We start from the raw sequence: 67652 nt of genomic DNA on the forward strand, positions 1-67652 counted from the left end.
GGCTGCCCCACTTTCAGATGCTTCACTAGCTGAGGGGAGGGGGAGGCAGGAAGGACTGGGTTAAAAGGGGCCCCCGGAAATGGAAATCGTGACAGGAGGGACCACAGAATTTCCCCACCCCCTCGGTTTCCGTCTTTCTTCCAGGGTGAGTGACCTGTAGTCAGAGGAGGGCTGAGCTTCTTTCCAAGTGGCCACGAGACCCTAATGCCCCCGGAGGGCATCTAAGGAGAATGTTGAAGGGTAAATAGCAATTTGCAAGGCAAAAATCTGTTAGTTTGTTTATCAAACACATTTGTAGGCATCATTCACCAATAAGAACATTTTTCATTCATTCAACCAGAACTTTCTGATGCCTCCAGAGGATCATTTGAGGATGGTTTTTTTTTTTTTTTTTTAAGATTTTATTTATTTATTTATTCGACAGAGAGAGACACAGTGAGAGAGGGAACACAAGCAGGGGGAGTGGGAGAGGGAGAAGCAGGCTGCCCGCGGAGCAGGGAGCCCGATGCGGGGCTCGATCCCAGGACCCTGGGATCATGACCTGAGCCGAAGGCAGATGTTTAATGACTGAGCCATCCAGGCGCTCCGAAGATGTTTTAAAGAATGCACAGAAGGGGCACCCGGGTGGCTCAGTCGGTTGAGCATCTGACTCTTGATTTCGGTTCGGTGGTGATCTTGGGGTCGTGGAATCAAGCCCCATGCCCAGCTCTGCGCTGGGCATGGAGTCTTCTTGTCCCTCTCCCTCTGCTCCTCCCACTGCTCTCTCTCTCAGATAAATAAATAAATAAATAAAATCTTAAAAAAAAAAAGAATACACAGTAGGTTGGGGCTCCTGGATGGCTCAGTTGATTAAACATCTGCCTTCTGCTCAGGTCATGATCCCAGGGTCCTGGGATCGAGCCCCACATTGGGCTCCCTGCTCCTCAGGAAGCCTGCTTCTCCCTCCCCCACTCCCCCTGCTTCTGTTCCCTCTCTCTCTATGTCTCTCTCTGTCAAATAAATAAATAAAATCTTTAAAAAAAATACACAGAAGGTTATCAAGAAAATAAACTCTCATATTCATTCAACAATCATACTCCCTGTTGCCCCGTAGAGACATTTGAAGAGGGTTTTGATGGATGAGTAGAAGTTCACAGGAAAAAACTTATTCATTCAGTAAGTGTTCTCTGATATTTCTCAAAGAAAATTTGAAGTGGGATTTGAAGGATGCATAGGTGTTCACCATGGGAAAATTTCACTCATTGATTCACTCATTCATTCATTCAGTCAGTAAATATCCCTGTTGCCAATTGAAGGTGTCATCTTGGAAGTTCTATGTAGTTCTCCAGATGGAGTGGGGCATTTGATACCTCTCTAGTGGCTCCCCCTCCGGCAGCTCCCCATTTGCCTGGTCCAACCACCTCTGGTCCAGGAAACCTGTCTATTCCCAGGATCCCAGCCCAAGTCCTCAAGGGAGACTGATTGGCTGAGCTTGAGTTACCTGTCCTCCATGAACCAATCACAGTGGCTGAGGTGGATGAACGTCTCTAGGGGCCCCTGGGTGTTCAGATAGTTAAGCATCTGCCTTCGGCTCAGGTCATGATCTCTAGGTCCTGGGATCGAGCCCCACGTAAGGCTCCTGGCTCAGCGGACAGTCTGCTTCTCCCTCTCCCTCTGCCTCCTGCTTGTGTTCCCTCTCTCTCAAATGAATAAATAAAATCTTTAAAAAAAAGAATGTCTCTAGGTCACATGTCCACCCCAGTTTGGACTCAAGGAGAACTTTTGGTCAGAACAAACCACAGATGAGCCGTTGGTCACTCTAAGGTGTGAGCTTCCCATCGCTTGGGGTAGGCAAGCTACAGCCTGAAGTCCATTTATCAAAGGGTTGCCAGATAGAACATGCCCAATTAAATTAGAGTTTCGGATAAACAACACATAAGTTTTTAGCATATCCGTTTGCCAAGGATTGCATGGGACATATACTGGAAAAGTATTCATTGTTTATCTGAAATTAAACTTAACTGGGTGGCTGTACTAGTTTGCTAGGGCAGCCGCAACAAAGACACTGAGTAGCTTCAATAAGAAATGTATTTCCTTACAGTTCTGGAGGCTAGCAGTCCGAGATCAAGATGTTGGCAGGTTTGGTTTCTTCTGGGGCTTTCTCCCTGGCTTGCAAATGGTGTCTTCCTATATGTTCACATGATCTTCCCTCTGTGCAGGTCTGTGTCCTCATCTCTTCTTATAAAGACACCACATAATGGATTAGGATCCACCCAAATAACCTCATTTTACCTTACTTACCTCTTTGAAGGTCCTATCTCTGGGGCACCTGGGTGGCTCAGTCAGTTAAGCGTCTGCCTTCGGCTCAGGTCACCATCTCAGGGTCCTGGGATCGAGCCCCGCATCGGGCTCCCTGCTCAGCGGGAAGTCTGCTTCTCCTACTCCCTCTGCCCGCCACCCACCCCCCCACTCGTGCTCTCTCTCCCAAATAAATACATAAATGCTTCTCCCTTTCCCTCTGCCCCACCCTCTTGTGCTCTCTCTCAAATAAATAAATAAAATATTTTTTTTTAAAAACCCATAAAGGCCCTATCTCCAAATATAGCCACATTCTGAAGTACGGATGGTGAGGATTTCAAAATACAAGTTTTGGAAGAATGCTACTCAGCCCAAGACAGCGGCTGCTTTGGACTGCCCATAACAGTCTGGCAGTTTTTGAAAAAGTCTGAAATAAAGAGTTACCATATGAGCCAGGAATTCTACTCCTAAGTGTAAACCCAAGAGCACTGAAAGCATATGTCCACACAATAACTTGTGTGTGAATGTTAATAGCAGCACTATTCACAATAGCCAAAAAGTGGGAAAACTCAACTGTCCATTAACAGATGAATGAAGAAACAAAATGTGGTCCATCCACACAATGGAATGTTATTCAGCCAGAAAAAAGGAACCCAGGTACCCTTGTGATTCATCAGTCTTACACAATTCACAGTGCTCACCATAGCACATACCCTCCCCAGTGTCCATTATCCAGCCACCCCATCCCTCCTCTACTCCAGCAACCCTCAGTTTGTTTCCCGAGATTAAGAGTGTCTTATGGTGTGTCTCCCTCTCTGGTTTCGTCTTATTTCATTTTGCCCTCCCTTCCCCTATGATCCTCTGTCTTGTTTCTCAAATTCCACATATCAGTGAGATCATATGACAATTGTCTTTCTCTGATTGACTTGTTTCGCTTAGCATAATACCCTCTAGTTCCATCCACGTCGTTGCAAATGGCAAGATTTCATTTTTTTGATGGCTGTATAATATTCCATTGTATACTATATACAATAGAATAAAAAGGTATGTTTAAAATAAATAAATAAGGGGCGCCTGGGTGGCTCAGTCGTTAAGCGTCTGCCTTCGGCTCAGGTCATGATCCCAGGGTCCTGGGATCGAGCCCCGCATCGGGCTCCCTGCTCCGCGGGCAGCCTGCTTCTCCCTCTCTCACTCCCCCTGCTTGTGTTCCCTCTCTCGCTGTGTCTCTCTCTGTCAAATAAATAAAATCTTTAAAAATAAATTTAAAAAAATAAAAAGATGTATTTTATAGTGTGTGAATTATATGTCAATTTTAAAATGTGTATGAGAAAAACAAGTGTTGTCAGGGTGTCCTGTATTTTTATGTGCTCAATCTGGCCATTGTTATTTGGTAGGAGCCTATAAGAACCTCAAAGGCAACAGGGCCCTCCCTAGGGTCTCCTCCAGCCTGAGAAGATACTGTAAGGCCTAGGTCCAACAGTGGAGTAGCCAAGGGAACCTGCCGCTGCAGAGACAGTGGGAGTCCCAGTGAAAGAGAGAACACAGATGTCGTCTTGGGACTTTGGGCTTTTCCCTGCCTCAGTTTCCCTTTTGCAAAGTGGAGCTGACCAATTATCAACAGATACCTGTGAAAGGTGGTCTTCATGAGGCACTTAGCCAGGTGCCCAGCTGGCTTGGCAAAAGCAGCCATCCTCAAAACAGAAACGGGCAACAACAACAGTGGCCACCTGTTCTTGTAAATAAAGTTTTATCGGGACTAGGGCCAGGATTAGGGTGAAACAAGAGAGGCAGGGTCATGTAAGGGCAGAGTCTGATACTGTCTTTATTTGAAATTGTGATGTTTAGTTCATCACACATCTTTTGCATTAGTTGAGATTCTTTATACTATCGTATTAAAATCTTGTGTCTCTTAATTACTGATATTTGTGGGCTCTCTTAAATTTTGAATGGAATTCACCTCACCCTAGAACCAGCCCTGTTGTGTGCCCTGGGCACATTAATTAACTTCTAGGAGCCTCAGTTTCTTCATCTGCAAAATGGGGATGATAATGTTCTCATCTAGGAGGAGTCATTGAAAAAAAAAAAATGTTTTCATCTTTGCTGGGGGGGAGGGGGGGGCCTGGAAGGGCGGTCCGGCGATCCAATGGAGGCGGGGCCCTTCCAGGAGGGTTCCGAGGGGGGGGCGGGGCCAGGCCACATCAGGTGCCCGGCTTGCCCAAGGGGGGGGGGGGGGGGGGCTTGGGAGGTTGGGGGGGGGCCGGGGGGCGGGCCCGGCTGTGCGGACTAGCGGGCCATGGACGAGCCGAGCCTCCTGCGGCGCCGAGGGCTCCAGGTGAGGCCCCTGCGTGGGCGGGCGGAGGGCACAGCAGAGTAGACCTGGCCTGGGTGCCAGGGGCGGGGCTTCGGCGTCCGGAGAAACTGATGCGGAAGGCGGGGCGCGCGCTCCGGTCGCTCCTTCTGCCCACCCGTTTCTCAAAGTGCTTTTTGCCTGGAGGGAAGGGGATATACCCCGTTTGGCATATGGGGAAACTGAGGCTCCAAGCGCTAGCGTGGGAGAAAGGGGCTGAGGGCTGCGCCCCTTCCCACCAGCTGCTCTAATAATAATATGAGCAACAGCAGTCTTTGCGCGCTCACCATATGTTCATCCTTGTATTAATGTTTTTACTAGTGATATATTAATATTAATTAATGTGTATTATTACCCGCCCCGTGCCTTTGCTGAGCCACCGCGCCTCAGCCTCAGATCACCCCTAAGGTGAGCCGGGGAAGGTTGGGGCTGTCCAGGCGCCCATCTGTCGGACAAGGAAACTGAGGCTCGAGTCTGGAAAAGTCACAAACTCGAGGTGGCCCAACAGGGATTCAGTCCGGCGGCCTTAACTAGCTCTCTGTTGCACAGAGCACTGCCAATAGCTGCGGCAGTTTGGGGTGGGTGGGGGGGAGGGCGGGAACCACTTTTGCTTCTCCGGGCCTCAGTTTCCCCATTTGCCGTAAGGGCCCTCCTTTTCTGACCTCGGGCCCTGGATTTGTGTTTGGGAGGCCGAGTTACCAGGAGGTAAGAACAGGGGTGTCAGAATTCGAACCCACGCAGGGGGCCATGTGACCCCGGTGGGCAACTTCTTTGACCTTTCTGGGAATTAAGGTGATCTAGCCAGTTCCCTCTGGGGCTTAGACCACACCTTTAAGAAGCTCCCAGGTTGCAGGTCGGGAACCAGAGATGCATCATTGACCCAACAAACACGTATTGAGTGCCCGCTGTATGCTCGGCAGGGGAGAGGCAGCGGGTGTTGACCCTCTGAAACCGCTCCCCTGGATCTCCCAGCCTGTTGGGGCAAACAGACGCCTGAGCAGCGGGGACCCCAGGGAGTGGTCAGCTGCAGTGTGGGACGCTCAGGCACACTTGGAGAAGGCGCCTGAACCCAGCGTTGCTGGGCGGCCTTCCAGACGCGGGTGGCGGGGCAGGCGGGGGTGGGTGTATGGGGAAATAGAAGCGTCTAAGGGAAGCTAATCTGAGGGAAGCTAACACCTAGGAAGGACGGGGTGGGAGGTGGGTCAGGGAGGGCAGGGCCAGAGCGGCAGGGCAGAAACACCCCCACCACCCCACCACCCCTGCTCGGCGTGGCGGGGGGAGGGGGCCGAAAGGGGAAAGTCCGAGGCCAGAGGCAGCCGCGAGGGGCCTGGGCGTAGAGGAGGGGGCGGTGAGGAGTGGGGTGTTGTGGGGGGACAGGCCCCGCCCCGAGCCCCAGTTAGACTCCAGCCCCGCCCGCAGCCTCTTAAAATAGAGAAACTGCCATCGGGTAGGCGAATGGGGGCGCTGCTGACGTCAGGAAGTGGGGGCCTGTTCCGTGGGGGGGAGGCATCCGTATCCTGATGACGAGTCCCATGCTACACAAGGGGAAACTGAGGCTCAGAGAAGCGTAGCCACTGTTGAGGTGTCACAGCGTGTAGGTGACAGAGTCAGGATTTGAACCCAGAGAGGTCTGGCTCCCCCTCCAGACCAGCCGTGCACTAGCAGGCCTTACTCCATGGAGGCAGAGGGACAAGTAGGGACGGCCCAGGTGGGCGAGGGAATTCTGGGCAGAGGGCGCACAGCCTGCGCAAAGGCCCAGAAGCATGTAGCTCTATGTGTTATATGGGAAAACTAGAGGCCATTTCTTAGCGCTAGAGCTGGGGCTGTGAGAGGGGACCGTCTGCTTCAGGAGCTTCCAGCGCTGATTTTGACGAGGTTAGACTTTCCCCCTAGGGTGACTGGGAGCTATGGAAAGTGCTGGAGCAGGGGAGGACACAACCAGATCTTAGGGCTTTGAAAGACTCCTCTGGAGCCGATGGAGGGCAGAGAGGGAGCCAGAAGCTTGGGAGGGGCCCGGAGTGAACGACCAAGTAGGAGACAATGAAAATATATATATATTTTTAGATTTTAAATAAATAAAATAAAATAAAATAAAATGGCAGGCTCTCTGCTCAGCGGGGAGCCTGCCTTTCCCTCTCCCTCTGCCTGCCGCTCCCCCTGCTTGTGCTCTCTCTCTCTCTCTCTCGCTCTCGCTCTCTCTCAAATAAATAAATAAAATCTAAATATCTTATTTAATTTAGAGAGAGAGCATGAGTGGGGGGAGGAACAGGGGGTGAGGGACAAGCCGACTTCGCACTGGAGCCGGATGCGGGGCTCAATCCCACCACCCAGAGGTGGTGACCTGAGCTAAAATCAAGAGTCAGAAACACTCAACCGACGGAGCCACCCAGGCGCCCCAGACGATGAAAATAATTTTTAAAAATAATAGTATTAGTATAAATAACGGCTCACATTAACGGGCACCTACAAATGCTAACCACTGAACATGCATTTAATTCTCCTAACAGCGCAAGAGATCAGTGCTATTATTAGCCTCCTTTTTCAGAGGGGGAAACTGAGGATCTGAGAGGGAGAGTAAGAGATTTGGAATTCTAGCCAGTCTGGCGCCTGTGGGTATAAAAATGTTGAGGGCCTCGGTTTGGGGCATTCGCTCTACAGTCCCTTAACTGGAGCTCTGTTAATGGGCCCAGGAGAACCCCCCCCCCCCCCCCCCCCCCCCCCCCCCGCCAAGCAGGTGGCAGCCTACTGGTCAGAGCCAATCAGATACTCTGGAGGCTAACCCTCGCCAAAGGTCAAAGAGTCAATTCATAAAAGCCTGAGGAAGCGGAGGGGACTCGGGTCAGTTGCTGACTGAGCAGTCCAGGCAACAGCTCTGGTTGTGCCAATGTGGGACGCGCAGTTGGCTGTGCGCTGGGAGGTGGTGAACAGGCCCTGGTCTGGCCCTCCGACCACCAGTTTGCCTTGGGTCAAGGCTAGAGCCGGCACCTGGGCCTTCCTGGGTTGGCTTAAGCTCCGTCTTCTGTGCAGTGTTTCTAGGTGCTAGTTCATGCAAACTTATTGCTACAGCTTCTATTCGGATTATTTTATCATTATTTTTTATCATCTCCCGCTTGGACCTTTGCTTCACAAAGGACAGAATTTGAAAACCCCAGGTGCCCAAATCCAGGGGCAGTGAAGGTGGCCATAGCTCGTGTCTGAACTTTGTCTCTGCTGCTGCTGGAGGGGTTCCCTTGAAGGTCCATCCTGCCTCCTCGTGGCCCACTTCCACCTATTCTCTTCCTCCCAAAAGCCCTCAGGCTGGTGCTATGGGGTCCCTGCTGACTTCTCTCTCCCTTCACTGCAGCTGCCAACTTCCCATGGGGCTTGGTGCCAACTGGGCTGAGTCCCACCTCCACCCTACAGATTCCCATTAGCCTGACACCCCCCTCCAGGAAACCTCTTGGCTCCCCGCCCCTCCAGCCCCTTCTCTCCCCCCGGGTCCCCGCTAATGCCTCCAGTATGGGGGTGTCCATTCCCTGCTCTGTCTTCTCCAGATTGGGGGTTCCTCGGGATGGAGCTGAGGCTTCTGGCTGGAAGGCAGCATTGCCCAGCCCAGCCAAGAACAGAAGAGGATGCCGTAAATATTATCTTTAAAGGGCAGTTCCAAGGGATTGGGCCCCCACCTACCCCAGTCTATGCGGGAGTCACTCCTTGGGGAACAGCCTGCAAAGAGGGGGCTGAAGGCGGAAGCAGATGGCTCTGGGAGCAGAGGGTCCGGGGGCGGTGCCGAGAGAGTTCCATGTGGCCCTAGCTTTCCACAGAGCCTTTGCAGGGGGCTGCCGACATTCCCTCTATTCTCTCTGCCACCTCACATCTTTTTGTATTTTGGAAGCAAATTAAAATTTGTGGTTCAGTTGGTGGTAATTATTAACCTCACAAAATTCACTGTCTTGGCTCTGATTTATCGAAGCTTCCCCCAGTGCCAGGCCCTTGGCTTGCTACTGGATTCCTTCCAGGACCTTGTGTCACCAGGAGGCTTTCCAAATGAAGAAACTGAGGCACAGAGGTGTGAGATTGCTTGGCGGGGGTCACACAGCTCAGATGAGGGGGCGCTTGCCTGGGAACCCAGGACTGCCGGGCTTTGGAAGGAAATGGTTGGGATGGTGGGAGGGGTGCAGCAAGTAGCCCTGGGCTCAGATTCCAACTCCTCACTCTTTCACAGGTTAGAGGAGAGGGGTAAGCAGGCATAAGATCCCAAAACAACTGGAGGGGGCTGAAGGAAGCCTTAATGGTGGTGGTAGTTCCTGGGACTATGATCAGTTGCCCTGAATGATAGTGAGCTCTCAGTCCCCAGAGGTATTCATTCAGGCAGACAGAAACATCTCAGGATGGCAGGTCCACCTCTTCCCATCTTGAACAGCTCGGTTTTGTTTTGTGGGCTCAAGGTAGCTGGGGTCAGGCCTCGGGGTGACACCCCAATCCTGTAGACCCTCCTCCCCTTCCCCAGCTGGGGGACCCAGCCAACCTCTCCCAGCCCCGTCCTGCGGGGGGCAGCTTCCAGCCCTCTCGAATTGGCTGCGGAGGCTGATGACGTCAGTGGTTGCCATGGTGAACGCCCCGCTCTGGATGTGGGCAGCCCAGAGCCCACCTAGGTAAAAATAGTCCTGTGTCCTCGACGCGACCGCCCTGGCGTGTGTGTGTGTTGGGGCGGGGGGTGGGGGGAGGAGGGATGTCCAGAGACCTGGATTCCCCACCTTCTCTCTGCCAAGAGACATGGGCAGCTGGCTTCCCTCTGCGCCTCAGTTTCCCAGCCTGTAAAATGGCCCCTGCTCCTGGTCTGTAGTAGGCGACTCAGTAAATGTAAAATATATCAGGTATTATGATAGTCCACCTAGGCCCTGGCTGAGCTCAACAATAACACAGCAACACACAACAGCAACAGTAATACTAACTGATCATTATTACCCTGGACCCCTCCTGGATCATTATTACCCTGGACCCCTCCTGGATCATTATTACCCTGGACCCCTCCACATTATAGATGGGAAAATCAAAGCACAGATAGTACAAGTTACTTGCTTAAGGTCCCACAGCTAGGAAGGAATAGATAATAAGTAGATCTGGACCCAGGTCTGAGTATCCCCAGATTCTAAACTGGTGCTACACGGCCTTTTGAGAATTTAAAAACCTTCTTGGGTGAGCCACATTTGAGGATGGACTCTGGGGTCACCATGGACCCCAAGTGCAGGGCTTTTTGCCCTGGTGAGGACACCCAGGGTTGATGCAAGTCAGCTTTTGAGCTCTAAAAGGGTCTTCAATAGGGAGTCACGGGTCAGGGCCCCCACCCTCCACTGGCTCCCAGGACACAGATCTGCATAGGTGCGGGGGAATGGCTTTCAGATCTGGGAGGGGGCAGGGTGAGGATGAGTCAAGAATTTTCCTTTCCTCAATAGATTGTTAGTATTTAGCCACTATTTATAAGGAAGACATACTTCCTTATAAATATAACTAATTTGTTATTTAAAATAATGAAGCTCTTTTTAGTGCAAGTAGGGTATGAGCTGGGCAGGGAGGTGACTGGGAGTCTGGGAGGGCTTCCAGGAGGAAGGGATGCCTGAGCTGAGGGATGATGTGCAATTAACTTGCACCAGAGGGGAGGGAAGGCAGTCCTGGCAGAACACACAGCTGGTGCAAAGGCTCTGAGGCAGGGCAGAGCCCAATGTGTGGGGCAGCAGAAAGGAGGCATTGTCTGGAGCTGGGTGATCAAGGGGCCAACGGGGTGGCGGGGGGCGGGGAGTGAGGTGAATGGAGGGCCAGGGATGTGAAGGGCTTGTCTCCTCGGGAATGACCCCTGTTTCCTCTCATTGCAGAAGGAGCTGAGCCTGCCACGCCGGGGACGTGGGTGAGTTCATCTAAGGCCAGTGGGCTGGGCCGGGCCCTGTGGTCCTGGGCACAGATTTTTCAGCAGCAGCCTCCAAACTGTGAATTTATTTAATAATTATAACAAAGCTTCTCACCTTGATCCTTTCCCAGTGTTTACAAAATGCTTCAGAAGTGCTTCACTTGGCTCTCACAAGCTGGGAAGCCCATGCCAGTTTGCAATTGAGGAAACAGAAGTGCAGTAGGGTTGTACCACTGACACAAGGGCATCCAGCCTGGAAAAGAGAAAACTGTCTCGCATCTAGAGTCCAAACTATAGAATTCCAGCCAAGTATCCTGGAACCAGCTTGCATGCCTCCCATGATGGGGCGCTCACTCTTGGGGAACACAGGTATAAAAGTGTATCCTTCAGGGTCTCATTAGCGTTTGTCTGTAGGTTGGCATTTTTGGATCCCAAAAGCTCACAGAATATTTTGGTCAGTGCCTTTGCTGGTTTACTGATGGGAAATCAAAGCCCAGGACAGGGAGGGGTTTGCCTTGTGCTGGTGGTCTAGAGGTGTGTGAGTGCAGACACCCCCTCTTTGGGGGCTGTGTTGGCCTGAGGGGTGGGAATTCTTTTGCCCCGCAATGAAATCACCCACTTAACAAACTTTTTTTGAGTGCCTACCGTGTGCCGGGCCCTGTTCCAGGCACGGGGGACCCAGAGACGGGGTCCAATGCTGGATCCTGTCCATGAGCTCACACTCTCTTGGTAAGAGTGATGGTGAAGTGATATTATGCAGGGGAGAAATTAAACAGAGACAGACAGAGGGGCTAGGGGGCAGCTTTAGCCCTGAAGATGTGGGGCCTCTTGGAGGAGGTGACATTTGAGCCTAGATCTGGAAAAGGAGGCAGAGGCAAGGGGGAAAATCCGAGGGGAACGGCCTTCCAGCTAGAGGGAAGAGCATGGGCAAAGGTCCTGGGGTGCAAACCAGCTTGGCATTGGAAGAACACCATGGAGACAGGGGTAGCTGGAATGAAAAGAGCACAGGGGAGGTAGAGGGAGAGGAGAAGGGGGAGGTCCTGGGGGTTAGATGAGAGTTTGAAATCTGATGGTGGGGATGGGGTCAGACTGGCCCCCAAGCCCAGACCATCTGTTCTCGTTGGACTGGGGATAGTGCAGCTGGTGGGGAGGAGCCTGAGGGGCCCAGTAGGGGCAGGGCTCCGACATTGACCAGAAGGCGGGCACTGTCCCTGGCCTTTGCCCAGGCTGGGGGCGGGGTGGTGGACATGAAAAAGTCAGAACCATGGAGGGCAAAGTCCTGGGCTACCGGGGCAGGACGAGGACAGAGACTCCCTGAGGGTTGTCTACTCTCTGCTACCTGCCGTGTTCCTGACTGGGTCCAAGTGGGGTGTCAAGGGAGCCATAGCCAGACACAAACAACCCCGGACTCTTGGGATCTGCGCTGGGCAAAAGGGAGGGTGGGACTCGGGGAGCCATGGGTCGTTGTTTAGGGATGGCTCCGCGAAAGAGGGGCCCGTGGGACTGAACGCGGATGTGGGTGAGGCGGACGACGCTCCTGACAGAGGGAACCCGGTGAAGCAAAGACCTGGAGGCGTGGACCCGGCCTCTGGTGTGCGCCGGGATGCTGAGACCGCCGCGAGGGGCCCCGAACGCTGCGCTGAGCTGCTAGGGGTGGGAGAAGAGGGGCAGGACGCGCTCAGATCCCGGGTGCGAGAGACCCCTCCCCGGGGGCGGGGCGAGGGCAGAGACCCGGCCGCAGCCGGGAAGGGGCGGGGCCAGACGATGGAGCAATATTGCCAATCTGGGAGACAGTGACCGCCCTTCCTCTCCGGCCGCGCAGCCCGGGGGCTCGAGACCCGGCAGCCTTGGCGTCGCTCTCCGGGAGGGGGTGGCACCCGCGACTCCAGCCTCCCGCAACCCGACTTTTCCTGCTGGGCTGGGCCTGCGCGCAGGTGCGGGGCTCCGAGCCCCGCCCCGAGGAGGAGAGAGCCCGCCCCCCGCGCCCCCAGCGGCCCAGCCTCAGCGCCGCGTCGGTCGCGCCCGCCAGGCGTGCTGTCCCCACGTCCGCGTCTGTGGGTCTGTCCGATCGCACCACGATCGGGGTTCGGGGGCCACAAGGGGGGTTTTGGCACCCGGCCGCATAGACGCAGCCCCGGCCTCGGCATGAAGTCTCGCAGGGACAAGCTGCACATCCCGGCGCTGACCCTCGAGTGAGTCCTTGTCGGAGAAGGGGGGAAATAGGGTGGGGGGAGAGAAGCAGACAGACAACCACCCTTCCCCCGCGTCTCTGTTTAAGTCGCCCAGAGTCGCACCGCCGCCTCCGGGGAGCCCTCCGGGGTGCCCTCCGGGGTCATCAGTCAGGCCCCGCCCTCTCGGCCTGTGAGAGACCCAGAATTCCTGGCCTTGGGGCCCCTTCTCCCTAAGGGAACCTAAGTCCTGGTCCCTCTCCGGATTTGGCCACACGCAGGGGCCACCACCAGGTTCACCGTCCCTGGCCCCTTTCTTTGCAGTCTGTCTCCGAGCAGCCAGAGCCCATCTTTGCTGAGCCCCAGCAGCCCGTGCAGCCCCTGCAGCCCCTCGCTGGGCCTGCACCCCTGGAGGTAAGTGACAGCACATGGGGGCGGGGCTTGGACATCGCCCTGGCACCCCAGAGCCTTGGAAGCCGTCTAGACCCAGCCTCCTCACCAAGGTACTGTGAGCTGGTGACATCACCTCCCTGGGCCTCAGTTTACCCCTCCATAAAATGAAACTGCTGTGCACACTAGGACCTTGAAAGGGAAATTCCATTTTCAGCCCTAGCCAACAGGTCCTCCATCCGACAGGTGGCCAAGGTGAGGCCAGAACTTGGGATGTTGCCCAAGGACATCCCTGAGACAGGTGCTGGGTTCCCAGGCTGCTCTGGGCCCTCCCTACTGAATCAGCTAGGACCTCAGGGGCCTTCCCCACACCCAGCTCAGCTGGTTGGAAAGCTCCTGCCTCTGAATGTACACACACACACACACACACACACGCACACCAGGGCTGACAGTTCACCATGACAGCCCGATGCACTGAACCGGGCAAAGTGGTGTAGGGAGGAAGAGCCAGCCTGACTGGGTGCCAGGTCTGTACCAAATACCTTCTGTTTCCTCCACAAGCCCGGGAGGGAGGTGCCCTTCCTGACCCCATTTCTCAGCTGGGGAAACCGAGGCTCAGAGAGGAGACACCAGTTCTCCTGGTTCAGTACATCTGGGGACTAAGTATCAGGGCCAGCATGGCTACCAGCGTCTACTGAGGGTTTGAGCCGCCCTCTGTGCCTGGCCCATCACAGGGTCTCACCCCCCGTACAGGAGGGACTATCAGGATTATCATGGGCTCTTCGCACGGCTTGGGAGAAGTTCAGGGAGGCGACAGAGGTGTGAGTCAGTGATGTCTAGAATTCGAGGGCCCATTAATCATTTATACCTTAGTATGAATGAGCTGCTTAGATTCTTTCCACAGACCTTTAATGGGGAGAAGAGAGAACAATTTGGAGCCCACACTGGGTGCTGGGTAACAGATAGTTACCTTCATTAAGTGGGCGCCTACTGCAAGCCAGGTGCTAAGGGCATAGCTGTGAACAAGACTGACATAGCCCCTCCTTCAAGGGGCTCGCAGTCAGCTCTCAGGAGGTGGGCAATAAAGAAGTGAGTGGACAAATAGGATACATTCAGATGGTGACCTCTTGGGGGAGGTGGTGTTTTATTTTATTTTATTTTAAGATTTTATTTATTTATTTGACAGAGCACAAGCAGGGGGAGCTGGAGAGGGAGAAGCAGACTCTCCGCTGAGCAGGGACCCTGATGCGGGGTTCGATCCCAGGACCCTGGGATCATGACCTGAGCTGAAGGCAGACGCTTAATGACTAAGCCACCCAGCCGCCCCCAAGATTTTTTTTTTTTTAAAGATTTTATTTATTTGAGAGAGAGAGACAGATATAGTGACAGAGAGCATGAGTGGGGAGGAGAGGGAGAAGCAGACTCCCCGCCGAGCAGGGAGCCCGTTGCGGGGCTCGACCCCAGGACCCCGGGACCACGACCCGAGCCGAAGGGACCAACTGAGCCACCCAGGTGCCCCAGGACCAAGATTTTTAAAGCCTCTGTGGCTGCTTTGGGGAAAGAAAGGTCTACTGGGGGCAGGTGACAGTAATGGAGGTGGCAGAGTCAGGGAGGTGGCTAGGACAATATCTGGGTAGGAGATGGTGGGGGCTGGACCAGGTCGGGGTGTCCAGTGGGAGGAAGGGACTGCTCTACCCCCTATTTAGGAGAGGAGGAAACTCAGGACTTAAGAGTGTGTTGTCCAGGGGCACCCTGGGAGAGAGTATCAGGCCAAATCTGACACTGACTCCTTGGCCCCTACCACCTCCTTGGCCTCTACCCTCCCGAGAGTTACCGGATGAGGGGAGGGACCTGTTGTGAACAGCTGAGCCAGTTTTAACCAGGAGCAAATGGAGGCAGAGTGTTTGGGGCTCTGAGCAGAAAAGCCTCCTCACCCACCACCAGAGGGCAGCAGAATCACATCACTTTGGGCCAGGCAAGGAAATGGGTCCCTGCCTCCCCTGCCCCAAGCACCCTAGGAATAAGCCCACATTTGTTCCCTCAGCCTCTGAGGCCCCGTGAGTCTGGCCCCTGCGACTCCCCACCTCCTCCCTGTCTATCTCCCCATCTGCCTTACGCTCCTCTAGCCATGAGACTTCCTGGGCTGCCAGAACACAAGCTGGTCCAATCTCAGGGCCTTTGCACGTGCTGCCCCTCAGCCCAGAGCTCCATTTCCTCCTTTTCCTCCTTTCTTCATTTGTCAAGTCTCTATCAAGCCCCCAGATAGGAAGCTTTTCCAAACCACAGCCCCCCATTCAGGGTCTCCCAAGCCCCAATTACATCCATTACGGCTGTCCATTTCCCTCGTGGACACTGCATCATGGAAGTGATTTCCATGTTTTCTTGTGTGATTATTGGGTTGTTTTTCTCACCCAGAGGCTTGGGAGCCCCTTGAGGACCAGACCTGGATCTGTCCTCTCTCCTAGGGCAGGGCTTGGTATACAGCAGATGCTCAGTTAATGCTTGTGGCATGGACAAATGGGAAGTAGGTAGGAGGGCTCTGCCTGTGGTGGGGGTGGGGGTGGGGGTGGTGGGTGGGAGGTAACTGAGGAAGGCCACGAGTTTGGTCCTCTCTGACAAGGTCGCAACAAAAGGCATTGTCAGAAGACTGTTCCCTCTAAGGCCTTGAATGCCAAAGAGAGGAAGAATTTGCATTTTTCTCTCCAGGGTACTAAGAACCACACAGCGGATGGGGCTGGGAGGGGTGCGGACAGTACATGGGCAGGTGGGAAGGGCTGGGGTGGTCGGACCAAGAAAGGGTTGGGGGTAGGGTTCTGTATGCTCACTGTGGCTTTGCCATCTACACAGTCATTAGCACCAGCAGAGGGGGGCAGATCGAGTCACAGACAGGGTGAGGATCTGAGCCCTCGGAGAGGGATTCACCCAGAAGTGTGGTTTTGCTGTAAAAGCAGTGAGGAGCCATGGAGGGTGTGTGAGCTGGGGAGAGACAGGATGTGGTGGGCAGTGGGCTGGTGCCAGAGATCAGTGGCTCAGCCTTTCATGGGAGGCCTTTGCCGTGGCCACGGGCACTCTGGATTGTCAGCTGCAGCCCTGTTCTGCAGAGGAGGAAACCGAGGCCAGATGGGCGTGGGAGAAGTGGCTGCTGGGGATGCCAGAGCTGTGGGCGTAATGGGGGGCATGTAGGCGGTGCGGGGTGCGGCCACAGCTGGGATTGAGCGGGGTAGTTCCTTTCCTGACTGCGCAGCAGTGTGTCCCTGGCACACATGGTGGGGAGGGTTCGTGGGCACAGCATGTCAGCATAGGGTGACACGAGACCATGACTCCATCCCTCCTTGGGTCCCCAGACCTGTGGGATCTTGCATTCCCTGCACGCAGGAGGCCCTGTCCCTGGCCTGTGGCTCAGATGGAATACCTAAGGGTCAGAAGTGACGGCTTCCCTCCTCCCTTCCACATCTGGCCCCTCGGCAGGGCCCATCCATTGGCGTCAAAACAAGTCCAGAATCTACCCACTTTTCTCCACAGCTTCACCCTGGTCCAGGCCTCAGTGTCCCCCCCTCCCAGATCCTGTCACAACGTCTCACTAGCTTCCTGCCATCTGTATTCCTGCGCCTGATAGCTCCTGTTCCCCATGGCAGACATGGAGGGGGGGGGGCTGACAAACAGTTCAGATCACACCCCTCCCCTGCTCACACATCCTCCACGGCTCCCCATTGCTTCCACTGTACAACTGCACTCCTCTTGCAATGCACAAGGCTTACATGGTAAGCCCTGCTGGCATCTTCCCCTCAGTCCTGTCTCAGGGCCTTTGCCCAAGCTGTGCCCTCTGCCTGGAACACTGTTTCCATGGCTGGCTCCTCTTCCTTCTCAACGTCTCGGCTGGCTATAGTGTCACTTCCTCAGAGAGGCGTCCGGGCTAAGGTCATCCTTTGCCATTGTTGCCTCTTTCCTTTCCTTCCTTGACTTCAGTGTTCGAAATTACCTCGATCATTTCGTTGTGTCCAATTTCCTCTCTGCCTCTTCAACCAGACTTGGGGCCTCTGAGGACAGGGTCCTCAGGGTTTAGCACAAGGTCAGGCACACAGTAGGTACTCAATAAATGTTGAGTGAGTGAATGACCAGATATGGGTGTTTGAGACCCAGGCCTGGGGGACCTGGAGATGAAGAGCATTCTGGGGGACACACCCAGGAGATACCTGAGAGTGACACTGGCCATGAAGATAGGGTGGGGAGTCTCTTGAGAGATCCGAGAAGCAAACTTGTGGCAAAAGGGTTGGGGAGAGTTAGGGTTACACACCAGGCAGGAGCACCTCTCTATGCCTTCTCTTCTCAGATGTGGGATCTGGGCTTCAGCGTCAGGCCTCTTGGGTTGGTTCCCGAAGTGTCATGTGGCCTGGGAAGGGGCCACCATTAGGGTGACACTACCCCTGCCTTCTGGGACTGTCATGAGAGGAAGAAGCATTAATTCACTGCCTACTGTGTGAGGCAGTCCTATTTCTATGGTGAGCAGGTACTGTACTCCCAACACTTTCTGTGCCTCCGATTTGATTCCATTTTCATGAAGGGACATCTCTAGATGGAGAAGCAGAGGCCTGAAAGTTAGCCTGACACTAACATTTATCAAACATGTATCAGGCACTGTGGCTGCCACCTTGCAACCCGGTTCCCCTCCCATCTTACAATTGAGAAGACAGGCGTGAGAAGTTAAATTAGGTGTCCGCGGAGTCCTGACTGTAGCCGGGCTGATGGCCTTTCCATCACACAGACAGGCAGAGCATGTCAGGTGCTCTGACTCAGTTTGCTAAACATGCTCTTTCTGGCAGTCTAGTGCTGGGAGATGCTGGGACCCTTGGGAAGACAGAGCCAGACACAACAAAAGGCTCCCTGGGAGAGGGGACCCTGGATTTTGCCAGGCAGGAAGGACGTTCCGAGGAGTGGAGCCAGCGTGGGCGCGGTAGCATGAGCCAGGCCAGGCCGTTGGATAGTTCTCAAGTGCCCCACTCAGAATGGGTTAGCGCGGGGGGGAGAGAGGGAAAAGGGGACGTGAACAGATTTACATTTCCAGGGAAAGGGGCCAAGTTCCACGGCCTAACCTACCAGGCGCCAACGCCCCGCCCCCGCTGCTAGCAGCCCTGGCAACGCCCCGCCCCTCCGCCCGCGGCCCTGGCAACGCCCAGCCCACTAGGCAGCACGCGGGTCTGCCAGCCTCGCTTCCGCGTCGCTCGCCCCGCCCCGAAAGGCCCCGCCCCCGAAAGGCCCCGCCCCCGCGCTCGCCTGGGCGGGGTTCCCGGCCGCGCTCTGGGGCGCGCGCTTCCTCCTCGCCCCCTACCCCCAGCCCCGCGGCGCGCACCCTCTGCCCCGCTCCGCGGGGCTCCCGGGGCCAATCCGGCCGCGGAGGTTCGCGCCCCGCCGCCGCCGGCTGCGCCCCCGCGCCTCCCGGGTCTCGGGCGGCGGCGGCGGCACAAAGAGAAGCAGCATGTCCGACCCCAGCTACTGGACGGCGGTGGCTGCGCCAGGCCACCGGAGCCGCCTTGCCAAGGGCGCGCTGCTGCAGCGCTCCAAGAGGTAGGGGGCACCGTGCGGGCAAAGGCGCGGCGGCCGGCCAAGCAAACACGAGTTGCCAGAAGTATACCCCGGCGGCGTGGCGAGGGCCGCTGTGTGTGGCGGTAGGGGGAAGAGGGTGGACGCTTTGGGATCAAGGTATTCGCTAGGGGCCCAGACACCCTCCTTTCGCCCTGTTACCCGGAGTTGGATGTCTGCCTGCCAGGGTCGCAGCTAGGGTGGTGACACAGGAAGCAAGGAGTTGGGACCGAGTCAGAATTCGAACCCGGGTCTCTAGGCCTGGGCAGACCTGGGGGGGGGGATCTTGGAAAAACTGAAGCTAGTCTGTCCTCGGGGCCCCGTCAGCGGAAATACTGTTTCAGAAGCAGATATTTGCTGCACGAGGCTGGCGAGCAGGTGGCGTGGCAGGAGTGGGTAAATCGGGAAAAATACTGGGTTTAACCACAGCAAAGCCTGGCCTGTCTTGGAGTCTCTGTTTCCCTTTCTGAAAAGCAAAGGCCAAGTAAGGGCTGTGGACTTTACAGGACTTGGGTCCAAATTCCAGCTCAGCCACTGCCTGGCTGTGTGACCTCAGGCAGTTCCTTAACCTCTCTGTTCTCGTTGGGGCATTCGTAGAGGGGAGCACAGGCAAAGGCGGGGCAGGGACAGCAGCTGCTAAAGGACCCCAAATACTTGGTTCAGGGCTTAGACTCTTCTCCCGGGTCCTGTGGAGTTACAGAGGGCTTAGGGGCACCTCAGGGATCAGGTGGGGGCAGCTGGCCTCAGGCCAGTGTTTCCTGCCATATTCTCACTCTGTGTTGTCCCACATGGGTGTTTATTGAATGGCCAGGCAGCTTCTCAGGGTCGTGGGCCTTCTCCAGGGAGGGCTGAGCAAATAGTGGACACTTGACCGATGCTCGGCAAGTGAACAAATGACGCCCAGGTTCCCCTCTGAGACCTCAGATATGGCTGTGTTTTCAAGAAGGCCCCATCTGAGCGCAAGAGGGAGGTGGGCCAAGTATTTCCCCAAGGCTGCTGCTGTGACAAATGGTGCAGCGTGGGGCTGAGGACCCAGATGAGAGCTGGGAGAGGATGTGGGACTGGCTGCTCTATGGGGGGCGGGGGGGTTGTTGGCAGGAAGTTTTGCAGGAACCTGTGGGTTTCACTTTTGCTTCTGCACATCAGACGAACAGGACAGTTCCCTGCGGCTGTTGACATCTGTGGCCTCAGTTTCCTAGGCTGGGAAATGGGTGCAGGTGGCCTCTCCCACCTCCGGGGCTGTTGGGATGGGCAAACGGTGACTGACTTCACTGGGGAGGCATTGCCTGCCCTCCCGCTGTGCGTCCTAGGCCCTGCAGGAGTTGTGGGGAGAGAGATGACACTGTACGTGCCCACCGCAGTCTACCCAGTGCTGGGCCCAAAGCTGAACACTGTGTATGTAGTTCATCAAACCTTCCCGGCACCTTGCAAGGTATATAGATGGGGAAACTGAGGCTCAGAAGGGCAGCTGCACCTGGAGCCGTGGACAGGCTGGATGCCTTGTTGCCTCGGTCGGTTGCTGACCATGCTGTCCCGTGCCTTAGCCTGCACTGTGCCTTCTGCCTGGGACACCATTCCTGGCCCTGTGAGGCCCTGAGGTTTCATCTCTTCCTCCCTGAGCCACTGAGCTGCGTTGGTGGCTCAGAGTATGTGGGCTGATGCTCTTGTCGAGAGCAGGCAGAGCTGTTGCTGGGCGACCGCACCAGGGAGGGAGGGAAGACGGGGTTGCTCTCAATTTCCCTCTGCCAGGGTGGGGGGCTGGGGCTGGGGCACAGGTGGGAGAGGCTGGGCCAGGGTGGGGGTGGCCTGGGCTGGGGGGGGGCGCGGTCTGGAAGAAGGGAACTGGGATGGAGGGAGGGAAATGCGTGGGCAAAAGTTAAGTAGGACGGGACCTAGCTGCAAGATGCTGACTTGAGGGTTTTTAAGGGTCATGTTGGCATTTTGGGGGGATCCGGGGGAGGAGGGTTGCCAAGACATTTGGGGCCGTGGGCCTGGGAAGGGGTGCATGGGATGGAGTGGGGACCTGCCTCAATTCCCAGTGGGCTCCAGGGTCTTCTCCACCCTTTGCCTTATTTGTCAATGCTCCTGGCAGTGGGCCTGGCATAGGCAAGGGTGTGGGGGTGGGATCATGAACACAGAAGCGTGAGAAGGCGAGCCAGGGGCTCCTGGCCATGGGCAGGGTCCATCAGGAGGCCGGAAGTGCTTGATGCCACCACCAATAATAACCACCGTAATCTTAATAATAGGTAATATTTGTCAAAAATGGCTATCCCAGGCCTCAAAGGCTGAGCTTGGGGCCATGTGGGCATCCAGCTGGGGCCAGAGTGGCAGTGGTCACACCTAGCTTCTCGTCCTGCCCCAAAGCCGTATGTGTGCTCTGGCCTGGGCACGTGGTCCTCTGAGCCCAGAGGCCTGGGCCAGCACCTGACTCCGTCCCCGCCTCTCCCGACAGCTGCCGCAGTGGGAACCGCAAAAGCCTCGTGGTAGGAACGCCCTCACCGACCCTTTCCCGGCCCCTGTCTCCGCTCTCTGTCCCCACAGGTGAATGCGGGAACAAGCATGCAGGGGCGGCGTCCTGTCTTTACCCCCTCTGACTCAGTGTCCCCCACCTCCTCCCCAGCAGGCAACAGTCCCCTGGATAGTCCTCGGAACTTCTCAGCCGCGTCTGCTGTGAACTTCCCCTTTGCCCGAAGGTGAGTGGTCACTGGCTTTGAGGGATGGTGTCAGCACAGCTGGTGAGGGGACAGGCAGGGGCATGTGCTTGGTGGCTGGGCCTGCCTCCTCATTCACTTTTTCACCTCCCCTATCCCCTGCCCCGTGGTGGTCTCTCCCTCTGGCTTCTGCCCCTGGCAAACATGCACGGCCTTCTGCAGCCACATCCCACGCGTGGACAGGTAATTTCAGGGAGCCCTTGGGGAGGAGGAGGGCACGCCTTCCAGTCTAAAAACTATTAACTCACTAAAAGTCATGAATTCACTTAATAACAGCTGGTAAAGGACCTGTTGTGTATCGGGCGCTTAAATGTCACTCATTCACTCCGTAACATTTATTCAGTACTTGCCACGTGCCGTACCCTATGCTGGGGGCCGAGGAAGGGGAAGCTGGACTCTGGCCTTTGGGGACTCCTCAATCTGGTGGGGGTGATCAGCATGTATCCCAGCAGCTGCAACTCAGAGAAGTCAGAGCTTTGATGGGGTATGCATTGGCAGCTGGGTCAGGGAGGACTTCCCAGAGGAGATGTCTGAAGGATGAGGAGAAAACACATAGCGGACTTGTTCACCTTGAATCTCTGTTCTCAGCCTTTTCAGAAGATTCCTCCTCCAACAGGGCCAGAATCTGCCAGCCATGGTATCTGTCTTTAGTCCCCACAAACCACGGGGGCCATGCCTTCCTTCCAACTATTCTGGTTCTCCTCTCTAGGGCTGACGGCAGAAGATGGTCCCTTGCATCCCTCCCATCTTCTGGCTATGGAACCAACACGCCCAGCTCCACCGTCTCGGTACCCACAGTCCCACCTTGGCCAGCAGACAGGCGGGTGCGAGGTGGGGCGGGACACGTCTTTGGTTTTTATCAAGGTGTTGGATAGTTGTCCAGTCAGCCAACATCCTGGCTGCCCCCTTTGTGCCCCATTCTGGGCAATGTATGGGTCCCTGAAAAGACCCAGCTTCAGTCCCAAGGAGCCCCCAGTCTGGAGGACACAGACATCCTCGTCCCATGGGGTTAGTGCCTGGCCAGAGGGAGTCTTGGGGTTGCCTAGGGTGCAGGCAGGGAGGCTTGCTGGAGGAGGGGGCATCAGAGCTAGGGTTTTGAGGGATACATAGGAGCCAGGCAGGAGCATATTACCATCCAGTGACCAGCAGGCAGCCTAGGCCTTGACAGGTAATGCTGGGGTTCTGCCTTTGGCGCTGACTGTGAACTCGTGGCCCTGATACCCCCTCCTGCCAGTCGAGCTCATCCTCCCGGGAGCGCCTCCACCAGCTTCCTTTCCAACCGACGCCGGATGAACTATGCTTCCTGTCCAAGCATTTCCGCAGCTCAGAGAGCGTGGCTGACGAGGAGGGCGGCAACCGCTCACCCCACCTTCGCCCCCGTTCCCGCAGCCTCAGGTGGGTCTTGACCTCTGACCCCAGCCCCTCCCTGGGCTGGCTTTGGGGCCCACATTGTGGCTCTTCCTCTATGTCTGCCCCTGACCCTGTCCAAGCCTGGCCTCTGATCCTTGACCCTCCCCTGGACTGGGTCTCTGGTTCCATGTCACAAGCTGACTGTGTGTCGTCCACCCCCCCCAGCCCAGGACGCACAACAGGGACCTTCGACAATGAAATCGTCATGATGAATCATGTGTACCGGGAGAGGTTCCCCAAGGTGGGCAGTGCCGATGGCTGGACCAGCCCTAACTCCCCTCCATATTGTTGTCCCTCCGTGGCATTCTGTCTTCTTGGCTCTATATCCCCCTCTGTCCCATTTCTGTCTGTCCCTATCTCTCTGTCTCAAACCACCGCCCCCCCAACCTAGGCATATTGCTTCTCCCCTCCCCCTAGTTCTCTGACCCCATCGCCACGTCTTTCCCTGCAGCTGTGTCTCTTGCCCCCATCTGTGTGTTGCTCCCCAGCCCCCTCCAATGACCAGGTTGCCCTGTCCACCCTGCCCAGGCTACGGCACAGATGGAAGGCCGTCTGCAGGAGTTCCTGGCTGCCTTTGCGCCCGGTGCCCGGCTGGCACTGGCCGATGGCGTCCTGGGCTTCATCCACCACCAGATCATCGAGCTGGCCCGCGACTGCCTGGCCAAGTCTGGAGAGGCACTCGTCACCTCCCGTTACTTCCTGGAGATGCAGGAGAAGCTGGAGAGGCTGCTGCAAGATGTGCGTGGGAGGGGGGGAGGTTTAGGGGTCCCCGGGCAGGCCAGGGCCCAGGACCTGCAAGTGACCCCAGCACCCACCTGCCCCCAGGCCCATGAGCGCTCGGACAGTGAGGAGGTCGGCTTCATCGTCCAGCTTGTCCGGAAGCTGCTCATCATCATCTCGAGGCCAGCGAGGCTCCTTGAGTGCCTGGTGAGTCTCCGCACACGGCCGGGTGACGGTCCTGCCAAGGTACAGGAGACAGTGCCCCTGGGGTAGAGGTTTGAGAGGCACACAGGGCACCTCCAGGCTGGGCTGGGCTTCTTTCCCCAGGGAAGGGTCAGGCGCTGAGACTCGGAGGGGAGAGCTGGAGCCGCCCCTCGGGCTGCTCCGGACAGAGGGAACAGCATGTGCCAAGGCCTGGAGGTGAGACTGAGCCCCGGCTGACCAGCCTCTCTGCACCCCCAGGAGTTTGACCCCGAGGAGTTTTATCACCTGCTGGAGGCTGCCGAGGGCCAGGCCCGAGAGGGCCAGGGCATCAAGACGGACCTGCCGCAGTACATCATCGGGCAGCTGGGCCTGGCTAAGGACCCCCTCGAGGGTGAGCTGACAGGGGAGTGGAAAGAGAAAACCCAAGGAGAGACTGGGGCAGAGCTGTGATTCGAACCCAGGCCCGTCGACTTCACAGCTGCCATACTGTCCTTCGTCTCTCTGGGGCCCTGCCCTCGGCCACCTGCAGGGCGCACTGTGGGAAGGTGCACTGGGGTTCCTGCGGCAGACAGCCACACGCCAGACCCTCCGACCTGCTGGGGCCTCCGATGCCGAGTTAAGATGGACCAGGGAGCTACCATGAGCAATAGCATTGCTATTATCTCATGAAATACTTTCCCGATGTCATCTGACTGTGGCCCAGGAGGTAGACTCGGAGTCAGACAGGGTGACCCGTGGGCTGGACCAGGCTGGTCAAGAACTCCCCCAGACAGCTGAGGCAGGAGAACTGAGACGTGGTACTAGGGGAGCATCGAACTTGGACCTGGCCTGGTCCAGGTGTGGTCCCAGGCGGCTCTGGTGAAAGGTCGATGTGTAAGCTGAGTGCTGGCGGATGGAGAGGTGACCAGGTACAGATCTGGGGAAGAGAGGCAGTGAACCAGGCAGGGGGAAGGGTGAACGCAAAGGCCCTGAGGTGGAACCATGCCTGGTGCGTGGGCAGAACAGCGGGGAGGAGGGGTGTGGCTAGAGCCAAGGAAGGAGGGAAGCCGGGAGGAGGCGAGGGGGTTGGCAGGGCTTTGCGCTGGGGCCAGTATCTACCCAGCGTCATTGCTGTGTTAACCCTGGGACCAAGCTGCCATTGTCCCCATTTAAAGCTGGAAAGACTGAGGCTCTGGGTAGATGAGGTTGAGCAGGGGTTCAGACCTCGGTGGGCCCAAGGCCAGACCACTTATAGATTTGCTGTGTGGCCATGGCTGTATTCGGCTGTCCAGTGGAGATAATGCAGGTGGCGCCATGGGTGGCCCCAGGGTCAGAGGAGGCAGAGAGTGGCCAGGCAGTTGGCAGCTGAGACTATGGGGCAGATCATCTATCCAGTGCCCCCCCTGGGGGAACCCACTGAGTGAAAGGGGCTGCATTCAAACCCAGGCCTCCTTCGCCCGTGAGACTCCACTGTCCCATCCCAGCCCTGTCCCCTGACTGTGAGACACTGTCTTTATTGCCATCATCATGGCTCATGTTCATCAACCACTCACTCGGGACCACCCCTCTGCCAAGCCCTAGGGCCAGAAAATTGCGGGGGGGGGGCTCCCTCTGGGCCATACCCTAAGCTGAGGAGGATATTAGGAGCCAAAACCCAGAGGGCCCATGTCACAGCCTGTGTTAACAGGCCCAAGGCTTGGAGCCAGGATGACAGCTGTGCCATTCAGAGGCTGGGCTTCCCACTGGTCCTTCTAGAAGGTTCCTCAGCCGTTGCTTAGTCTGGTCTCCTGGGTTTGGCCAAGACCTGGACATCGTAGGGGCTCAATGATGGTATCATGGGAGCTGGTCAGGGAGGCACCATGTCCCCAGCCCAGGATGAGCCTTGGAAGCCGTGGGAAATCTCTGGGGGATCAAGGGGCAGGGCATGGAGGCCCCATTTGAGGCTCCTCCCTTGTCTTACAGAGATGGTGCCTCTGAGTCACCTGGAAGAGGAAGGACAGCCTCCAGCACCTGAGTCCCCGGAGGTAAGTCACAGAGCTTTGATGCTCCCACCTGTCTTGTTCTTTTCAAGGTAGACCAGGAGGCCATGGGAGGGGCTGGGTTTGTTGAGGTTTTGCATATAATAGGTGCTTATTAATGCCAGACTTCAGGGAGAAGGTAAAGGCAAGTGAGACTACCCTGCCATGGTGGTTGCAGACTGGAGGGGGCACCGGAAAGGGGAGTTTTGGAGGATGTATAGGAGTTTTCTGGAAGGAAAACATGGCTTGAGCCAAAGCTCAGGAACTCAGAAGCTGAGCTGGAGAAGTTTGGAAGGAGGAAGTAGCATCAGACGCGAGGCCCAGTGGTTGGGACTCGAGGGAAAGGAGAGCCTGGCCTACTCTGAGGTGGGGCAGGACCCTGACCCCTTCTTGCCCCCTAGAGCCGTGCCCTCGTCGGCCCATCACGGAGGAAGCCATGTGAGAATGACTTCGAGACCATCAAACTCATTAGCAACGGGGCCTACGGGTAAGTCCTCGGGTCCCCCATAGACCCATTTCTCAGATGCCCATGGGGATGACTGAGGTCCAGGTGGTCCCTGAGTGTGGAGATAGGAAACTGAGGCCTGACGAGGGAAGTAGAGATGCAGTACAGCCAGGCCAGGGCCTCAGACAGGCTCATCCATGGTCTAGGCCGTTACCTGCCCCAGGTACAGGGAGTTGTAGGTATTTCGGGACCACGCAAGGAAAAAGATGGCCGTGCGGCAGCAGGGGCATGCAGTGAGCATTATCTTAGTGCCACTTTGATGGATTTGCGTGCAGGTGGGGTGGGAGGGGGAGTCCTGCACAGCATAAGACTATCCAGCGGGGGGACTAGAGAGGGGGCTATGCGTCTAGGTGATGTCACTCAGCAGCGTGGCCAGGAGTCTGGGTCAGACAGCTCCGAAAGGCAGTAGTGGCTTGGGGCCTTCACAGCCCCCAGGGTTTATCTTACCGATAGCTAGTCAGTTTGAGGCAGTTCTACTAGATACACAAACTTGGCAAGCTCTAAATGGTTCAAAATCTGCTCATTTCACCTCTACGTAAAGCGATTTGAGCCTGGTGCCGGGGGGCTTTTGAGCTAAAGGGTCTCCATCTACTGTGAAGAAGTAATGTAGGGGCTATCTTTGGCTTCTCGATGTGACACCAGGGAGGGGCAGCTTAGACCCATAGGGGGGCTGCTTTCGGAGAGGGGCTGGGGAAGGAGAAAGGGTGTCCCGGATGTAGGGCACAGCACGGGCAAAGGCCTGGCTGGTTGGGTTCTGGGCCCAGGCCAGGCCCCACTGCCTGCGGGGGCCTCAGTGTCCGGCCTCAGTGACCCCGGCTCTCCCAGGGCTGTCTACCTGGTGCGGCACCGAGACACACGGCAGCGCTTTGCCATCAAGAAGATCAACAAGCAGAACCTGATTCTTCGCAACCAGATCCAGCAGGTCTTTGTGGAGCGTGACATCCTCACCTTTGCCGAGAACCCATTTGTGGTCAGCATGTTCTGCTCCTTCGAGACCCGGCGCCACTTGTGTATGGTCATGGAGTATGTGGAAGGTGCGGTCTCGAGGGCTTGTATGCCTACGGTGACGGGGAGCTCACCCTCTACCCAAAAGATAGTCCATCCTTTGACCAAGCTGGGGTCTGCTCTGTCCTCCAAGGGGTCCCGGCCTGCCTCGGGGGACCCTCAGTCTGTGGTGCAGGGGCCCATCCTGCGGGGTTGGGGCTGAGGGAGCTAAAGAGGAGTGTGAGAATAGGACCCTGGGGGATAGGGTAAGGATGGACACCTTTGGCAGGGGGTACTAGTGAGCAGAGGCCTGAAGGCCAGAAGTAAGAGCAGGGAAGGGAGGGAGGTGGGGGTTGGAAGGGCCAGGATGGTTGGGGGCCAGGAAGAGGAGTTGTGGCAGCAAGTTTACCATTTAAGAATGAGCAGGCCCTTCAGGTGAGTGCAGCGGTGTGTGTTGATCGAGGTGCTTCTATTGCAAGGAGAGGGAACGAGCACTTAGGAGGCACCAGCTGTGTACAGGGTAAGGGACTGTGCCCTTACGGAGCTGCTGTCCTTCCAGGGGGAGAATCAGGAGTCGAGATCTGCCCTCCCTCCTGCCCCACTTGGTTCCCCACCTTGGTTCAGTACAGACTGGGGACGTTTTGCAGGAGGTTGGAGTGGTCCTGTAAGCCCCGGGGCGAGGCTATAGAGCCCAGGGCCTCTGTGAATGCATCTGCGCCCCCCACAGGCGGCGACTGTGCCACGCTCCTGAAGAACATGGGCCCACTGCCCGTGGACATGGCCCGCATGTACTTCGCCGAGACGGTGCTGGCACTCGAATACTTACACAACTATGGCATTGTGCACCGTGACCTCAAGCCTGACAAGTGAGCAGCCTGGGGCCTTGGGGCGGGAGAGGGGGGGAGCAGCGCCTCTGATTGGGGTCTGGGGCTTCGCAGAGCCCCGCCTGTCTGGATTCTGCTGGCCCCTGGGGCCCCTGGTGACAGGAAGACACAGAACAGTGGCAATGTTGGGCACCTGGTGTGTACAGAGGAGATCAGGTACTTAATAGGCACCTGTTGTATGCAAGGGAAGGATAGTACATTTATGGAGGGGCTGCCAGGCAAAGAGAATGTGCCCTTTAGGATGCACAAAATACACAGGAGAAGGGCCTGTGCACTCACAGAGCTGCTGCTCCAAGGGGAGAGAACGTGCACTTAGGAGGCGCCATCTATATACTGAGAGCAGGGATATGCCCTTTGCAAGACCTTACATGTGAAGGAAGGGACTGTGCATGTCTTGAGCACCTGTTGTATGTTCGTGCAGGCAAGAAAGGAAGAGAATGTGTTTATCGAGAGCCTCGGGAGGTTTATTTTACTCTAGCACCTAAGAAGCACCTACTGCATGCCGGGTCCTCTATGGGTGACTGTAAGACACATGTATGAATAATCCTTCATGCTTTGTAACCCCTACATACTTTGCAAGGCATTCTTGCCTGCATTAATTGAGCACCTGCTATCCATAGATTCAGGGGCTGTTCTTTTTTTTTTTTTAAAGATTTTATTTATTTATTTGACAGAGAGAGAGACAGCAAGAGAGGGAACACAAGCAGGGGGAGTGGGAGAGGGAGAAGCAGGCTTCCTGCCGAGCAGGGAGCCCAATGCAGGGCTCGATCCCAGGATCCTGGGGGATCATGACCTGAGCCGAAGGCAGACGCTTAACGACTGAGCCACCCAGGTGCCCCCAGGGGCTGTTCTTATATCACGTGCCCTGTGGATACCAGGCAAGAACCTCGAGTTTCTCGGGTTCTGGCCTCGTGGAGGTGTGAACAGAAATGTCGAGAGCCTGCGTGTTTTCAGGCATCTTGCAGTTTGTGAGTAGCTTAGAAAACAAAGCGGATGTGTATTTGGCAGCTGCTGTATACCTAGACATGTGCTCGTTTTCAGGAACCCAGATGGCAGTATGACTAACTCCTCTCACAATGATGACCCCTTCGGATTTATAAAGCACATTTTTTTAAATCTGGTGCGTAAATTCATGGGGCACCAGCTTTGTATAAGGTGATTAGAGGAACAGTTACTAGGCGATGGCTGCGTGCCAGGCCCAGAACACTTCAGCTGCCTTTGTGTTAAAGTTTTTGTTTTGAGAGCAGCATTGAGCACCTACTGTCCCTTTCTCAGATGAAGATACTTGCTCCGTGGAGGTGTGAACAGAAGCGTTAAGAGCCCTGCCTGTTTCCAGGGCATCTCGTAGTTTGCCAGCAACTCAGAAGATAAAGTGTGTATTTGGCACCTGTTGTATACCTGGACCTCTGTGTTCGACACTCTAAGGATGCCCTGTGCCCAGCAGACCTCTGTGGATCATCCTAGAGTGGGCTGGGGTCTCCCGAGTGTGTCAGGTTAAACCCCAAAGCAGGACCCGCCCCTCCCAGGCTCGGGACCCTCATCTGCAAAAAGGCTCAGGCAAGTGTCCAGCCCCAGAGGGCTCAGGGAGGTGGGCACACATAACAGGTGCTCGAGAAAAAAAATTTTTTTTTTTCACTTTGGAAGATTTCAAATACATCCCGAAGTCAAGAGAAGGTGCATTCATTTGCTAGGGCCATCAGAGCACAGTAGCACGGACTAGGCAGCTGAAGCCACAGAAGTGTATTCTCACAGTCCTGGAGGCCAGAAGTCCAAGATCAAGGTATCAGCAGGGCTCCCTCTGAAGGTGCCGGGGAAGGATCTCTTCCAGGTCTCTCCCCCAGCTTCTGGTGATTTCGTGGCTCGTGGCGGCATCGCTCCGGCCTTCACGTGGTGTCCTCCCTCTGCATGTCCGTGTCCACATGTCCCCTTTTCATAAGGACACCAGTCCTATTGAATGAGGGACCACTATGTTCTAGGACGTCCTCATTTAACTAGTCACGTGACCATCCTCCCTCCAAATTAGGTCATATTTGTAGTTCCTGGGGGTGAGGACTTCCACATGGGAATTTGGGGATACACAGTTCAGCCCAGAACAGAAGGGTCCAGTGCCCCCGCCGTCTACTCCCCACATCCATCCTGATCCTGCAGCTTCCAACACTCGCCCAGTCCTGCTTCCTCCCACTTCCAGCTCCCCCCTCCCCCCAGGATGGGTAATTTGAAGCATATCCCCGGCATCATAGCATTTCATTTCTAAGAAGGAAAACATTTTTCTTAAATAGCTCATATAGTCAGTGTTCAAGAGGTGAATGTTTTTTAGACAGGCATGTGCCCATAGGAACTCCGGAAGTATTGGTTGTCTTAACAGTGGATGGCCCCAGGCCTGCCTAAGCCCTTGGTTTTTGATATTTTTTAAAATTGTATTTTATTTTTATTTTGTTTTTTTAAAAGATTTTATTTATTTATTTGACAGAGAGAGGCACAGTGAGAGAGGGAACACAAACAGGGGGAGCAGCAGAGGGAGAATCAGGCTTCCCGCTGAGCAGGGAGCCTGAGGCGGGGCTCGATCCCAGGACCCTGGGACCATGACCTGAGCCGAAGGCAGACTGCTTAACCGACTGAGCCACCCAGGCGCCCCAAGCCCTTGGTTTTAACTGCACCTGGGGGCTACACCAAAATGGTTTTCCTCAGTTGATGTACGCAGTAGTTGCTCAAGAAACGTCTCTTATTTTTAAAAATAGTGGCTGCCCATAGTAGGTGCACAGAATTATTTTTTTTTTATGGAGTCGAGGTATGTAGGATGTGCCAAATAAAGGGTTTATCAAACAGCTTGGATATACACAGTGAGTTCTCTAGAAATGAAGCAGCCCGTGTACCAGGAGGTACATAAAAATGTGACTTTATGGGGCGCCTGGGTGGCTCAGTCGTTAAGCGTCTGCCTTCAGCTCAGGTCATGATCCCGGGGTCCTGGGATCGAGCCCCACATCGGGCTCCCTGCTCCGCGGGAAGCCTGCTTCTCCCTCTCCCACTCCCCCTGCTTGTGTTCCCTCTCTCGCTGTGTCTCTCTCTGTCAAATAAATAAAATCTTTAAAAAAAAAAAAAGTGACTTTATAAAGATGGTCCATGTGGTTCTATCACCTAACAAGACGTGCATGTACTTAAGCTGATGGGAAAACTTGAAGAGCAGGGTACATGGTAGGTGTCCAAGTTTTTGCCATTTTTTTTAAATTTTTTTATTGTTATGTTAATCCCCATACATTACATCATTAGTTTTAGATATAGTGTTCCATGATTCATTGTTTGTGCATAACACCCAGTGCTCCATGCAGAACGTGCCCTCCTCAATACCCATCACCAGGCTAACCCATCCTCCCACCCCTCTCCCCTCTAGAACCCTCAGTTTGTTTTTCAGAGTCCATCGTCTCTCATGGTTCGTCTACCCCTCCGATTTCCCCCCCTTCATTCTTCCCCTCCTGCTACATTCTTCTTTTTTTTTTCTTTCTTAACATATATTGCATTATTTGTTTCAGAGGTACAGATCTGAGATTCAACAGTCTTGCACAATTCACAGCGCTTACCAGAGCACATACCCTCCCCAGTGTCCATCACCCAGTCACCCCATCCCTCCCATTCCACCCCCCACTCCAGCAACCCTCAGTTTGTTTCCTGAGATTAAGAATTCCTCATATCAGTGAGGTCATATGATACATGTCTTTCTCTGTTTGACTTATTTCGCTCAGCATAATACCCTCCAGTTCCATCCACGTCGTTGCAAATGGCAAGATCTCATTCCTTTTGATGGCTGCATAATATTCCATTGTGGTATATATATATATATATACCACATCTTCTTTATCCATTCATCTGTCGATGGACATCTTGGCTCTTTCCACAGTTTGGCTATTGTGGATATTGCTGCTATAAACATCGGGGTGCACGTACCCTTTCGGATCCCTACTTTTGTATCCTTGGGGTAAATACCCAGGAGTGCAATTGCTGGATCGTATGGTAGCTCTATTTTCAACTTTTTGAGGAACCTCCATACTGTTTTCCAGAGGGGCTGTGGTAGGTGTCCAAGTTGTTAAAAGTGGGTCTCCTCATGAGGTGCACAGAAAGATTTCTGTATACAGCAGATGCTCAAAGTATGTTCATTGTTCAACAGGGAATGTAAACAATAAGTGCTTGCAAAGCATTTAGTTTGGTAAAAAGAATGGACACATGTACAAACATGTATTTTAGATCCACCCAGTAGGTGTTCAGACGTTTTAACGCACAGTTGGGCGACGGAGTGATTCTCAGGAAATTTGTATTTGAACAGTGGAGTACACAGTTGGTGCTCAGCAGCAACAGCGGACGCATCCAGTAGGTGCACCGAGATGTTTGCCAGATTTGAAATACCGCCCAAGACCTACTGGTTCTTGTGATAATGTGCCTGTGTTCAGGAAGCTCTTTCAGACCCCCTCCGGGGAGTGAAGCTGCCCTGGCTGGACCTCAGCCCACCTGGGGTGGCACCAAGTTCTGGGGTGGCATGAGCGGCCAGGCACCTCGGGCCCCCGGCCCTGAGTGCACCACCCACCCGCCCACAGCCTACTCATCACCTCACTTGGCCACATCAAGCTGACCGACTTTGGCCTGTCCAAGATTGGGCTCATGAGCATGGCCACCAACCTCTACGAGGGCCACATCGAGAAGGACACCCGGGAGTTCGTGGACAAGCAGGTGTGCGGGTGGGCAGGGGGCCGTGGGTGTGGGACCACCTCCCTCTGTCTGGATCCTGACCCTCAGGACATGGGGAGATTTTGCAGCACAAAGGAGAAGATCAACTGCTCCCCCTCCCCCATAATTCTCTCCACCCCTGTGCCCAGCCTGGCCTTGACCTCTCCATCTCTCCCGTGGCCTCTCTGGAGTTGGAGGCCATCCTCCTTTTCCCCATTCTGCCTGACCCAGGTGTGCGGGACGCCTGAGTACATCGCGCCCGAGGTGATCTTCCGCCAGGGCTACGGGAAGCCGGTGGACTGGTGGGCCATGGGTGTTGTCCTCTATGAATTCCTGGTGGGCTGTGTGCCTTTCTTCGGAGATACCCCCGAGGAACTCTTTGGCCAGGTGGTCAGTGGTGCGTTTCCCCCACCATGGCCGCGGTTCGAGTCTTGGCCCCACTGGGGCTCTGGGCAGCAGCCCCCCTACAGGGTGCCTAGCCCCAACCGGACACTGGGGACATAGCCAAGGGCAAGACAGACAGTGAGGGAGATCAATAAGCAAATTACCGAACAACAGATACAAAAAAATGCCAAGGAAAAAAAGCAGGAAGAGGGGAGAGGATGGGGTACCAGATGTGGTGGGGGCTGCCTTAAATAGGGGGTCACGGAGGCCTCGCTGAGGTGACAGTGTGAGCAAAGCCTGAAGGAGCGAGAGGGAGCCACAGAAGTAGAAGAGGGGTACGGCCCTGGTGGAGGGGTACAGCCAGAGCAAAGGCTGTGGGTGGGACTGGACTAAGCCTGGCGTGTTGAAGGATGGCTTGGTGTGCAGTGAGTGAGGGGAGGTGGTCGGAGGTGCTATGAAGGGCTATCCTCACCCTCTCACTCCCTCTCCTATTTTATTTCATTTTATTAATTTAATTTAATTTATTTTAATTTTTTTTCCCCTCTCCTCATTTTAGATGAGATCATGTGGCCAGAAGGGGATGAGGCCCTCCCAGCTGATGCCCAAGACCTCATCACCAGGCTGCTCCGACAGAGCCCACTGGACCGTCTGGGCACTGGTATGTGATGGGGGGGGCAGGGGGGTGGGATGGGGACTGGGGAAGCAATAACTTGAGAGACTACAGAGGAGGGGGGCTTGGGGCTGGGGTTTTGAAGGATACATAGGAGTTCACCAGGAGCTAACAGGTAGCTGGGTCTGATGCAGACAAGGGGCACTGAGGCTGAGTATAGAAGCCTGCAAGGTCATGATGGGCTGTGTCCTCAGGTCCTCAAAGGCCCAGCCCAGTGGATCCCACTGTTCTGATTTCCTTAGCCACCTAATTAATGGTTAAGGGACTGAGACTCTTGCAGCACCCCATTACCCAGCCACTACAGGTCACGTTCATGATGAAGCCTAGCCACTGGAGAGGACCACAGGGGCTCAGGCTGGGGAACAGGATACCTTCACGCAGTCAGTCTACTCCATGGAGTAGAAATGCATGGAAAAGGCCTGGGAAGGAAGCCCTCCTAGGGCTGTGGGGTTTCCCCGGGTGGTGGGATCTCAGAATCCAGCAGAGGCAAGAGCAGGGCCTGGGTTCTAGCCCCGGCTCTGTCCCTCTTCAGACTCTGAAACAGCGGCTGCTCCCTTTGCCATCTTTATGGTTCTGTGTTGGCCAAGTTTGGGCTCCTAGTTGACCCAGGGGGCAGTGGGGACGGGGGGCTGCAGGGCTGAGCTGGGCATGTCTGTAGGTGGCACCCACGAGGTAAAGCAGCACCCCTTCTTCTGGACACTGGACTGGGCCGGGCTTCTGCGACACAAAGCTGAGTTTGTGCCACAGCTTGAAGCCGAGGATGACACCAGCTACTTTGACAGTAAGTAGGGGTCAAGGGGGCGGACTCTGCTGTCCCACATTCACCTGAGATGGTGTGGGGTGTCTGCCAGGGTCTCCACGCAAGCGCCTCGCCCTGAGCCTGGAGCTTCTGACTTCCTGAGCTTTCTGAGAAATCAGAGCATGTCTGCTGGTAGCTGCCCCACCCCCACCCCCCCACCCCCGGCTGGTTTCCTGTGCATCTGGGGTCAGGAGGCCACGGCATCCTTCCGGATTGCAGGAGGGGAAACCGAGGCGCTGAGTGTGGCAGACCCTGGCCTGGCATCCCTAGCAGGTTCAGCCTCCTGAGTGTCCAGCCTTGACCAGGCACGGAGCCCTGTCTGTCACACAGAAGGGTGGGGCACTTTGCTGGGCTTTGTGGGGGGAACCCCTCCAACACTGTGGGTGGGCTCAGACAAGTCTTCCTCTGCCCACTTGGGGCTCCAGCCAAGCAGATGAAATGCCCTCGGTTTCCAGCACCTCCTCCAGACCTTGCTGTGTGCTCTTGGGCATGTCAGAGGTCCTCTCTGAGCATCTGTTTCCTCTTCTGTAAAATGGGGAGCATCCTTTTAAGATGCCCAGTATTACCTACTTCTGGGTGACCCATCTCAGGGGTGAGAAGACTGAGGGTCAGACACAAGAATTCCCACCCACGATCCTGTAGATCGTAGGGATGCAGCTAGGTTGTTTATTGCCAGGTACTCACTCTGCAACTCAAGCCTCCTGTGGTCCCTAAATACACCAGCCATGGTCCCACCTCGATGCCTTTGCCCTGACAGTGTCTCCCTGCCTGGGACGCCCTCCCCACATCACCCCACAGCCCTTGCGGCCACCTGTGGGTATCAGGTGGGCTGCACGTGCCTTTCCCTCCCCAGCACGTTCGGAACGTTACCGCCACCTGGGCTCAGAGGATGAGGAGACCAATGACGAGGAGTCATCCACAGAGATCCCTCAGTTCTCGTCTTGTTCCCACCGCTTCAGCAAGGTGAGTCCGGGGCCTAGACACAGCTAGCACTCCGGAAACACGCAAGATGTTCACTGCGGGGGGTGGGGGTGGGGGGTGTTCTTCTACCTTTTTTTTTTTTTTAATTATTATTGTGGTAAGAATACATATAAAATGTACCACACTAGCCATTTTAAACGGTACAGTTCAGCGCCATTTAGTACATTCAGAACGTTGGACACCCATCACCTCTGTCTAGCTCTAGAACCTTCCCATCACCCCCGCCCCCACGAGCAATCACTCCCCTGCCCCCCTCCCCCGGCCCCTGGCAACCACCAATCTGCTTTCTGTCTCTGGATTTGCCTATTCTGGATCTTTCACCTAAGTGGAATCATACAGCACGTGGCCTTTCATGTCTGACCTCTTCTTCGACCCGTGTCAGAGCTTGGTTCCTCTTTATGGCCGAGTGCTATTCCGTTGCGTGGATGGGCCACACTGTGTTTACCCCTCTGTCGATGGACATTCGGGGTGTGCCCGTGTTGAGGTGCTTGTGAACAGTGCTGCTCTCTCACTGCTTACTTTAGAGCCTCACCAGCTTAAGCACCTGCCTTCGTTTATAATTGGATGAAAAAAACCTTCTGTGCTGCTTGCGGGCCTGAGACCCACGCAGAGCGTCCCGATCAGCAGCAGGAACCCCGGCTGTGGCCCTGTTGGTAGCCAGGGCCCTCTGAGCCTCAGTTTCTCCATCCGTACAGTGGGCTAAAGACTCTTCTGTTCTTAGGGATGTGGCGAGTATGGATAGAAGGAAATGACTCACAAGGAAGCGTCGGGCTTATAGGAAGCATTCAACTAAGCCGGCTCTTCCCCAGGGGTGTGGCTGCCTGTCTCCGTGTCCTTACTGTTATATTCTGTTGCTGCCAGGTCTATAGCAGCTCCGAGTTCCTGGCCGCCCAGCCCACCCCAACCTTTGCCGAGCGGAGCTTCAGTGAGGACCGGGAGGAAGGGTGGGAGCGCAGCGGTGAGGGCGAGTCCGGCCGCCGCTTGAGCGTGGAGATCCGGTAGGTGGGCTGGGGAGCGTGCGCAGATCCAGCCACCAAGCCTGCCGGGAGGGGGGACCACAAGGTCTAATGCTGGAGAGAGCTTCCCGTGGCCCAGTCGGAAAGGATCAAACACGTGGGCTGGCGTGTCAGAGCCCCGCCAACGTGGCCCCCCTGGCTTTGCGCCCCAGACCACACCGAGCATAGAGCAACTGCGCGGTCCTACTGCTAGGCTTTTGCTTGCCCTGTTCCAGAATACCCTTTGCTGACGAACTCCTGTTCATTCTTCAAAGACCAGACTCAACAGAAAAATAATCAATGTCTGCTAACGGAGGGGTGTTGGAAGCTGGGTTTTTAAAAGACAGACAGAGGGGCGCCTGGGTGGCTCAGTCAGTTAAGCGTCTGCCTTCGGCTCAGGTCATGATCCCGGGGTCCTGGGATTGAGCCCCATGTCAGGCTCTCTGCTCAGCGGGGAGCCTGCTTCTCCCTCTCCCACTCCCCCTGCTTGCGTCTCTCTCTGTCAAATAAATAAATAAAATCTTTAAAAAAAAATAATAAAAGACACACAGAAATTCTCTGGGCAGACAGAGGACCGAGCATGCTGAGGGGATTCACCCTGCATTTACAAATTACCTCTGTTTCTAAGCTGAGAGTTAATATATGGCCACTAGGGGTGACTGGGTGTCCTGGGGCGAGGGTACCTGGCAAGTGTGACTTTGGCTCTCCTCTGCTGCAGACTGAGGTCCTGGACATCCTCTGGTTCTTCCTGCCAGTCATCTTCTTCCCAGCCTGAGCGGGGCCCTAGCCCATCTCTCTTGAATACTATTATCCTGGACACAATGCCCAAGTTTGCCTTCTCGTCAGAGGATGAGGGAGCCAGCCCAGCCTCTGCAGGCCCCAAGAGGCCCATCTTCATTCTGGGGGAGCCTGATCCACCCCCAGCAGCCACCCCAGTGATGCCCAAGCCCTCAAGCCTTTCTGGTAGGTGAGGTCCCGGATGGGAGGGATCGTATTGTAGAAAGTTTCCCAGAGGAGGGACTATTTGAGATGGGTTTTGAAGGCTGAGTAGGAGCTCTCCAGAGAGACCATTCGCTTGTCTAACAAAGGCTTTAAGATAGGAGAGGCCAGGGCTCCAGAGAGGCCTCAGGCCTCAGTGTTACTCCCAGTCTAGGGATGATACCCCCAGCTTCATGGGGTCAGGATGGGACTGGAGAAGGGGATGAGGCTGGGGAGCTCTGAGAGGGGTATGGGATCTGAGGGGTGGGGGAAGGCTTCTTAGAGGAGGGGACTTGAAGAGTGGAGCTTTCCAGGGAGAGCAGGGCAGGAAGGAAGTGTAGAAAGGGGGAACTGCCTGAAGAAAGGCCAGGAGGAGGCTGAACGGTGTACATGCTGACCGGGGAGGAAGGGGCTTTGCCTCCCGAGGGCAGGGGGCGGAGTGGCGAGAGCGGCCAGGCTGACCGCCAACCCTGCTGACCCCTAGCCGACACAGCTGCCCTCAGCCACGCACGCCTACGAAGCAACAGCACTGGTGCGCGACACTCGACACCGCGGGCCCTGGATGCTGGTCGGGGCCGCCGCCTTGGGGGCTCAAGAGACCCAGCTCCCGAGAAGTCTCGGGTCTCCCCCAGCGGGGGCCGCGTGCCCAAGTCTGCCTCGGTGTCCGCCCTGTCCCTCATCATCACAGCCGGTACCGCGCGTGGCCCAGCCTTGTCTTTGCTTGTCTGTCCATGTCTGTTTTGACCCCTGGGTTGGGGCCGTGCCACGGGCCGGGGGAAGCGGCTAGCCCCAGGGAGAGCTGGGGGACTGGCATTCCCGGCAGAGGGCACTGCATGTGCAAAGGCCAGGCGGGGGGGCCATGCTGGGGGCATTGGAACAACAGGAAAGCAGTCAGAGTGATCAGCTTGGTGGGGGGCTGCCCTCCTGGCCCTGGTCCCTGCAAGGGAGTGACCCCCTCCCAACCCTGGTCCTGCAGATGATGGCAGCGGCGGCCCCCTCATGAGCCCTCTGTCCCCACGCTCGCTGTCCTCGAACCCATCGTCCCGAGACTCCTCTCCAAGCCGAGACCCGTCCCCCGTGTGTGGCAGCCTGCGGCCCCCCATTGTCATCCACAGCTCAGGCAAGAAGTACGGCTTCAGCCTGCGAGCCATCCGCGTCTACATGGGTGACAGCGATGTCTACACCGTGCACCACGTTGTCTGGGTAAGTTGGCCTTGGGGTGAGCAGGAAGAGCGGGACCTGGTTTGAGTCTAGCTTCCCCCTGGCAAGATGCTTCACTTTTGGAGCCGCACTTTCTAGTCTCATTGCCTGCAAGGTTTTGGAGCCCAGGGCAGGGAGCTGGTGCCACCTGGATCTTTGCAGTCCCTCTTCCTTATGGGGAGGGCTTGGGCAAGACGGACAGGGATGGACAGAGGGTTAGAGACCTCAGTTGGGCATGAAGCTCCTAGCCCCTGCCCACAGATGTACAGTGGGAGTGTCGTCCTGCCTCCTCCCAGCCCAGGGCCTGTTCCCTCCCCACCAGTCACTCTCTGAACAGCTCCCAAGGTCAAGGAAACAGCACGGGAAGCAGCAGCTTGCTGGGGTCCCATGGCTGACCCAGCTGGCAAGGGGTCTCCAGCTGTGGGGCCCCAGAGCACTGACGCTACCATCCACCCTCACCCCCAGAATGTGGAGGAGGGAAGCCCCGCCCAGGAGGCGGGCCTGCGAGCCGGGGACCTCATCACCCACATCAACGGGGAGTCAGTCCTGGGGCTGGTGCACATGGATGTCGTTGAGCTGCTGCTGAAGGTACGGCGCCCACCACTGCCCACCCTGGGGGCTCCCAGAACCCCTACCCCTGTCCATCCTCAGGGCCCTCAGATCTGCCCCCACTGCCTACCCTCTGGTTTGCTCCTCTGACCCCCTGACAGCCCCTGATGCTGAGGTTCTCGCCCTGGAACCACACCTTTCCACACCTGGTCCCAATTCCAGGCCTTGCATGTCCCCTCCACTCTGCCCAGGATGTACCTCCTTCTTAGTCCCCCAGGTTCCCCTACTTTTGGCCCTCCCTCTGGCTCACCCTGACCATATGAGGCTGGGGATATCCGTACTGTCTTCGTCTTCCTCAGATCAGGCGTCCTCCGGGGCTGAGGCCTGGCAGTAGGGAGGCGGACACAGGCCAGGAGGCAGGGCCTTGTTTGGATAGCTCCTAGGACCGGTGGGTGGGTGGGTGGGTGGGCGGGCAGCTCGTTGCATGGACGGACAGATGGCGGACATGTACCTTTGGCCTACCGGGTGGTGGGTCATTAGAGGAGAAGTGGGCAGATAGGCTCGGGGGCTTCGATGGATGAGGAGGTAGGTGGGTGGGTGGGTGGCTCCCTAGATGGGAGGCATCCAGGTGACCCCTCGCCATCCCTCCTGCAGAGCGGCAACAAGATCGCCCTCCGGACCACCGCCCTGGAGAACACCTCCATCAAGGTGGGCCCCGCCCGGAAGAATGTGGCCAAGGGCCGCATGGCACGCCGGAGCAAACGGAGCCGCCGGCGGGAGACACAGGACCGGTGAGCGGCGGGTGGGCCCTCCACGGAGTGTTGGTAGAGGACCCGGGGGCCAGCTCCCCGGGCTGCTGGGGGCGTGGGTTCTGAAGCATCAGGGCTTCCCACCCTCAGGCGGAAGTCGCTCTTCAAGAAGATCTCAAAACAGTCCTCTGTGCTACACACCAGCCGCAGCTTCTCTTCCGGCCTCCACCATTCCCTGTCGTCCAGCGAAAGCCTCCCGGGGTCACCCACCCACAGCCTCTCCCCCAGCCCCACCACGCCTTGCCGCAGCCCAGCTCCTGATCCCCCAGCAGGTACGTGTGCCACCCCAGGGCAGCTCAGGCCTGTGGTGCCTGGCCCCACTGAGGGAGCCAGCAGGGTTTAAAGGAGGGAATGACATGATGTGGGAAATGAGGTGACCAGAAGGGCCTTTCCGGGCAGCCTGGAGGTGGTAGGAGACAGGTGTGAGAGCAGGGAAGAGTGTACCCAGCAGAGGGAGCATCATGAACAGAGGGGGCTGGGCAGGAGGGTTACGAAAGCAGGGGAGAGAGGAAGTTGGGAGATGAGTCAAGCCAAGGAGCTGGGCTTACGTTGGTGGGCAGTTGGGAGCCATGGAGGGTGTGTGAGCTGGAGAGGGCATGTTTTAGAGGGGTCTGAGTTTTAGAAAGATCATTCTGGGGCAGGAAAGGATGGTGATTTGGCCCAATGCTGAGCGCCCCCAGTCTGTGAGACAGCCAGACACAGACACCCCCAGCCCCACTGGGTTAGCATCCAGCTGAAGGGAGGAACAGGCTGGGGCAACCCAAAGGGGAAGCAGGGAGGGTCTCCAGGAGGCCTGGGCACCCCAGTTGCTACCCCTCTGGCTCACCCTGACTTCATGGGGTGGAGCGTATCTTTGGCCCATTGAGTGGTAGGTCATTAGATGCGAAACGGGTGGATAGGAACTAGGGCTTTGATGGCTGAGTAGGAGTTCACCAGGGAGCAACTTGCACATGGAACAGGAGGCAAGAAAAGCAGGCATACTGGGTGGCCACGGGGAAGGACGTGGGCTTTGGCAGGTGCGCTCAGCCCCAGGGCCCCACATTGAGGCTGGTGGCCCTGACCCTCATCTGTCCTCCACAGACACGGCATCCCCTCCCAGTGCCTCCCCGAGCTCCAGCAGCCCTGCCTCTCCCGCCGCCGCTGGCCACACCCGCCCTAGCTCCCTGCATGGCCTGGCCGCCAAGCTCGGGCCACCCCGCCCCAAGACCGGTCGCCGCAAGTCTACCAGCAGTATCCCGCCCTCCCCACTGGCCTGCCCACCCGTGCCTGTGCCCCCACCCCGCTCACCCTCACCCCTCCCCGGACACCCGCCCGCGCCCGCCCGGTCTCCGCGGTTGCGCCGGGGCCAGTCAGCTGACAAGCTGGGTTCGGGTGAACGGCTGGATGGGGAGCTGGGACGCCGCGGCCGTGGGCCAGACTCGGAGCTGGTGGTCATGCGGCGGCTACACCTGTCCGAGCGCCGAGACTCCTTCAAGAAGCAGGAGGCTGTGCAGGAGGTGAGCTTTGATGAGCCGCCCGAGGAGGCCACCGGGCCGCTCACCTCCGTACCGCAGATTGCCGTGGAGGGCGCAGAGGCTGTGCTGGGAGCCCTTGGACCTGCCGGGAAGGACTGATCCCTCCCACCTGGCCTCTCCCTGGCCTAGAAGTTGGGCTTTTTTTGTGCAATGTTTTTTCCGTAAAGTGACTTCTGGATGGAGACTGAGCCACCAGACTATGACACCTGGAAGGCGAGAAGCCATCTCGGTCCTTACTGGAAGGCGGAGACGGCACCTCCCTCTGTTCTGGTACAGATCAGGGGCCGTAGGGGCAGGAATGGGGGACAAGGGTGGCATTGTAAATAGCAGCAAATCCCTGCAACTAATTTATTACTTTTTATAAGCGATAGGTAGACTGAGCCGCCACTGTGAAGGCGGCTGCCCGGGTCCGGCCCCTTGCACCTGGGACCCCATTTGCAGACGCTGCCCCCTGGGCTGAGAAGGAAGCACTTGGACAAGTCATGTATGTTCATGTTTTCTAGGTTTTCTGTATTTTTTAGTTTTTTTGTGTGTTACTTGATCCCATCCTGGCCCAACACCCACTGATTTGAGGGGATACAGGCAAGCTTACCTGTCCGGGCCCAGTTTGGATATGACTTGGAGAGTCTACAAATGATTCCCCTCTCCCACAAAACAAGCAATCTCGATGATGGACTGGATTCTGAAAGCTACTTCTCACTATCATAGCCTCCATCCCTAGGCCAGTCTTGCTAGAGTTTACTTCTAGTCCTGAAGGCTTCAGCTTGGAGGAGGGGGTGTGGGAACTGGGACTTTCATGGATGAGTAGGAGTTCACCAGATCTAGGCAGAGGGGTCACCCATCCCACAGGGTGACACTGATGCCCTGGGAGGGAGACTCAGGACTCCAAGGGTACTACCAGGGCAGGAAAAGAATGTCCGCCCTGCACAAGATTTCATGTGCTTAATGCCCACCAGGGTGAGCCCTTGACCATGATGTGTCTGAAACACCCCATGGGGTGTCCCTCAATGTGTCACAGCCTTCCTAGAATGAAATTCAAGTGAGAAAACCCAACTGGGGGGCAATGGGGCCCAAGTTTGAATCTTGGCTTCCCTGTGTGGCTCTGGGAAAATGGCTTTCCCGCTCTGTGCCTCAGTTTCCTTGTGTTTACAAAAACTAATCCCAATGACTATTTATTAAGCATCTACTCTATGCCAAACGCTTTTACTTGTGGCTTCTCCCTCAGCCAGCCTTGAGAAGGCTGCAGGTGGTGTCGTCATCCCCATTTTACAGACAAGTAACTGAGGCCTGGTGAGGGGTGGAGACTTGTCCCACAATCACCTGGTAAAAATCATGCAGCCAGGCCCTTTGGTGGGCCTTGTCAACAAGGGAGCTTGAATGGAGGAGAGTCTGGTGCCGGATACAGCGGACTCCATCTCCAGCTCTCTTCCCTAGGATGCTATGTGACCCACTAGGCATGTCAGACAGAACCTCTATTTCCTGTTTGGAGGTGCCTGGCAAGATCACTGTGCCCCACATGGTGAGGGCACTTTCCAGGCACTGCAGCCCACTCTGCATCCCTCCCAGAGACCCCCACCCAGCACTGGCTGGTGTTGGAGCTAGACCAAGGCTGTGCATGACTTGCTCCCTCTTTCCACCCTGGAGCTGACCGTGAATAAAAGCCCACATTTACAAAGAGGAGGTCCAATGTCTGGATTTGTGAGGGGCAAAGAAGGGGGTAAGGGAAGAGTGCGGTGGGGACAGGGTGAAAACTGGCTTCATTTGAAGGGGTTTTGAAGGCTGCATAGGAGTTCACCAATGGGATTATCTCCCTGATGCCTTCTCAGGCCCCTGGCCTCCTGCTGCCCTCTCCCTGAGTACCCATCATAGGCTCTGCCCTTAAAATCTTCATCCAGACACCGATCTGGGGCCCTAAGCTGTGTTAATAAAATAAATAAACCATCTTTGTGTCCTTTCTATACAGGTTTTTGTTTGGACTGTGCCCCATACCACCCCACCCCCGCCCCAATCCCCCAACCCAGCCCAGCTCGAGTGCTTCGGGTTACTTCCTGAGCTCTTGGTAGCACCAGAAACCTTTGACCACGCCCCCCGTTTCCGAGTGTCTTCGGCTATTTCCGGAAACAATCGTCCGCATCTTGGCCCTTGGGCGTGCTCTCGCGCTCGCAGGGCTGCAGTTCGTTCAGCTGTTTCCGGACGCTCTAGGCTGCCATGGAAACGCTTTCAACCCCGGCCTGTTCCGCTCTCCCGAAAAGCTCAGCTTTCTGTGGCGAGCTCCTTTCCCACCCCAACGTCTCTCCTCTTCCCCTGAGCTCGGGGCCGCCTCACTCGCCCTTTGGAGTCATCCATTCTTGGCAATTTCGGGAAGTTAGTGGTCAGCCTCTGGGTCTAAACTTCCAGGGCCTCTATCTGGGTCCAAGCATACTCGGTTCTTTCCAAAACTCTCCGCAGTCCGGAGGCTCAGCCTCTGTTCTATCAGTCCAGCTGGAAGGCACTCGGCGACTTCCGGAATCGCTCGGGCATCTCAAAGCCCAGCCGAGCTTAGGGAAAGGCTTAGCTGACCGATTGCACTCGGCTGTCTCCGGAAATGATCGGCGATCTCGGGGCATCTTCTACCCGCCAGTCCCGCGGGAGTATGTTCGGTTCTTTCCGGAAATACTCGGACGTCTCGAGGCTCCGCCTCCACCTAGCTGCACCAGCCCGGCCCGAATGCGCTCGGCCATTTCCGCCGGGGGCGGGCCCGGCTGTTCGGAACCGCGGCGGCGGTGGCGGAGGCGGGGATCCCGCGGCTGCGGCGACGGCGGCCGCGGTGGAGCCACGGGTCGGGCTCGGCTCGGTGTGACGGCGGCCTCGGCGGCGGTGGCGGCCGCGACCAGGTAAGTCCAGGCCGGCCGGCGTGGCAGGCCGGGCTGGGGTGCGCTCAAATGCGGGGCTCCTAAGTGGAGTGTGGGGCCGAGGTGGAAGTCAGAACGCGAGCGCCGAGCTGCATCGCGCCCCGCGGGAACTGGGGGCCCCAGGGAACGGGAGGGAGGCCTCGGGCTGGACCTAGCAGCAGTGCTGCCTGCCCGGGACCGTGGGACAGGAACGGGGTACCCCTAGGCCGAGATAAGGGGCTGGGGCTGCGGCCTCGAATGGAAGGAGGCCCTGCCTGGAGTGGAGCGTCGAGCAGTAATGAGGGGCACCCAGGCATTGTGTGGGACATAGTGGGATGCAGGAGGGTCGGGGGTCGACTCCACTTCCGGAGCTAGGCTGCCGGGTCCACGCAGGCCCGAGTGCGCGTCTGAACACGCGTGAGCGCGCGCGGGCCCTGCGTCCAGCCGGCCAGCCCCTGGCCAGGCCTGGCCCCTCCACCCCGCCTTTTGGATTCGGGGAGCGCTGGTTCCCCGGGCGCACACACCGGGGCGTGTGCAAACCTGTGCATGCTGGAGCGCGGAGGCGGGCAGGCAAGCGGATCCAGGTGGTTTCCTGGATGTCCCCTCACTGGGCCTCAGTTTCCCCACCTGTAGAATGGGAGTACGGGAGGCCAGGAAGCGGGTAAGTTTGGGCGCCCCGGAATGTGGAGCCTCTGCTCCCTGCTCCGACACCTTCTGGGGCTCTCGTGGTCAGGGGGATAAAGCCCACTCTCTAACTGGTACTCGAGGACCAGCGTGGTGGCTTGGTGGCTTTCATAGAGCCACCCTGAACTCTTGGCAAGCAACTTCCCGCTGTCAAGCCTTTGCACGCACTATTTCCTCTAGCCAGTGCTGTCTCCTGTCCTCTGTGAAGACCCGCCCTCTAGAAAAGCACGCCCTCCCCCACCACCCAGTCTCAGGAGAACTGCACCTGCAGGGCTGACACTGGGAAGGCTGTCTGTGGTGGGCTGTTTCCCCAAGACTTGGGGCTCCTGGGGCTTGAGCATTGCCCTGCATCCAGCAGCCTCCCCCCTTGGCAGCTGTGATGCCCATCTCCCATTCACGCTGTCCTGGCTCCATGTCTGCCTTGGGGCCAAGGTCCCCTTGGTCTCCCATGACCTCCCCACGTGTTTTGAGATCCTGTTCTAGGCCCCTCATTTAGCCAAGCCGGAACACCGTCCCCCCACTTCATTTCTCCCCTGCAGAGACCTTGGACTCACTTCTTAGTCCTTTGCCTGTGCTGGGGCCTCTGCCTGGACCTGCTTTCCTACCTCTTTGCTTCCTGACTGCCTCCTTCTGTGCTCAGCTGGCCCGGCCCCTCCTCCGGGCTCCCACAGTACCCTGAGCATTCCCCATCACACTCCACCCACTCTGGGTATAACTATCTAGCCATGTGGCTGCTACCTCCTGCAATCCATTCTGGGCCTTGAGGTTGGGTGGATCTCGGTTTATGAGTCCTGGCTTCCTGGCCCACTGAGTGGTCCAACAAAGACCTCCCTGAGCCTCAGTTTCTCCATCTCTAATGAAGGGGCAATGAAGAGCTTATTTACTGAGCATGCGTTATGCCTGGGGCAGGTTCTTGGAAGCTCTGCTCCCAGTGACCCCAAGGGAGGGCTGTTGTTACACCCATTTTACAGCTGGGGAAACAACCTAGAGAGGGGCTAGGACTGGCCCAAGGTTACCTAGTGAGTCAGGGGATTCTGACCCCATATTTGGGCCCATCTCTGGGGTGGGGGTGGGAGGAGACCAACCTGGCTGATGCCACCCTGCCCATCTCCCCCTAGGTCGGCGTCCTGGCCAAGCATGGTGACAGCCTGTGCCCTCGGCCCCCTCGTCTGGCGCAGCCGGAAGAGCCGCCAGCCTCGGGCGCCGATGGCCCCCCATGTGAGGGAGTGAGCAGCCTGGCCCTGCCCTACGGAGTGAGGGGGGACGCAGCGGCTGAGTGAGCTGAGACCACGCTGCCGACCCCCTCCCACCAGTTGACGAATGGTGGACCGAGCAATGAATGACCCATGTCAGGGTCATGGAATGATGGTGGGAAGCAAGGCATGAGTGACCCCCGTGGTCACCTGTAACTTCTCAGTAGAAATAGTGGTCTCGGTGCCCCAAGCCGACTCAGCCGATCCTCCCGGCCCTCGCCCCAGCTGATGGGGCCACTGGGGCCCCGAGCAGCAGCTTGACCGTCCAGACCCCACCCTGCCCAGCCATGGCCGGTGCTGAGGGCTTCCAGTACCGCGCACTGTACCCATTCCGCCGGGAGCGGCCGGAGGACCTGGAGCTGCTGCCGGGCGACGTGCTGGTGGTGAGCCGGGCAGCCCTGCAGGTGCTGGGCGTGGCTGAGGGCAACGAGCGCTGCCCACAGAGTGTGGGCTGGATGCCTGGCCTCAATGAGCGCACGCGGCAACGAGGTGACTTCCCCGGCACCTACGTCGAGTTCCTGGGTCCTGTAGCCCTGGCCCGGCCTGGCCCTCGTCCACGTGGCCCCCGCCCACTGCCCGCCAGGCCCCGGGATGGGCCCCCTGAGCCAGGTGAGCGGCAGGCAGGGACCCTGGCAGGGACGGGGTCCCCTCAGACCCTCAGTTTCCTCTTCTTTCTAGTGAGGCAATGGCACGTCTTCCAGGGGAGGAGAAATAAGCACATTTGGTCAGTCGATAAGTGTTGACTGCGCTGCTGTCAAGGGCTGGGCTCAAATCATGGCACTGGGAACACAGTGGCGGACATAGGCCTGGCCCCTGCCCTTGTGGGGCTCCTGGTTCAAGAAGTGACAAGAATGTGATTAGGTAATGAAAAATGCTGTGAGGAAGGAGCCTCACATGGGGAGAGCTGGGGGTGAAGGGCTCCAGGCAGCACGCACAGCAAAGACAGAGGCTGCGAGGTAGGACTGTAATGGCAGGTTTGGGGAACAGCCAGTGGAGTTGAGTGGGAAGGGAAGGGCAATGGGGGCTGTGCCTCAGAGATTCTGTGGGATTGATTTTGAGGACAGCGGGGAGTGTTCAGTAGGATTCAGAGGTTCAATTTAGCTTCATCCCTCAGTTTTGCAGATAGGGTCCCTTGAGAAACCCCCTTTGTTACCTAACCAGGTAACCAAAATGAAGGGAGCCACAAAGCCAAAAGAGGATGGGATGATCCCTCGAGGCCATGCAGCACACTGGGGTATGAGGACCCCACATCCCTCCCCAAAGACCCTTGGCCATCTACACTTCCAAGGGATGTGCTAGGAGTGAAGAATTGAGGGCACTGAGTGTATGTGGAAATTGCTGTATGCTGGGCAGAGCGCATGGGTTCCAGCCAGGGAAACTGAGGCTCAGCTTGTGGGAAGGAGGCTAAGTGCCGAGTGCCTGGTAGTCTGCTCCAACCTTCACAGCAACCCAGGGAGGCCCCGGGTACAGATGGGGAGACCGAGGTGCAAAGGGGTCAAACCACTCACTCGGGGTCCATTCCCCACTGAAGGCCAAGGCCCTGGGAAGCGCCATGGCCCCAACCTTTGGCCTGCCTGGTTTGGGGCTAGAGGGACGCTGGTGCCCCAAGAGGGTCACGCCAGAGCCCCACAGCATGGGGCCAGATGGGAAGCACCGAGGCGAGGGTTTGCAGCATCTGGCGCCTCCAGGGCCGGGGCCTAAGTCCCGCCTCAGCCTGGAGGAGCAGGAGGCGGCCCCATCCGGGCTCCCAGCCAAAATCTGCCTCTCCCCCTGGTAACAGCCGCCTCCCTCCTCTGCCTGGCCCCGATCCAGCCTCTACACACATGCCCACTCTGGGTGGCTGCCCAGCCCCGCCCTCCAAATCCTCCAGGGCTGTGTGACAGCGGCTGGGGCCAGCCCTGCCCCGGCCTCAGTTTCCTCATCTGGCAACTAGAAGGCTTGGTCCTTTGCACGTTCAGGCCCTGCCCCTCTGGGGTCCTAGGACCACCCAGCAACATGCTGTGGCCGCCTGTGTTTCCTCCATTCGACCCTACACCGGGAGCCGAGAGCAGAACGTCCATGTCACCTGGGCCCCCCAGAGGGAGGTTGCTCTCTCTCTCAGCCTCAGTTCCCGATCCATAAAATGGGGGTGACACATGTTCTGATGAGTTTTCCCTCCCCGTTTTGCAAACTCGTCACAGGCAGATTTCGGAACTGTCCCCTCCCCCCCATCACCCACCTCCTCTCCCCTTGTTCTCTCTCTCTTTTTTTTCCTTCAGCGTTTTTGACTTAACTGGGCCTTTCTCCAGCTTGAGGCACCACCTGGCCCATCACTCAGGGAGGCCCTGCAGGCCTGGGCTTGCCCCTGCTGTATGCCAGGGCGTCCCTGCCGACAGCCGGAGCCTGCACACAAAGGGCCCGGTGGAGCGAGAAACGCAGGGCCAGGAAGGCCCCTGGAACCCGCTGGGAGGGGTTTCGGCATTTTTAAAACGGGGGGGTAATACTTTTTTTTAAAACAAGGTGACTTAGAGAATGGAGGAAGGTCCTTGGAATGAGGTGTTCTAACCCGCAGAGGGATTTTGTCCTTTTATTCTTTTCAACCGCTTTGTTGTTCGCCCTAAGGAGGGAGAGAGGACACCGTGAGCCAGTTTCTTACCTGAGGAGACAGAGGCGCAGAGATGGTGGGTCCTGGGCCCCAGGTTGCACAGCAAGCAATGGCAGCACCCTAAACCTGCTCTCCTGAACTCCCACAAGCTCGGTGGCTTCAAGCAACAGTGTACTTGCCTGCTGTTCTGGAGGCCCGAAGTCCAAAATCAAGGTGTCGGCGGGGCCGTGCTCCCTCTGGAGGTTCTTGGAGTGGATGGTTCTTTGCTTCTTCCAGCTTCTAGTACCTCCAGATGTTCCTCGGCTTGCAGCCGCATCACCCCAATCTCTGCCTCTGTCCTCACATGACCTTCTCTTCTTATAAAGACACCAGTCATTGCATTGCGAGCCCTAAATCTCAGATCTTGTCTCAGAATTCTTACTTTAATTATATCTGCATAGTAAGGTCATATTCACAGGTATCAGGGATTAAGATGTGGACGTATCATTTTGAGGGACATTAATCAACCCACTATACCTGGTCTCTGAAGTTGCGTAAACGGATATTTTAACCCAGAAAATTGTTTACCACTAACTCGGCCCTCCCAGCCCCTCCAGCCAGGTTTTGGCTTCCCTAGGATGGTGGTACAGATGCCAGGCACTTGCCTAGACCAGACCCTACCTGGAGCTGCCCAAGCTGAGGTCCAACGGGCAAAGAAAGGGGCTGGGGTCCTTCCAGGGAACCCCACCAACATGCTCTCCCCTTCTGCCAGGCCTCATACTCCCTGACCTGCCAGAGCAGTTCTCCCCACCTGATGTGGCTCCCCCCATCCTGGTGAAGCTGGTGGAGGCCATTGAGCGGACAGGTGAGCCTCAGCCTGCCTACAACCCCAGTATGCTGCTTGCTTACCTCTGGTGATGGGCAACTCATCACCTCATGGGGCTGCCAGACTCACTCTGCATGGAAAGAAGCTGAGCTTGGATGCTCTGGGCCTCTGTGTTGAGTTGGGGCAGTAGTGACTCCTAGGATGTGGATGGGAATATGGTCACCAGACCCGCCATTGCATGTACTGTGCCCTCTGGCACCATCTCTCTCCCTTACCCCTCCCGGCCCCAATTATCTCTGGGAGGTTGAGTAGCCATCCCAGGCCCCACAAGGGCTCCAGGAAGCATTTGAGGGCTGGGCTTGCCACCTGGGGTAGAGCTGAACCACCCCTTCCCCTTTCTCCCCAGGGCTAGACAGCGAATCCCTCTACAGGCCTGAGCTGCCCGCCCTGCGCACAGGTGAGGGGAAGCTTCGATGGGCAGGGGTTGGAGGGACAGCCGGCCTGGACATCCCGACCGACATGTCCCCCTGCACCCGCAGACTGGTCCCTGAGCGACGTGGAGCAGTGGGACACCGCAGCCCTGACAGACGGCGTCAAGGGCTTCCTGCTGGCACTGCCCGCGCCCCTTGTGACTCCCGAGGCCGCGGCCGAGGCGCGCCAGGCCCTGCGGGGTGAGCCTCGCGGGAAGCCCGGGTGGGGAGGGGGCCGGGGCGGACGGGCGCCGGCCCCGGCTCACCCTGCCCTGGCCGTCTGTCCGCAGAGCCCGCGGGGCCGGTGGGGCCGGCGCTGGAGCCCCCGACGCTGCCGCTGCACCGCGCGCTCACGCTGCGCTTCCTGCTCCAGCACCTGGGCCGGGTGGCCCGGCGCGCTCCCGCCCCGGGCACCGCCGTGCGAGCCCTGGGCGCCACCTTCGGGCCGCTGCTGCTGCGCGCGCCGCCTCCCTCGCCGCCGCCAGGGGGCGCGCCCGACGGGTGAGCGGCCGGAGGGGGCGGGGCCCCGGCCCGCCGAGCGAGGGGCGGGGCTTTAAATGGAGGCAGGGCCGGGAGCCTTGGCCCCGGGCGGGAGTCCAGACCCACTTAAAGGAGTATGAACAGGGCCCTGGGGGTAAGAGGCCAGAGCTGTTGTGATAGCAGGACTGATAGGATAGCAAGGCTGGGGCCTGGGCTCCAGGAAGACCCCAGCAGGCCTGAGACGGAGGGATGAGACCTAGACCAGAGAGAAGGCACGTGGGGGGTACGCGTACCTTCACTTCTCCCCACCCCACCCCCCCACACACACCCCAGGTGCTGGCCTCTATGCGTTCGTTGTATGAACATTTACTGAGTGCTCGCTGCATGTACATAAACAGGAGTTGGCCTCCTACACCTGCCTGTCGTCTGCCCTTCTTCCCTACCCGTGCTTTCCCGCACATCTGCCCCAGGCGTGCACACACAGTGCAGGACCGGGTGCACGTCAGGCCCCACACACTACACTCCCCTTCCCCCCAGGACTGAGTCCAGCCCTGACTTCCCGGTGCTGCTGGTGGAGAAGTTGCTTCAGGAACATCTGGAGGAGCAGGAGGTCGCACCCCCAGGTGACCCCCCCCCGTATTATCTCTTATTGTCGGGAGCCCTGAATGCTGACTTGGGGCCCTGCCGGTATCCACAGGCTCTGTTGCAGTGGGAGCCAGCCACAGTATACAGTCGGTACTCAATATGCATTTGTTTTCCTGTCCCCCAGCGCTGCCACCTAAACCTCCCAAGGCAAAGCCTGCCCCTGCAGGCCTGGCCAATGGGGGGAGCCCGCCCTCCCTGCAGGACGCTGAGTGGTACTGGGGTGACATCTCCAGGTAGGGTTGTGGGATGGGGCCACGTGGCGGGCAGGGCCTGAAGGGCAGGGTCTCTGGGTGGGCATCCCAATCCTGGGTGTCCCCACAGAGAGGAGGTGAACGAGAAGCTCCGGGACACGCCTGATGGCACCTTTCTGGTCCGAGATGCGTCTAGCAAGATCCAGGGGGAGTACACACTGACCCTCAGGTGGGGGCCTGTCCCTTCAGGGGGTGACTGGGTGTGAGAGCTGGGAGGGAGGCCACCAGGTCAGAAGGACCGGGGGTGGCATGGGGAGTGGGAAATGTGCAGTGTCAGCCAGGATGACTGGGGGTCCCCCGGCTGCTGACCCCCCCCACCCGCCCCCCAGGAAAGGCGGGAACAACAAGCTGATTAAGGTCTTCCACCGCGATGGGCACTATGGCTTCTCAGAGCCACTCACCTTCTGCTCCGTTGTGGACCTCATCACCCACTACCGCCATGAGTCGCTGGCCCAGTACAATGCCAAGCTGGACACCCGGCTCCTCTACCCCGTGTCCAAGTACCAGCAGGTCTGTGGCCCGGGGGGTGGCAGCCAGGGAGGGCGGCGCCAGCCTCGGGCCTAAGTGTCCCGGGCAGCTTCTCTGATCACACCGGGTGTCCCCAGGACCAGATCGTCAAGGAGGACAGTGTGGAGGCGGTGGGTGCCCAGCTCAAAGTCTACCACCAGCAGTACCAGGATAAGAGCCGCGAGTATGACCAGCTCTATGAAGAGTACACCCGCTCCTCCCAGGTACCACAGGCGCGGAGGGGCAGGGGCGAGGCCCTGGGGACACACGTCTGCTTCCGGGTCACAGAGCAGCCATGTAGCGCCTGGGCTGCCCTAAAAACAAATCAGTGTTTAAAAAAAAAAAAAGAAAGAAAGAAAGAACTGGTGAGAAAGCACCAGCCAGCCCCCTGGGAGCAGCTGAGTCGGGACCTAGGAGGTGTCTCCTTGAGCCCCTGCGGCTCCCTGGGCCTCACTTTCCCCATGTGGAACTGTAAACTGGGGCCATGGTCTGTTTCTCCCTGCTCTTGAACCTGGATGTTACTCAAAGTGCTAGCTAATAACCTGACAAGAGTTGATAGAGACAAAAAGTCAGGAGGTCATGGGAAAGGGCAGCGTCTTTTAAAACAGGGAAGGGGGAGGACGGCTTTATCACACGAGGACTCTGTTAATAAATTACTTTCGTAAGTCGGGATGTAGCTTATTCAGACCAAACATCCCATCTCAGGCAGAGAATACCTCCATCCCCCCTGTTATCCCCAAGAAATTTCTTTCTTGTCTCCATTTTACCTGATGGATCAACGGAGGCTCTGAGTAGACAAGATGCCTGTCTGGGATTGGTTATGAACATCAGAATTTGGAAGTGACGTAGGGTCCCCGAGTCTCGGTTTCCCCATTAATAGTTCTGACTTTGTAGGAGGCTATTGGCAGGTTCTACAAGATGATGTATAGAAAGTACTCCGCGAAGCATCTACCCTGAGAGGGAACCCCACGAACTGTATGTCGGAACTAGATTTGTCTTTAATTCCCAGCAGTGCTAACAGATCCAGTTGTTGGTAAGGTACCCAAAAGAGGATCTAAAGGAAGACTGGGTTTGGGGAATGGGGTTCTGAAGGCTGAATAGGAGTTTGTTCAGTACAGTAGGAGCTAGAGGAATAATGCACCTGATAGAGGGAACAGCTTGAGCAAAGTCTCCATATCAGAGTTGGGATCTGCCTTCATCCCTCATGAGGGACTTGTAAGGAGTCTTGGCAGAAACTAAGATTCACCCCCTTCCCGCAGGAACTGCAGATGAAGCGCACAGCAATTGAGGCCTTCAATGAGACCATCAAGATCTTTGAAGAGCAGGGCCAGACGCAAGAGAAGTGTAGCAAGGAATATCTGGAGCGCTTCCGACGTGAGGGCAATGAGAAAGAGATGCAGAGGTGAGTCAGCTCCTCTGCCCTGCCCTGCCCCACCCTGATCTGGTGCAGTGCAAGTGGGGAAAGAAAGGAAACATGGGGCATCCTGAGTTCCAGGAGGGGGGGTCATTTGAAATGGGCTTTGATGGATGAATAAGAGTTCACTAAAAAGAAATCAGGGAAATCAGCATGTGCAAAGGCTTAGAGGCTGGGAGCCATCTGAGGCCTCAGAGCCGCTCCTCCCACAGGATCCTGCTGAACTCCGAGCGGCTCAAGTCTCGCATCGCCGAGATCCATGAGAGTCGCACAAAGCTGGAGCACGAGCTGCGGGCACAGGCCTCAGACAACCGAGAGATCGACAAGCGCATGAACAGCCTCAAGCCAGACCTCATGCAGCTGCGCAAGATCCGAGACCAGTACCTCGTGTGAGTGCCTGGCTCCGGGCTCACCTGCGGGCCCCTCGGTTCAGGGCCATCTGGTGAGGTGATCTCTGCCGGTGTCTCACTAGTGTTTTCTCCAAGTGGCCCCACCTTGCCCCTGAGACCCCTCACCTGTCCCCGAGCCCCCTCCCTCTCAATCAGGCCCCTCCTGGCCCCCTCGGCAGGGCTCCCTATGGGTTGGCCCCCGCCTCCTAGTTGTCCGTGAAATGGGAGCACTGCTCCCACGCGGCTGGGTCATTGGGAGCCTCCACCAGGATCCACTCCGTGAATGCCAGCTGTATGACCCCGCACGTGCTAGGGCCGCAGCAGCCCCAGCCTGGGCTCAAATCCCGCCTCTGCCCGCTGAACCACTGCCTTAGATGCCTCCACGGCCCTGCCGTGCACCAGGCTCTGTGCTGGGTGCCCTGTGCACATGAGCTCACTCTGTCTTCTCAAAGTTCTTTGTAAAGTTGCCCCTTGGGGTGACTGGGTGGCTCAGTCGGTTGAGCAGTCTGCCTTCGGCTCAGGTCATGATCCCAGCCAGGGTCCTAGGATCGAGCCCCGCATTGGGCTCCCTGCTCAGCGGGGAGCCTGCTTCTCCCTCTCCCTCTGCCTGCCTGCGTGTCTGCCTACTTGTGATCTCTCTCTCTCTCTCTCTGTCAAATAAATAAATAAAATCTTAAAAAAATAATAAAATAAAAAATAAAATAAAGTTGCCCCTTAACAGCTGAGGGAAACTGAGGTACAGGACAGACAGCTGCCCTGTGTGAAGGCACACTGCCGTGCAGCCCTCAGTCCTAAGCCTCTGGTAGTGATAAAGACCTTGCTGGAATGGCGCATTCTGGGGGTTCAATAAGAGTTAACAGACACACAGTAATAAGTAGGGCGTTCCCTGGAAGGCCCCCAGGTTCAAGCTTTCCTTGACCAAGCCAAGGCTGACCCCTCGTGGCAACTGGCGGCATTGCACCGAGAACCGGCCCTCGGACGTCCCCCCTTGGCTCCGGCCAGGCCGCACTGGCCCACCCTGGGCTAGCCGGCCTGTGCTACAGCCTCTGTTCCCCTACCAGCAGAGTGGAACGAGCCCACCTTTCCTCTTCCTCCAGGTGGCTTACCCAGAAGGGCGCCCGGCAGAAGAAAATCAACGAGTGGTTGGGGATCAAAAATGAGACTGAGGAGTAAGTGAACACCTACCTGATGGGGGCCAGGGACGGCATCCCAGAGGAGGGACTGTTTTCAGTGGGTTTTGCAGAATGAGTAGGAGTTCACCAGGGAGGGAGCGTCGTCCAGGCGGCCGGGGAGCCTCAGAGGCTTGGGGGGGTGAATGACCGGGTCCCCTCCCTGCTTCCCGCACAGCCAGTATGCGCTGATGGAGGATGAGGATGACCTCCCCCACCATGAGGAACGCACGTGGTATGTGGGCAAGATCAACCGGACACAGGCTGAGGAAATGCTGAGTGGCAAGCGGGATGGTACCTTCCTCATCCGGGAGAGCAGCCAGCGGGGCTGCTATGCCTGCTCCGTGGTGTGAGTGCCTGGTGGGGGCGCCCAGAGCTAGCGGGGGGCTGGGGGGGTCTGCACACTCCTGACCGCTCTCATGGAGCACCTGCCGTGGGCTGGACTCTGGGAAGAACGGCCAGGAAGGAGCCCCGCCCCCCGCCGCCGCCACGGCTGCCGCCGGCAGGAGGGCTTGTTGGGGGGCGAGGGAGGAAGCTAGGGCAGCGTTCGGGCAGGAGGTGCCGGCATCCGGACCAGGTCGGGGTCCGGGAAGTGGGGCGATGCGAGTCCCGAGCGGAGGTCACCTGAGGGGCGGGAGGGGAGAGCAGGAGCGGGGAGAACCCCTGCGGGAGCCGCCGCCAACCCCCCGACCGTCGCCCCTGTGCCTGCGCCCGCAGGGTGGACGGCGACACCAAGCACTGCGTCATCTACCGCACGGCCACGGGCTTCGGCTTCGCGGAGCCCTACAACCTGTACGGCTCGCTGAAGGAGCTGGTCCTGCACTACCAGCACGCCTCGCTAGTGCAGCACAACGACGCGCTCGCCGTCACGCTCGCCCACCCGGTGCGCGCCCCCGGCCCCGGGCCCCCGCCCGCCGCCCGCTGACGGCCGCGCGCCCGCGCCCTCGCCCAGCCGAGGCGCCCCTGCGCGGCCTGGAGGGCTCCGTCTTTGGGGTTTTCTGTGTGTCTGTCTGTCTCTCTCTCCATTTCTCTCTGTCTGAGCCTCTCTCCGTCTCTCCCTGTCACTCTGTCTCCTTCCCTCCCCGTCCGTCTGTCCTTCTCTCTGTCCCTCCGTGTCTCCGGGTTGGGGGCCCTGCCTCCCCGGCCCCATACGCCCCTCTCCCATGGGCACCGCCCTCGGGCCACCCCGAACGCCGTGCCCTGCCCACCAGAGCCGCCCCCCCGCCAGGGTCCCCGAAGACCCACCTGGCTGCACCTGCCATGTTTACAGAGGCCCCTGGGCTGTGCGGCCCCAGCCTGGGTGCCCCGATTTTTAAGCCATAGACCTGGGGTCACGGCAGGAAGGAACTTTACTTGGCCACTTCTAAGAACCACCTCGGCCGGGATATTCTGGGCCGGGCGGGACCCGCCCCACAGACCCCAACTTCCCCTCCAAACCGTGAAGTGAAACCACCCCTTGGTTGTCCCCACAAAGGGGCCACTGCCAAGAAGTAACCCCCAAAAAAGAAAAGAATTAAAAATAAACGGGGGCGCCGGCCCCACCCGGCGGCAGGCCTCCCAGAGGCGGGGGCTGCCCGCAGTGCCGGTCGCACCACTGCCCACAGCACTTCCACTCGATGGAGGCTCAAGGCTTCTCCCCGATCATGTTCAGTTCTGATTGTATTTTTTCTTGACTGTAAAGCCCTTTTTTCTCTCCTCTTTTGGGACGAGAGCCCTGGTTTTCTACACTACCCGCGGACCCCCCCTCCTGCCTGCCCAGCTAGGCTGGCGGGCAGCTTTTGTATGGTACGTTGATATTGATATGGATATAAAACCTGGAACATGTGGATGCTTCTGTTGTTGATGGCGGGGCTTCTCCAAGGCCATGGTGTGCTGGGGACCCCGGCATTCCCAGGGTCACACAGATCTGGCCCCTGGGTTTATAATTCCAGGGAGCCAAGGAAGGCCGACAACCCTCACCACCCCCCCACCACCCAGTTTAGCTGCTTGTGACCGGAGAAGGTGAGAGACTTGCCCAAGGTGCCAGGGCAGAGAGGCTCAAACCCTGAGCTCAGCCCTACAGCATGGCCTGCTCCAGGCACCCCAGACTCCAACCCAGCTTCTCACCAGTGCCCAGGCTGCACCCCCGCCCCGGCCCCTCAGGCTTGAGTCCCAGCACTGAGCCACCAGCCAGGCTCTCGGGAAAGTCTCCTCCCCTCTGATGTGCAGCTTCATCATTACCAGGTGGGGTCAATAGCACGACCCCTCCCCTGCCGCCCAGAGAGGGCCCCCATGTCCTTAATGCCCTCAGTGCCGGCCTCTCCCCGCTGACTCTCCTCTGACCCCCTCTCTCCACACCTGCCCCTGACATGCAGGCCGCCAGGTCCCAGGGGACATCGACTTGGGGCCTCATGGTGTCTTTGACCTGGACCATTCATCACCTTCCTCTCCCCAGGGTCCCCGTCTCTCGGCCCTTCCCTCCTTAGAAGACTAAGCCTTGGCCCTCTCCTCTCCCCATACCGCACCTGTTAGGGCCCAGCATGCCCACGGCAGCCGGGGGTAAATGAACAAAGCTGCCCTCTGATCCATTTCTCCCCCACTGGGCTCTCAGAGGGACGGAGCTGCCTCCCCTGGCCTCAGAGCCCGCGGGCCTTTCCAGGTGCTGCCCCTGCTGTGTGCCCAGGTCAGGAGGTGCCCCACGAGTAACCCCAGCCCAGATGCTGCCTCCCCTGCAGGCTTCACCCACTGCAACGGGGGACACAGGATAAAGGTCACTTTCTAGATCCCATGACCCCAGCCGGCTGAGCCTGCAGACAGAAGATGACAGCCCACGTGGCCTCACATGGCGTCCTCAGGTGTCTGCTCTCGACCACCAGCCCTCAACCACCAGCCGTGTCTCCTTGGGAAGGTCACCCCCCACCTCTGATCCTCAGATTCCTCTGACCAAGTAGGATCAATAGTTGCTTCCCCCACCCACAAGGGGAAGTCTCTTGAGGGCCAGACAATCAAATGAGTGAGGTTACCTTTGTGAATTCATCCAATAGGTGCTTAGTAACCACTGGAAAAACTGTGGCAATTTCTTACTGTTGTGTCCTGCCCGGCAAGCAGGCTAACTCTGCAGAGTTGTGCTGCTTAGTCTTAGAGAAGCGTCACAGAGGAAATGGGCTTTGCGAAGGCTTCAGAGGCACAGGCTGGCAGGATCATCCAGCCGTGGGGACTTCCCCCATGCCGGAAGAAGACCCAGGAGCCGGGGAGCTGGGGCCTCGGCTGCAATCTGGGCCAGGTGTGGGCGTTTCCTCCCGTGGGATCAGGTCCTGTGTCACGCCTGGCATTTGAGGCCCTGCAAAGTCTGAACATCTGGGTTACTCCCTCACCACCCCGGCCTGCACGCCTTTGGGCGGGCTATTCTCTGCCTGGTTACTGTCCTGGGCCAACACTTTTCCAGCGGTGCCCCCCACCCCCACCCCAGCCTGGGGCAACTCTCCCTCTGGCTCTGAGCCCTCCCTGTGGCTTTATTCCCCAAACTTCACTCTCGTCCCCATTTGACAGAAGGGGAAGCTGAGGGTCCATTGCCTGAGGTGCCCAGTACGATCCAGAGGCAAACCGGGTCCAGGTGACTCCAGCAGGTTTGGGTCCCACACCCCCAAGCCCCCCCAGCCTACCCCCTGTACACAGTATAGGCTTCAGGTAATGACTGCCCCAACCCGGGGCTTCTCTCCTCCCGCGGGAGTTCCCTGCGGGCCTGCTTGCCCCCCCCCCCGCCCACCCCCCCCCCCTCCAGCTTTGGATGCTGGAAAGGAGGAGCCAGCTTTCTTTATACCCCCCACCCCCGCCCCCGAGGGCTGGGAGGGCCAAGAAGCGCCAGGAGCGGCGCTGGCTTCTGCTTGTGGCTCAGCCGTGGCGCCGCCTGAGTCAGTGCCACGCGACCACGCTTGGTGGGACTGCAGCGTCGGGGCTGGGGAGCCTGAGACGAGGACGGGGCGCCAGGGGCAGGTGGCGGGAGGGGGCCCACTCTCCGGCAGGGGATCAGCCGCCGTAAGAGGGCAGGGTTGCGAGGCGAGGTGCCCACGCTAGGAACGGGGGGGCCCCTGGTTCACCCCGGCCGCCCCCAGAGCGGTCCGCGGGGCGGGCGCGGCGAGACCCTCCCGTCTCTCTCTGCGTCCCTGTGTCTCCGTGTCTCTGAAGCCGCCACCTAATCTCGGCTCGCGGCGCTCTGGCCCCAGCCTCACATGACCGGGCGACCCTGCTGGCCTGGAGGGGTCGGAGCGGGGGGCGCGGGGGATGGCGGCGCCACGGCCTCGTGACTGCGGGCCCGGCACCTGGCGGGAGTGAGGATGGGGGCCAGGTTGGAAGGGGGCCCAGACAGGCCAGCCGACCCCGAGGGACGCCCGCCCCAGCCCCCAGGGGCGTGGGCCCCCGGGAGGCGGGTCCGGCCTGGGGGGCTGGGCCACCGCCGGGTTAAAGGCGGCTCCTTGCCGGGCCGCTGCTCCCGCCTCCGCTCCCTCGCTCCGCTGTGATGGCCTCGTCGCCACTCCTGCCGTTCCTGCCCTTCCTGCTGCTGCTGCTGCTGCTGCTGCCGCCGGAGGTCCCCGCGGCGGCGCGGGCGTCCCGGCTGGAAACCCTCCCCGAGGGGGCGGCCGCCTGCGAGGTAGGGACGGCAACGCGGCGGGGGGGGGGCAGCGGGCCCGGGCGCCCGGGCAGCGGGGTGCTGCGGGAGCGGCGGCTCCTCCCCTCTCCCCAGATTTTGCCGGGAAAGAGCGGGGTTCGGGGCGGGGGGACGCTGCCCCGGGTGGGCACCGAAAAGCCCCCGGCGCTGTGGCCCCAGTCCGAGTCGTTTCACTTCCCCATCTCGCGTCTGACACTGAGCTGTCCCCCACCCCGTCCCCGCCCGCCCCGCCCGAGGGTGCGCTGAGCTCCTACAGTGTACATCTGGGGCGGGAAGGGAGTTTCCTTTCGGAGTGCAGGGGAAGCCCAGAGAAGTGGGCCCGTGGCACCGACCCTCCGGGTGCTGCTTCCTGAGTGCCTTTCGGCCAGGGAAGAGCTCGCGTGTTTCAGGTGCGGGGCAAGCGCATGCCCCGGAGGCTGAGCCACTTGCTTTCGCCTGCACCGGCGCTGGCTGCCTGCCGCCCGGCAGCTGAAACCGGAAGTCAGCACATATTAGGCGCCGCCTCAGCAGTAGGGCTTCGGAGGGGGTTCACCTGGGCCCCTTGAGAGGAAGAATAAATAAGGGGTCAGCCCAAGTGTAGGGCCTCGCTCAGCTCAGGGCCAAGGCTCTGGGGATGAAGTGGCCACAAATGAGCATGCATTAGTCTCCTGTGGTATGCACCTCCGAGAAGGCAGGATGGAGAGCAGTGACCAGAAATGTGCATGCGTTGAGTCCTTACTGCATACATTTCCCCTGGGCGAGGGGTTTCACCTCAACTGAAGGAAAGCAAGAGCTGTTCATAAATTAAGTGCCTACTGTTTGCAAGTCTTTGTCACATCCGTCTTGCAGAAAAACAGATTGAGGGGCGCCTGGGTGGCCCAGTCATTAGGCGTCTGCCTTCGGCTCAGGTCATGATCCCAGGGTCCTGCTCTGGGGGAGGCCTGCTTCTCCCTCTCCCACTCCCCCTGCTTGTGTTCCCTCTCTCGCTGTGTCTCTCCCTGTCAAATAAATAAATAAAATCTTTAAAAAAAACAAAACTGAGATTGAAGAAGATTTAGGGATGCAGTAAAGCCTGAGAGTCAGGATTTTACCTGGCACTGTCTGAAAGGAGTGCAAGGTGGAGCACCTACTGTTTGTAGCTGCAAGAGAACCAAGCAGGGCTATGCTCCCTTCACACCCCTTCCTCCCGCACAGGCTGGGGGCCTGTGCCTGCAGGTGCCCCCCAGGAAGTCACAAGCACCGCCTGTCAACGTGAGCCTCTACTACGAGGCGCTGTGCCCTGGCTGCCGGGCCTTCCTGGTCCGAGAACTCTTCCCGACCTGGCTGATGGTCCTGGAGATCCTCAATGTCACACTGGTGCCCTATGGAAATGCCCAGGTATGCTGGCCCTGGGGAAACCGAGGCACTAGGCCAGGGAAGGGAGCACCTGGTGCCAGCACTCACCTAGCTGCCTTTCAGGAACAAAATGTCAGCGGCAGGTGGGAGTTCACATGCCAGCACGGTGAGCAGGAATGCAAGCTGAACAAGGTGGAGGTGAGCAGCCCCCAAGGTACCTGAGTGGTGGGAGCACAGGGGTGGGGGGGGGAGACTGCCCATCGTAAGGAAGGCAAAAGCCAGGCTCAGAAGGGATTGGAAGCAGCTCCATCCTCTGCCTGCGTGCCTTTGTAATCACACCTTCATTCACCGCTTCATTAGGTGAACACCCGTGATCACTCGCAGAGTGGTCTAGGGCTGCTCTGGGCCCACTTCATGCCCTTCCCTGTCCACCCCCTATCCCACAGGCCTGCCTGTGGGACCAGCTAGAGAAGAACTTGGCCATCCTGACCATTGTCTGCATGGAGGAAATGGATGACATGGAGAAAAATCTGAAACCGGTGAGCAACACCCCTCACTTGGCCCCGGGTTGGCAGACCCTGGCCTTCCCTGTCCCCAGACAGACCCAGGTTCAGGTCCTGGCCTGACCACCACTCTCTGTGTAGCCCCGGGAAAATGGCCTTCCCTCTGGACACCTCAAATCTCTGAAGCAAGGGAACAGAGATCTTTGGGGGAGCATGGGTAGATCAAGGAGGGCTTTCTGGAGGAGAGGTGCCTCTGAGCTGGTCTTGGATGGACAGAAATGTTCAGGGACACAGATGATGATCCTCCTCTGGGATATGGGGATGACAGGACAGGCCCGCCTACTTCTCTGGAGGATTATGAAAAACACCTCCCAGTGGAGTGACTCATTGACACCAATAGTTTATTCATTCATCAAACATCTGGACCACCCAAAAGGCTCACCCTGGGACACCCCCAGCCCTGCAGTCATAGTGGGGCCAGAGGAGGGCAGAGGAAGAAGGAGCACTTGGAAGATTCTGGGGAAGGAAGGGGAAGGGTGTTCCTGGTAGAGGGAACAGCACATACGGAAGCTCTGAGGAAAATGAGATACCGTAAGGGGTCCGGGGCTGCAGGTCTGGTCTTCTGAGACTCAGGAGCAGCCTGAGCCCCTGCCTTGGGGGCCTCCACTCAGGTAAGTGTTAAGCATATGCTGTTTATGCTGTGGACCCAAATGTCTCCTGTTGTCAGGAAGGTACAAGCTTGGCCCTGCGGGGGCTGGAGGAGGAACCACTGGGGAGTTAACACAGAGGAAGCTGCGGCCATGCTCCCGCTCAACCAGCAACCCTTCTCCACCCTCAGTGCCTGCAGATCTATGCACCAGAGGCGTCCCCAGACACCATCATGGAGTGTGCAATGGGGGACCGAGGCATGCAGCTCTTGCACGTCAATGCCCAGCTTACAGGTGCCCTGCAGCCACCCCACGAGTATGTGCCCTGGGTCGTCGTCAATGGGGTAAGAACCCTTCTAGCCCTCGGTATGGCCACGCGCCAGCACCAGGATGACGGATGTGCCCTCTGGTCTGGGAGGCAGGGGCCAGACTTGGGGCCATTTGCAGCCCCTTCTGGGCCGGACACGGGTTGGTGGGGGGGGGCAAGTGGGACTGGATGACTTCCTGTCTTGCTTCGTGCAGAAACCCCTGAAAGATCCGAGTCAGCTCCTAAGCCTCGTCTGCCACTTGTACCAGGCAAGCTGGAAGGGGACCGGAGGGATCCGCTGGGAGCGCGGGTGGGCAGCGGCTCCTTTCGGGACCCCCAGCTCACGGCCGTCTCCTCCAGGGTGAGAAGCCAGACGTCTGCCAACCCGTGGCCAGCTCCCAGAGGGAAGTCTGCTTCAAGTGACAGCTGGTGCCCGGGAAGGAGCTACTGGAGGAAGAGCAAGAGGGCACCTGTCCCTGTCTTTCCTGATCCCTGACTCTCAGCAGCTGCTTCCCATCATCCAGATAACTTCTACACATTCTATGAAAGCCCAGACTCAGAATCCGGCCCCCAGATCAAGCATCTCGCCCCACTGAGAATGGTGCTACATTGAACGAGTTTAATAAACACTTCTGGATTTTGTGATCCCTTTGATAAGTTAGCAAGTCCCCCTGGACCGACACGCTGCTGGGACCCCCTGAGAAGTCCCCTTTCTAGGAGAGGCAGAGCCAGACAGACACTCTTCGCCCCACGGGGAGCAGACACGGGCCAGAGGGAGGCATTAGGGCTGGAGGAGCCCAGAGAGGGAGTGAAGGCTCTGCTTAGGGAATAGGAGCATTGGGGCTGGGGTTTTGAAGGGTGACTAGGAGTTCATGAGGCAGAAGACGTATTCAGTAATTCAGCAAACAGCCGTAACTACTCCCTTTTGCAGACGCCACACTGGGTGATAGGAGTTGGGCAGATATGGGCCAGAGGGAGGCATACCTCATGAATACATGGGAAATACCCACTAAAACTGAGTAAAACTCCCCAAAGTGGCCCAAGCCACCACTTTATCTTTTTTAAGATTTTTTATTTTATGTTATTTTTAGATTTTATTTGAGAGTGAGAGAGAGAGAGAGTGCGTGCATGCAAGCAAGGGGGAGGGGCAGAGGAAGAAGCAGACTCCCCACTGAGCGCGGAGCCCAATGCGGGGCTCGATCCCAGGACCCCGGGATCATGACCTGAGCCAAAGGCAGACGCTTAACGACTGAGCCACCCAGGTGCCCCTTTATTCTTAAGTAATCTCCCCACTCAGTGTGAGGCTCGAACTCACAGCCTGGAGATCAAGAGTCGCATGCTCCTTAGGGGCGCCTGGGTGGCTCAGTTGGTTAAGCAGCTGCCTTCGGCTCAGGTCATGATCCTGGAGTCCCTGGATCGAGTCCCGCATCGGGCTCCCTGCTCGGCAGGGAGTCTGTTTCTCCCTCTGACCCTCCCCCCTCTCTCTCATTCTCTCTCTCTCAAATAAATAAATAAAAACTTTAAAAAAAAAAAAAAAAAAAAAAAGAGTCGCATGCTCCACCGACTGACCCAGCGAGGCGCCCCCTAAACCACCACTTTATTTTTTTATTTTTTATTTTATTAAAGATTTTATTTATTTATTTGACAGAGAGAGACACAGCGAGAGCAGGAACACAAGCAGGGGGAGGGGGAGAGGGAGAAGTAGGCTTCCTGCCAAGCAGGGAGCACGATGTGGGGCTCGATCCCAGGACCCTGGGATCATGACCCGAGCCGAAGGCAGATGCTTAACGACTGAGCCACACAGGCGCCCTAAGCCACCACTTTATTTATTTATTTTTTTTAAAGATTTTATTTATTTGACAGAGAGAGAGAGACAGCGAGAGAGGGACCACAAGTAGGGGGAGTGGGAGAGGGAGAAGCAGGCTTCCCGCGGAGCAGGAAGCCCAGTGCGGGGCTCGGTCCCAGGACCCTGGGATCATGACCTGAGCCGAAGGCAGACGCTTAACGACTGAGCCACCCAGGCGCCCCTAAGCCACCACTTTAAATACCATCCTTAGCTAAAGACAAAAGAAAGAGGGGGTGTTCCCAGCTTTATTGAGATATAATTGAGAAATTTGTATATATTCAAGGTCTACAATGTGATGATTGGGTATGTGTATATATCCTGAAACAGTTACCACCATCGAGTTAACACCGCTATCACTTCACATAGTTACCTTTTTGTGTGTGTGATGAGAACACTTCAGAGCTCCTGGCTTAGCAACTTTCAAGTACACAATATGGTACCGTCACCTAGAGTCACCATGCTGTACGCTCGAGCCTCAGAAAGTACTCATCTTATAATAAAAGTCTGTACCCTTTGACCAACCCATTTCCCCCATTACCCCGGCCCCTGGCAGCCAATGTTCTTCTGTTTCTATGGGTTTGTCATTTTAGATTCCACGCGGAAGTGAGATCACGCAGTATTTGTCTTTCTCTGCCTGGCTTATTCCACTTAGCATAATGCCCTCCAGGTTCCCCAGTGTTGTCATGATTAGCTGGATTTCCTTCCTTTTCTTAATGGCTGAATAATATTTGAGTTGACCATTTTGTTCAAAGTAATCTCAAAGGAAGACCTTCCTTGGCAGGGCTCACTGGATTTGCCCTGATTATTTACACAAAGGCAGCAGGCATTCAGTTTGCTTTGCTGGGAGTTTCCGTAAGGAATCTCAAGTTTGGACTCTTAAAAACCTCTAACATCCCTTAACTCCAGGCAAGAAACTTCACCACGCCACCGGGTTTCATTTGCAGTATCTATTCCTTCCGGAAAATTGCTCTACTCTGGACATCCCTAAAGTAGCACAAGAATCTTAGTTGACCAGGACCAACCTATAAGACTGACCCTGCCAGCCAGGTACAAGCCAGTTTTCCTGTGAGGATTTTGCAAGCATTGGCTCCCAAAAGCCAAACTTAGTTTCTGGAAATTGGCTGGTCACATCACGTATATAGGTGGTTCGGGTTCTGGAGGAACCTAATTCTAACTCCTCCGCCACCCCCAGCACCTTGAGAGTGGACTGGATTTTGTAACTTGATTCCAAAGAGTAGAGAAAGGGAAAAAGAGTAACTTGACAGTAGAGACACCTGGTTGGTATCACCTTAACCGTGTGATCCGGGTTAGCATGACCCATGTTAAACCATGTACATATCACATGCCCTGATACGATGCAGTCAAGATACTCCATCTCAGGGCGCCTGGCTGGCTAGGTTGGTGGGAGGCTCAGCTTGCTTCTCCCCCTGGCTGCCGCTCCCCCTGCTCATGTGCGCTTTCTCTCTCTCTCTTTCAAATAAATAAATAAAATCTTTTTAAAAAAAGATTTTATTTCTTTATTTGACAGAGAGACACAGCGAGAGAGGGAACACAACAGGGGGAGTGGCAGAGGGAGAAGCAGGCTTCCCGCGGAGCAGGGAGCCTGATGCGGGGCTCGATCCCAGGACCCTGGGATCATGACCTGAGCCGAAGGCAGACGCTTAACGACTGAGCCACCCAGGCGCCCCATAAATAAAATCTTAAAAAAAAAAAAAAAAAAAAAGACACTCCGTCTCTGTGGGACTTTCCTCAAAGACCCCGAACTCCAGTCTAACCATGAGAAAACATCACCCCAAACCAGATTGAGGGACATTCTATAAGATATCTTACCAGTACTCCTCAAAAGTGCCAAGGTCACAAACAGCAAGGGAAAAATGGAGAAAGTGTCACTGACCACAGGAAACTAACTTAGTGGGATCCTGGCCAAATGAACATTTTAAGGAATAACTGGAATTATGACTAACGGTACTATTCTTGCACCTCTAGGAATCTGACAAATAGAAATATATCGCAGACAGTGAGGGCATTAACCAATCTCCCTTTAGATGGACTGATTAGGATAATTATGCCTGCAAAATAACGTAATATCATACTCACATTCTATCATATCGACAAGATCTACCTGCACTGGAGGAGGGCATACAGGTGCACACCTGAGGCGGAAATCTTGGGGCCATCTTAGAATCCCGCCTCTCTCAGGGCGCCTGGTGGCTCAGCCGTTAAGCGTCTGCCTTCGGCTCAGGTCATGATCCCAGGGTCCTGGGATCGAGCCCCGCATCGGGCTCCCTGCTCCGCGGGCAGCCTGCTTCTCCCTCCCCCACTCCCCCTGCTTGTGTTCCCTCTCTCGCTGTGTCTCTGTCAAATAAATTTAAAAAATAAATAAAATTTAAAAAAAAGAAAAAGTTCACTTGTAAATTTTTATCCCATTTACATGTATTTCACTTACTCCTTTTTAACAATTATGTTTAGATGACTTACGAACATTTCATGAGGCACGAGACAGCTAGCCATCATCTTAAGTTATTTTTCTTGTTGACAAATCAGGCAAGTATCAAAAATTACAGACGTAAAGAACCTAAAAAGTTAAACATACAACTCTCTCTTTTTTTTTTAGTGTCATGGTTGATATACATTAAACAATTCACTTTTATTATAGGTTTTGTTCTTAGGGTTGAATTTATAGTTTTATAATCTTAAACACAGAGATAATGAGTGTGTTTGACTAATCTTAATTTATGTAAGCACTTTTTAAACAGGTCAATTAAATAGAGCTCTTGACAATTACTTTTTAGCAATATCTCTGGAGGTAGAAAAATATTACATAAACATAGAGACACATACAATCAGAGATCTTAGAGATCTTATTTTTAAATTTTAGGCCATGAGACAGGTGCAAGAATACAAAACTCACATGTTTAAAAAAATATTAAAAAAATATATAGTTGAGGGTGGGGTGGGAGGGATGGGGTGACTGGGTGATGGACACTGGGGAGGGTATGTGTTCTGGTAAGCGCTGTGAATTGTGCAGGACTGTTGAATCTCAGATCTGTACCTCTGAAACAAATAATGCAATATATGTTAAGAAAGAAAAAAAGAAGAAGAAGAATGTAGCAGGAGGGGAAGAATGAAGGGGGGGAAATCGGAGGGGGAGAAGAACCATGAGAGACGATGGACTCTGAAAAACAAACTGGGGGTTCTAGAGGGGAGGGGGTTGGGAGGATG

General features: G+C 56.9%; 3 protein-coding genes across 15 annotated transcripts; all 3 read left to right on the forward strand.

Annotated features, from left to right (window-relative positions):
- Window positions 1-4527: 4527 nt before the first annotated feature.
- MAST3 (microtubule associated serine/threonine kinase 3) lies at window positions 4528-43324 on the forward strand. 12 transcript variants are annotated; one of them, XR_004300421.1, is made up of 29 exons: window positions 11973-12697; window positions 12998-13087; window positions 21093-21181; window positions 21261-21333; window positions 21514-21534; window positions 22061-22175; window positions 22586-22746; window positions 22927-23002; window positions 23290-23499; window positions 23587-23688; window positions 23944-24076; window positions 25627-25688; window positions 26084-26169; window positions 27013-27221; window positions 27899-28037; window positions 32639-32771; window positions 33000-33165; window positions 33709-33810; window positions 34481-34603; window positions 35475-35584; window positions 36464-36600; window positions 37316-37560; window positions 38060-38266; window positions 38552-38778; window positions 39241-39363; window positions 39979-40115; window positions 40224-40405; window positions 41214-41917; window positions 42013-43324. XR_004300421.1 is itself a non-coding variant. In XM_032412435.1 (28 exons), the coding sequence occupies exons 1-28, from the start codon at window positions 4571-4573 to the stop codon at window positions 41744-41746; spliced, it is 3972 nt and encodes a 1323-aa protein (XP_032268326.1). In that variant the 5' UTR covers window positions 4528-4570; the 3' UTR covers window positions 41747-43324. The 12 variants fall into 12 exon arrangements, 11 of the variants coding, with proteins under 11 accessions (XP_032268326.1, XP_032268317.1, XP_032268319.1 ...); XM_032412435.1 differs by lacking the exons at window positions 11973-12697; window positions 12998-13087 and adding exons at window positions 4528-4609; window positions 10474-10505 and having other exon boundaries at window positions 41214-43324; XM_032412426.1 differs by having other exon boundaries at window positions 41214-43324.
- A 1083-nt stretch (window positions 43325-44407) lies between these two features.
- PIK3R2 (phosphoinositide-3-kinase regulatory subunit 2) lies at window positions 44408-56093 on the forward strand. 2 transcript variants are annotated; one of them, XM_032412442.1, is made up of 16 exons: window positions 44408-44520; window positions 46320-47063; window positions 49790-49882; window positions 50250-50300; window positions 50383-50514; window positions 50604-50814; window positions 51331-51416; window positions 51563-51671; window positions 51760-51858; window positions 52019-52199; window positions 52295-52420; window positions 53456-53598; window positions 53823-53999; window positions 55097-55168; window positions 55347-55517; window positions 55886-56093. In XM_032412442.1, exons 2-16 carry the CDS (start codon window positions 46742-46744, stop codon window positions 56091-56093), a joined length of 2181 nt encoding a protein of 726 aa, XP_032268333.1. In that variant the 5' UTR covers window positions 44408-44520; window positions 46320-46741. The 2 variants fall into 2 exon arrangements, with proteins under 2 accessions (XP_032268333.1, XP_032268334.1); XM_032412443.1 differs by lacking the exon at window positions 44408-44520 and adding an exon at window positions 45424-45910.
- Window positions 56094-59607: 3514 nt separating this feature from the next.
- Window positions 59608-63229, forward strand: IFI30 (IFI30 lysosomal thiol reductase). The gene is made up of 7 exons (XM_032412481.1): window positions 59608-59795; window positions 60987-61169; window positions 61251-61325; window positions 61574-61666; window positions 62469-62621; window positions 62800-62853; window positions 62945-63229. The coding sequence occupies exons 1-7, from the start codon at window positions 59664-59666 to the stop codon at window positions 63005-63007; spliced, it is 753 nt and encodes a 250-aa protein (XP_032268372.1). The 5' UTR covers window positions 59608-59663; the 3' UTR covers window positions 63008-63229.
- The last annotated feature ends 4423 nt before the right edge of the window (window positions 63230-67652 follow it).

Source organism: Phoca vitulina, unplaced genomic scaffold (genome assembly GCF_004348235.1).
Source record: "Phoca vitulina isolate PV1807 unplaced genomic scaffold, GSC_HSeal_1.0 scaffold13, whole genome shotgun sequence".
In the NCBI taxonomy this organism is placed as follows: Eukaryota; Metazoa; Chordata; class Mammalia; order Carnivora; family Phocidae; genus Phoca; species Phoca vitulina.

Coding starts and splice junctions, on each gene's coding strand:
- PIK3R2 (XM_032412442.1), top strand. CDS start 46,742: ATGGCCGGTGCTGAGGGCTTCCAGTACCGCGCACTGTACCCATTCCGC. Junction 50,815..51,330: donor CCAGGGGGCGCGCCCGACGG/GTGAGCGGCCGG, acceptor CCTTCCCCCCAG/GACTGAGTCCAGCCCTGACT. Junction 55,169..55,346: donor ATCAAAAATGAGACTGAGGA/GTAAGTGAACAC, acceptor CTTCCCGCACAG/CCAGTATGCGCTGATGGAGG.
- IFI30 (XM_032412481.1), top strand. CDS start 59,664: ATGGCCTCGTCGCCACTCCTGCCGTTCCTGCCCTTCCTGCTGCTGCTG. Junction 61,326..61,573: donor GCAAGCTGAACAAGGTGGAG/GTGAGCAGCCCC, acceptor CCTATCCCACAG/GCCTGCCTGTGGGACCAGCT. Junction 61,667..62,468: donor TGGAGAAAAATCTGAAACCG/GTGAGCAACACC, acceptor CTCCACCCTCAG/TGCCTGCAGATCTATGCACC.
- MAST3 (XM_032412426.1), top strand. CDS start 12,651: ATGAAGTCTCGCAGGGACAAGCTGCACATCCCGGCGCTGACCCTCGA. Junction 26,170..27,012: donor ATTAGCAACGGGGCCTACGG/GTAAGTCCTCGG, acceptor CGGCTCTCCCAG/GGCTGTCTACCTGGTGCGGC. Junction 28,038..32,638: donor CGTGACCTCAAGCCTGACAA/GTGAGCAGCCTG, acceptor ACCCGCCCACAG/CCTACTCATCACCTCACTTG.